This window comes from Gossypium hirsutum, chromosome A02 (assembly GCF_007990345.1).
Source record: "Gossypium hirsutum isolate 1008001.06 chromosome A02, Gossypium_hirsutum_v2.1, whole genome shotgun sequence".
Lineage (NCBI taxonomy): Eukaryota > Viridiplantae > Streptophyta > Magnoliopsida > Malvales > Malvaceae > Gossypium > Gossypium hirsutum.
The window spans coordinates 95,601,917-95,674,005 of NC_053425.1; the positions used below are offsets into that span (position 1 = coordinate 95,601,917).

The following is a 72,089-nucleotide window of genomic DNA, read 5'->3' on the forward strand; positions in this document are numbered from 1 at the left end:
TTATCTAAAATACTAACGGTGTTATTTTATTTAATGAGGAGACAAAAATAGTTAATGTAAGATTAGCATGTCACATATGACATGGAATTTAATAGCAAAAATGATTACATTTACATTTATTTGAAGCTTTCTTTGTTTTGCTAAACAATGCCCTCAAATTCCACTTTTTATCGAGATTGAGATTACTTCAACCGTTACTAGTAGGAATGATTTTAGAGGGATTGCATGCTTAAAACATGGTTTGGGCTTTATAAAGCCCTCAATTTCATAAAATATCGTCAGAACTAAAGGAATACGTGTTCAAAAAGTGTGCTTTGATCTATGTTAAACAAATAGATATTCAAGAAGAAAACAAAAATTTTAAAAACCCAAATTAAAGAAATTTATTATGTTAAATTTAAAAATTAAAATAAAATTACGGTGCATTTGTCACTGAAAATAACTTTTGAAATTTTGATAGTTTTTTTCTGGAAAAACCTGATATTTTTTGGTGTTTGGATAATTCTACGCAAAATGTTATCTATTGTTTAGTAAATTTTCCTAAAATCACTTTTTAAAAGTTGTTCTTAATTAAAAAAACAATTTAAATATATTTATTGCAAAATATTATAGTAGCATTTCCTTTTGACAATCAAAATTTATTTTATAACAAGTTAATATTTTATAATAATACATATCATATATAAACTTGATAACAAACAATGTCTAATTAAAACTTAATTTAAATTACATATATGAGAGTGATTGGTGGCACACTAGAGTATGAAGGAATAAATGAAGCTAAGAATGATTTAAACAAATACTCATATTGATATAATTAAATGGGTGAATATTTGGTACACTGGTAGTGTACTTTTTTATTCTACAAGCTGCTTTAAAAAATTGACATGTGTCATTCTTTTTAATATCTATTTTTGTAATATTTTATTATACTCCTATAAGACTATTGTCAACCCTCTTTTTCAACCTCTAACATTATTTGTGGAGTCTAAAAATTCTATTGATAGTGTACAAAATATTTTCCCTAATTAAATTAAGGAAAATTATTTAATACATCGCCAGTGGAGTTTTTTAGACTCCAAAAGAGGTTGAGGGTTTGACAAATATATCATAGGATGCAGTAAAAAATAAAAAAAAAATATTAATTATATAAATAAATATGACACTTGTCACACTCTCAACTTATTTGTGAAGTATAAAAAACTCCACTGTCAATTTATTAAATAATTATCCTTAAATTAATCATATTTTATACTATAAAACATTAATTATTAAATATTTATAAATTTTAATAATATATTTATAATTAAAATATTAATATCAATATTTTTCAATAATATATTAAGAATATTATTTAAAATTTAAAATTATTATTATCAAATTTTAATATTAAGATAAAACTGTAATATTAAATAATTTATTAAAATTATTATTAAACATAAATAATTGAATATTTACGTTTAATAATATTTAACACTATAATATTTGATACAAATATTTTAATATTTTAAAAAAATAAAATTATTATTAATATAATAATATTAGGTTTGATTAAATTTAATTTTTATATAAAAATAAATTACTAACAAATGATCTATTTTCTTGAAAAAATGACCTACTTTTCAAAAGGGCAAGTCAATTTATAAGAAAATGAGCTTATTTATTGTTGAGCTATGAGTCATTTTTTGTTAATCAAGTTGTTTTTCATAAAGCGAATACAAGAAAATGCAGAAAATATGTTCAATAAGTTAGTCTCCATGAAACAAACACACCCTTAATTAATTAAACTAAAAGTAATTGAAAATTTAAAATACCAGAAAAAAAATCCACGTCATTTGCTACATGTTATTCATACATTAATTATTTTTTATACCTCATAAAAAATAATACTATTAGTATATTTGGCTACTTTGTATAATGTTTGAAAAATTCATGTACCAATTTGGATCCAAAAAAGCTTACACAACAAATTAAGAAAAAAAATCAAGTTTAGGCACTAAATTGGACATAAAAATCAAGGTACTAAATTAAGAAAAAATTGAAGTTTAGGTACCAAATGTAAATACTAACAATTTTTTTTTTATAATTGAAGTAGGTTTGTTAGGATTAAACGCAAGTTTTCATATCTACAATTTAATACTTTTGCAATTAGGCTAAAAAGGTTATTGGCGCTAATAACAACTTAAATATTTCTTTTACAATAGCAAAATTAAAATACTAAACAATCTTGTAGATGAAGAAATTTTTTGAACAAATTACAACGCACCATGTTTCAAGCACTAGTTGACATATATGAAAGATGATGAAGTAGCATAGTATGGCATTATTATTTTTCTGCAAGATAAATAATTAAATAAAAAATTTCTAATATTAAATGATTATTATATTATAATAAATTAAATTAATTATGAGATAAATAATAACTAAAAGAGTTTAGTTCTTGTAGGACACTTATATGGAGAGGCTATATTGTATAAAAATTCTTTTACTTAACCAATTGACAATTAAAGAGTTACCTCCAAAACGTTCAATATAACTTTATAAATTCAAAAATCTAAAAGTTCATAAATAAAAGCTTGGATAGAATATTTTTAAAGACTAAAAGTTTTCATCAAAATCCCAAAAAATCTTGTAGAAATCAAAGAAATTCTAGAGAACATCTGATTGTTCAACAGACAAAAGAGGCTAAATACATTTTTCAAGATAAAGTCTAAAAGAATATTGAAGTATAATCATTTATCCTAGTTCATATCTCGAAGACCCTTGAATCAAAGTTCTTTCCCAATTTAACTACATCAATATAAAGGAAATAAAACTCATTTTTCAATATCAAGTCTCAACAACTCTTGAAGCAAATACCTTAACTCAACATAAAGTACTGCAAGTACTGCAGCATGGTTCCTGTAGACTAACTACCCTAATAAACAAACCCATAGGAAATACTAGGAATGCAAAACATCCAAAAACACACTACATAAAGCTTTTCCAGAGCAACAAAATTATCATTCTTATAAATAAAAAGAAAAAGCCCTCAAAGGGCCATGAATCCTTGAAATCCATACACCAATCCTCCAAGGGTAAATTGTCCCTCCACAGTAAAAAAAACTTAACAATTATTCACAAAAAAACATCAGATATAATTTAAAACCGAAACCAATCATCAATAAATTCATTTTCAATGGTAGAAGTTGTCACATGGCCAACTACAACATTCTCAAAACTCGAAGCAACAATTGGGGAAGTACCTTCAGCAACCTCATGAGCTACAATAATGTTGCGTGCATTTTGAACTTCCTCTATAGGTCACAACCCAAATGAGTCGAAACTTAACAAAATATAACTACTCCGACCCTAAAAAGATAGGTGCTCAAATAAAGTTATATCATTTTTAAATTCCAAATTTTTTTTTTTCATTCAAACTTTTTACAAACTAAGCCTCTTACATGGTAAGGCTACACTAGCCAAAGTGAATAAATAAAAGTTGTTCATTTGTTGAAAAAAAAAGGTGAAAAAATCACATAATATTGCCAAAAGATGTGAAATTTTTTCCTCAACCACCATTTGTTTTTTTATGGTGATAGTTAGTTGGAAAGGTCAATCTTCTCATCAATCTATAGGTCACATTTAAGGGCTAAAAGTAGACTAGGGATATGGGTCTGTCTTTAATAATTCTTGGATGTCCAATTAGACCAAGTTCACATTCTCTCACACACACTCGAATTTGGTACATTTGTAGGCAAGTAGGATTTGAAGAGGGGTTTTTATATATTTTAAGGCTTTTAAAAAATTATAATTTATTTAAATGATAAAAATTTAATGAATTTATCACACTAAAAAGTAAAAATTATTTTTTTAAAAGCAAGTAATTGAGTGTCGTGTCCAAAACAAAACTGTAGTAGAGTGAACTTTTACCTCCTCCTAAGAATTTTAAGCGAATATAGATTTTAGTGAGTAGATAGATATTGGTGCTTCATATTTTTTCGTTAATAATTTAATAATTCAATCGTTAAATTTATCAATATATTTTTATTTGTTATACACGTAAATTTTTAAATCGATGCAATGTCTCTAATATCAATCTAAAAGATTGTCTATATTAGTATATATATAACTTGTTGAAAGTTATTTTCATAAAGCAAATAGTTAAGAAAAATTTTATATATGAATAGAGTATAAAACATGACAGTTAAATTGTCAAAATAGTAATCGTATAAAAAAAATTGAGTCAATCAAAAAAATTAATGAAAGATGTACAACCACTTATATTTTATAATGATATAAATAATTTCTTCGAATCTTTTTAAAGAAAAAAAATAATATGAAAAGTTACATCTTATTATTGTTTTTTTTTCTTTTTTAATTTTCATCAATCAGTCAGTTAAAAAAAATATTTTTATCATCTAAATTCACTTGTGACATAGTAAATATATACACATTCATGGATGAAAAAGGAAAATATGTGTCATTATAAATTTTAGAAAAGTTAGAATAAATTTTTATTTAAAAAAAAAAGAGAAATAGATGTGTTTGAATAAGCCTAAGGCTATTATGAAATTGCTTGTTGAAATTAAGTTTTGGGTTCAAAACCCTACCTAGATAAAAAAATCAATTAAAAATTCTAGTATAATAATTTACAAATTTGTTATATAGCAAGAATCGTATAGTCTTACACGTGTTTGAATCTTTTGGGGGCATAAAATGGTGGTGAGTTTGATGAATAATTTTATACCATTGATACCGCATGACATTGGAATGAGTGAATCAATGGCAAGGCATATATGTCGCCAGATGTGTTTTTTAGGGTAATATACAAGGTTACAAGCTATAATAAACAATGAGCTCTGAATGAATGGAGGAATCAATATATAGTGCATGGCACCATGTCACAAGCTGGATATATGATCCGAGCCTACATCCGAACTCACACTAGAACTTGAACCCTCGAGGTTGAATGCAAATGACTCCGCCAGATCAACAGCATCCTGAACCCTAAGTCGTGTGCCCTGTTGCCTCACCACTGTCGCTGCAATCCTAGCTGCTAATGTACCCATACCTTTCAAATCCGACACACCTCGTAGTATGCCGTACAAAATACCAGATGCATATGCATCACCAGCACCACATGTGTCCACTGGTACACATGGAGAAGGAGGAATATATACAGCTTCTCCTTTTACACCTATGTAAGATCCTTTAGGTCCATCCGTAACCGACACTAAGGGAACAAAGTGGCTAAGATACCTTGTTGCCGAAATTGGGCTTTCCTTTGAAGAAAAATGGCATAGAGCTCTCGCTTCGTCACTGTTTGCAAACAAGATATCCGCATAATTCCCTACAATTTCCCTGAATCATACAACCCAAAATAATTTATATTAGAAAGCTAAATGGAACTTGGCATGCCATTGCTCAAGGCTATCAAGATCGCTTTGGCTAATGAGTGCTCTAAAGACATGCATTCTTTAAGCTAAGTTAATACGAGCAAGAATAGTATTCATACAAGTATGACTTGATTCATTGAAAGAAAAAGAACCAAATAAGGACTGCAAATTGTTTGAAAACAAAAAACTCTATCAATCACCCCCTCCTACTGCCAATTCCCAACTTATCAGTAAGTTTCTCCTCACACAAGCAGTTTTCTGGATTTCCAAAAGCTGTAACATTGCAAGATTATCATCAAACAGATAAAAACATATACAGGTGCATCCAACTTCTCAACAAAATTGGAACTTCCTTTCAAGGTTCAAGGCATGTTCATTACGTTATGTTAGATTCTCAACTTCTTCAACCATACTAGAATATTCATGTATGAAGATACCAATAATTGACCTCATTTTTTGGTATAGAGTATAGCTTCTTCCAAAATACGGTTGTGAAGAACCAATGAACTTTTTCATCCAGGGAAAAAGAACCCTTTTCAGTAAAGATGAGTTCAAACTATATTAACCATCCAGAAGCAGACAAATATTCAACATTTAGGTGATCATTATTTTTAGTTGTACAGAACTATTTTTTCACCAAAAAAAGTAATCATAAAGTCCAAGGTCCTTAGATCGCTATCATATTATCTTCAATCCAACTTGCTACTAAAATCAATTCCATGACCCTTTCTTATGCAATATATAAAAACCGCCAGCAAAAAAAAAAAAAAAAACTGATAATTCTCATAAGGTTGCCTAAAATAGATTACACACTTACCAGTAATCATCATAGTGCCTCTCAATGCAGGAGACATCTGATGCGGTGACAGCTATCAGAGCACCACTCCTGCATGCTTCTTCACATGCTCGTATAATAGTTTTGATCGTATCAGGAAGTTCAAATAAATAACCCTCAACAACAAATATATTAGTCTTGGATACTATGCCAGCCAGGCAAGAATCATAATTGATAGTCGATGATGTACCCTGAAATAACAGAAACAAGTTACTTATTAGGATTCAACACTCAAGTCTACAATGAACATGTTTAAGGCAGAGCGTTACTTCAATAACTTTTGCAGAAGGGGGAAATTGTGCAAAAGAATTTATTTTAAAGTGTGGCAGCATGAAAATGAGTTGCTCCAACATAGAATTTTATTTCAAATATTATTATAATTGATCAGCTAAGGCTTGACTGAACTTTTTATATAGAATATTTTAGGCACTTCTATATTTACTGGTATTTTATTTGTCTTCCAATACTAGGGCATTAAGGATCACTATAAGTGCCCCCACTTTATTGAGTTAAACACAAAAAGATGCATGACTCTCACTTATAACTCGCATCTGGAATGAAAAGCATCATATTCTTTAACATAGAAAAGAAGCCCGGAGCATATACACCCAAAAAGCAAGAAAATTTAACAAATGCTTGCTTTTCCGATTTGCAACTCAATGCTTAAATGGTTATGCATATTCAAGTATCTGCAATATAATTAGCATGACCATAACCTGTTTAGCTTCTAACAATCCAACCTAACGCCCAAAAAAAAAAAAAATCTGCAATCACCAAGTATGCAAGTCCAAAACTTTAACAGAGAATAAATATATAAATCATAACTCGACTGAACCTAAAGAGAAAACAAGATCATTATAGCCTTAAAATTTATGTAAAACTTTCAAGAACAGATAAGTTAATAGTCAAAGAAGTCTAACCTGATAAGCAAGCATTGTGCGCTGAGCATCTGGAGTTGTGAGAACTATCACTGTTCCAGTTGTTCCATCCTTGATAGGTTCAGAAAGAAAATTCACATTTGCCCGATGTAGTTTAGCCCTATATCAAGAATGTGAATATTTAATTTTAACAAAGACCATTACAAATATCAAATGAGTTAAATAACCTAGTTTTATTATGCAGATAATGACTGGTAAATCTAATAGCCATTTCAGAACTACATGCAGCAGCTACAAGAGGCATTGAAGATGCGAGAAATCATAGAAATTAATTTGTAAGAGGTACAAAATAAGGAGAAAATAGACTTCATGATAATGCTAATATTTGATAGTTGAAGTTTTCTGACATTATTACTCTTCTTCTCCTTTCAATCCCTATATAAACATTGAAATAGATGAAAATGCAAGACAGGAAACAAGACTTATGTAAGAGTCAAAATCCTCAAATCAGAAGTTAGTCTGCTACATTGAAAAGGACTCCCGGAAACTTGGACATGAGAAACAACAGATGGTGGATAAAACGAGTAGGACTAGAAAGAAAAAAGGTTATAGAATGGAATTCCTTTGGATTAAAAGGAAAAGGAATAAAGTTTGGCACAAGAAATGAAGTAAAATATAAGCTTATCAAGCAAAGTCTCATTTATCAATAATTCCTACTTCCTACCTTAATTGTATGTGAGACTAGAATCCTGAAAATATATGATAATTAACTAACTAGAATTTAGAGTGGCATGAATACCCTACCAACCAGAATTTAGCTAACAATTCTGGATGCCCTCAAACATGAAGCACCCTAGAAATTGTGAATTCTTCTGTTTTTCTTTTATTTTCCAAGTTAGTGGATCCCAGAATTGTATGGGAGTTATACCAGAGAGCATAGGAAAAAAGAAATACAAAAAAAGGGGGAAAGAAGCATAGAAACTAAACCCTAAATTTTATGCTGTCAAGAAACTCAACCAAAACAATGAATTAGCAATGTACTGGAAATGAAACGCTAGATGTAAATATCCTTTAAATCTTATCTTTAATTTGCTACAGTGATGGTCAGTTGCCTTAAACCTCCACCAAAGCTTTTACTAAACAAATTTCATCATTAACGGATAAATAAATTTCCTAATAATATGACTATTCATACTCTGCAGTTCTTTAGACCATGTCAATACTTCCATTACAGTTCTAAGGATGACTTTAATGAACATGAAGTAGAGAACAAAACCAAGCATACACCTCATCAGAAAAAAAAAATACCAAATAGGCAAACTTCTTATTGAATTAATTCCCAGCAACAGTCCAGAAATATATGGAAGAGTGCACATTATATTAAAGGGACAAACAGCCAAAAAAAGCAATATTAAGAATTAATTTTGCAAATATTGTGTTCTTAATGGAGCTTCAAAAGGCTTCATCAATTTATGAATCAACTATCTGCAAACCAGGTAATCACCTAAATGTGCATCCACCAATACCAAGTTCAATCTTGTGTAGTTCCAACCTTCCCTTTACTAATTTTAACCATCCAAAATAAAATGTATATGTATATTTTCCTAAATCTTCCTCTATTTTCCTTTCCTTTATAATAGTTTATCTAAACATGGCCTTGATCATTACCTAGATCAATCTATACATCATATTTTATTTGAATTGAAATATTTAATATTTTAAAATTCCAAAAAGGTCTTTAGTACTTATCTAATTAAAACTTTTTTTCTTTTTTTGAACTGATAAGTGCCACTTGATCAATAAGTTTAGATGACATGCTATGTCATTGACAAGAGCCAATGGAATTTGATTGATGAAGTTAATCCCCTTTATTGATTGTCCTTAAAGCAACTTTTTATATAAACAAAGGGTTTTAATTCATTAAAATTAGGCCAAAACCAGATAATTGATAATGTAGAGTGACCAATTCAGACCTTTTTCCCAAAACTTTCAGTAACATTTTCACAAAAATTAAACAAGTTAAGAAAAAAAAAAAAGAACCAAGGTATTTCTCAAAACAAAACCTGACCTGTAGAAGCCACCCAATGGATCACTACCTACGCTGCCTGCCATAGCTACATTTAAAGCAGGACCTCCAATGGGCTTATAACCAAGCCTTGCCAATGCCACCAAACTGTTGGAAAGAGATCCTCCAGCTGCTGCCTTATAGCTGCAACCATCCATAGCCTGCAAAACTCGACCTCTCTCTTCATGATTTACAACCTTCCTGGTTCCCTTCTCTAATCCCAATCTCCCCAAGAACTCGTCATCAACCATACCAGAAAAGTCTACCTGAAATTGGCAGGTAAATTGCAGAGAAAGCTTAATTTACTTTCAATACCATATGCAAATAAGACTATGCCAAAAGCTGCTATGCAGGAAGTATAATCGGAGGGGGAAAAAGGACAAAGTGAACAGGCGTTAAAAATATCAGCAACCATGTCTTACAATCAATTATCAGCAATTCCAAAGAATCCAAAAATCCAACATTGACAGATAAACAAAGCAGACCAACAAAAGAGTTAGATTTTGAAAATTCTATTGAATCATTATACCATCAGATAAAGTTTCTCTATACCAGTTATTTCTTTAAATAATCCATTTCATAACTCAACTTCTTGTAATTGCCTTCTAAGTAAAGCAACAAAAGCACAAACCAGTAAGAACACCTTGATAGACACAGCAGATTACTATTCAAGATGAAGAATGGAAACAGTTCTTTAACCCCTAGCCAAAATTTTTACAGGTTCCCAAAAATAGAGCCAAAATTGACCAATCTTTTCATTAATAAGTAAGGTTCTACTTTATTTTTATGCTTAGGTTCTACTTTATTTTTATGCTTACTAGATGCTAGTTGTTTCTAAGGTAAAGGTAAGAAAATGCAACCAAAATCCTAAACGAGGCATAACATCTCTTCATTAAATTTTTGCGTCACAAAATGCATAATCGCATTTCTATACAGAACAATTATGTTTCAATGTGTACAATATTTTAGCTATTAGTATAATTTTAACAAACATGATAATGCTTTTAACCAGCTTTAAGAAAATCAAAAGGAAAATTGTAAAAAACAAGTGCCCGAACAAAGTACCAAAGCCTTAATGATTTAAAAGCAACAAGAAAAATGTAGGATTGAAAGGAACAAAAGAAAATATATCAGCCAAACTCCATTTTCCTCTCTAAGAAACGAAATAGAAATGTACTACATTACAAGGCTTATATCCTTAACATCAATTCTCTTTTCCCTATACTTTACTAAAAAAGACATTGAAAAAACACAAATTTAACATTTAAGTATAAATTCAAAACACCAAGAGATAACATATAAACAAGAATGGTTAAGAAATATACCATGGCTTGACCAAGGCCAAGAACATCCCATCTGTCAGGCAAAACACAAAACGACCGAGCACCTTCTTCTTCATCATCGACTTCCTCCTCATCTTCTTCACTCTCAAATTCATCTCCATTGCTACTGCTACAGCTACAACTCCCTCTAGAACCACAAGGAGAAGAAACACAAAAGAACCCACCTTTCTGTTTCCCCATTGAACCAGAAGTCACCCTCCCTTTACCTCTGAAATCACCCAGAAACCCCAACTCTCTTATAATCCTCCCACTCCCATAACTTCGTTTGTGGTGATATAGAGAAGAAAATAAAGGAGAATAGAAGCGGTATAGAGAGAAAATTGAAGAGGAAAAAAGGGAGTTAATTTGTGGAGGAGATGAAATAGAAGTAAGGAAGGACATAGTTGAAAGTAGTTTAAACACTTGGTTTTTATTATTAACTAAAATGGGAATCTATTAGGGAAGGAAGAGCCGTCTGGGAATCGGGTTTTCTTAGTTTAGGATGGAGAATTGGAAGCAGAAGACATCCCCATCCACAAAGATTTTGGTGAATGTTTAAGAGAGAGGCTCCAAGTCGCTGCTTCTGTTGGTGTGTTGAGGATAAAATGGAAGGATGTTTTCTTTTTTCTTTTTTCTTTTCTCCATTTATTATTTTATTTTATGAGTTCCCAGATTTGGTTACGTGGACGTTTACTTTTACATATATTCGGTAAAATTGCATCTATAACAATTATTTCTCAAATTTAAGTAATTGAAAAATAAGAATATTATACAATATTAACAATTAATTTAAGTAATTGCATTTTTTTTATAAATTGAATTTATTATAAATTTACAAAAAGAATTTCAAAATTAATAATCTGAAAATTTTTAACAATTTAATGCTTAACATTTTAGAGTCAATTTTAAAAATTCTAATAGGAGAATAACAAATCAAATCTTTTACGTGATCTTTTAACATCAATTAACTTTTCCGTTTACTCCAAAAAAAATTGGGATCAAATATTAATAGAAAAAATAAATTAATCTAATTAAAACATATCATACACAGTTTCCACTCATTATTTCACATCATATATATATATATATATTAAATACACATTTTTTGTTATTCAGTGATTTAATGATAAAGTATCTTTATATTCTATAGTCCCATTTAAGTTTCCAGCCAATTATAAATAGTGAACATACCTAGAGGTCAGCGTCCACATTTACTCAAACAATATATTTTATGCAGCACATTTTGGCAAATTTTAACAAAAATTCTATTTTTCTGCAATTTTTAATTCAACTATATGACAATAAATATCTTCTCTAACGTTCAAGGTTTTCTTTTTTTCCGAATTTCTTTGTTGAATTCGCATGCATGCCATTAGTATTCCAATAAACCCGATTTAAAAAAAAAAACTTTTGTAGAATAAGGAGATTGTTGACATCTTAAAAATCAAAGATAAACATTTGATGATATGTTGTTTTCTCTGATTTCAAATTGCTCAAGCTTAAAAAACAAATGAATCTCCATCTATAGTAAAAATAAGGGTAAAGTAAACTTACAATCACCCAACTTTAATTAAAATAATAAAATAATTATTAAATTTTAAAAATTATAATTCAGTCACTAAACTTAAAAAAAATTAGTAACACAAATGCTCTATTGTAGTTTTCCTCTCAAAGTTATGAAAGGATATGTGCTGATGGATGAGAATATGCAATCTATTTTCCTAGTACTAGTGTTCGTTTGTAAGATGAACCTCATGCATAAAAAAGGAAATGTTCCAATGCCTAACGGGAATTTCTTCAAACAGCTTACCTGCGTCAAAAGTTATTCACTCACGACTCACATTTTTAAGTTTGCATGCTTGAGAGTTGAAACGAAGGAAACTATGTAAGGCAAACTGGTACAGGGCTTGCAGGAGGATATTTTGATTTTTGGAAAAAGGATTTTGGAGGAGGGCTTAGTAGAATGGGAATCAAAGTTATTGTTGGCGGTATCGTTAGAATGATGGAAGGTCTTCGAGCCGGCGCTTCTGCAGGGCGCGCTATTCTTTAAGGCGCTGGAGTGCAAGCTGTTATTCTCCATTTCTTCTCTTCTTCCTTTTCTTTTTCTTCTTTTTTTTTTTCTTAACTAGTCAGATTGACTTTTAGTGACGGAGTTATTTTTTTTTTTAAATTTAGTGATTGAACTGAAATTTTTAAAAATTTAATAACTATTTTATTGTTTTTATCAAAATTGAGTGACTACCAATTTACTTTACCCTAAAAATTAAAGGGAAAAAATAATTGCACCAGAAGAAAGAAGCATTTTGAATTAACGCGGGGGAGGGAAGCAAATATATATATATTTTTTTTGAGTTTAGCTATTTGTAGACATTTAAGAAAGATAAAAATTTTGGCTAGAAGGAAGCCATATATATTTACCTTTGCTGTGGACCCGTAGATAAGACTACAGCCACGCGTCAACTTTGTAATAGAGAACCAGCCAGCAGCTACTCTATATACAGCGGCACCAGATCCCACCTCTTCAATCGAAATCCAAAGATTTTGATGTCCATCACGATCACTCTCTTAGGCTACAAGAACAGAGCCACACCACTGGACGAAAAAGAAACCGTAGTATTAAGGCTAGTGATCCGACAACGTTTTAATCCCTCTCTCTCTTTCTATTAGTTTTATAATATTTATATAAAATTTCTTCCAATTTTTCATCAATTTCCTCTGAATTTTCATTCAATGTAAACAAAATTACATTTTCAGTCTCCCTTGCATCGCTGCATTTGCATTGTAGTTTCTTTTATTTTTTTTGTTAAAGATTTGTTTTGAATTAATTTATTTTCACAGTTAATTATTCCTATGATTTTTTTTCATAGTCAACTTGTGTTTTCTCTCTGATTAGAAATTTTGAATCTCCAGAAAACCTCTTTTCTTTTTAAAAATTTGTGATTTTTTTTAACTGAGAAATGAATTAGAATTTAAATTTTATCAGATTCGATCTGGTAATGTTGATTATTTTCAGATTTGATTAAACATAAAAGCAATTATGGAATTCTGTTGTGTATTTGTAGGTAAAATGTAAGGGAGTTCGATTTTAAAATTAATTTTGTTTTTTTGGTATATTTTACAGGGGCATTAATTTTCGTGGAATTTAAAGTATATTCTTTTGGCACCAATGGAGCGTGCGGAACTAACAACTGAGCAGGTTGGTGATCTGATCACTTAATTTGCTTTGTTAGTTATAATTTTACATAAAACTAAGTATTATAGAGTTTCAAGTTTCGGTATCGGAATTTGAAAGCTTCAGGGATCTTTTGGTCGTTGCTTCTGTTATATTCTTGCAAGCAAAATGTAGAAAGTGCAGTTGAATATAGAAGCAAACTATAACTTTGAAGAATTAGACATTTAAGTTGTGAAACTTTTGTTTCAAGAATTAGACATTAAAGTTTCATTTCTCTGGTAGATTTAATTTACTTCCATGGGTGCTTCTTTTTATTTTTTATGTTATTTAATGCCTTAATTTTGAAACCTTTAAAAGCACGAAGTTTCTCAAAAGTAGGTTAGGAATTCTCCTATGAACCGCTTTGATGGATGACACAGGTTTTAGAATTCTTTTAAACGCTTCAAATTGTTTGTTTGTTCTCTTCATCATGGCTACTAGAGCACATTCTTGTTTGCTTTCTTAAACAAGCACACTACCACTTGGCTTTTGTTTAAATTTTCCCTGATCTTAATTTGTTAACATTTATTCTATGTCATGTTCTTCTTGTGATTTCCGTGTTCAAAGAATTTAAATTATATTATCTCTTTTTTAAACTTTTTCAAGGATATAGTTAATTACGAACGGTTACTTGTTACTGGTGATTCCAGTTTGATTATCGTCTTTTACTCTTTTAAAGGTTCTGAAGAGAGACATCCCATAGGAAACATACATGACAACTAAGCTGATTTCAGGAACAGGCCTTCAGCTGTTAAGGCGTTATGATAATAGAGCTGAAAGTGTCAGGGCACAGTTGTTGGATGATGTAACGTTTTCTAACTCTTCTTAAATTATTAGCTGGGTATTATCTTGTGTATATGTTCTTTTTTCAATCTTCAATTAATTCAGTAGTTTTATTAACTTCTCTTCCATCATAACAGAATAGGTTTTTAAAAGCCTAAATAAAATTCTATTGGAAAATCTAATCAAACTAAGGATAAAAGAAAGATATTGATTGGTGAGATTGAATGTGACAGGATGGTCCAGCCTATGTTCAAGTGTTTGTTAGCATATTACGTGATATATTTAAGGAAGAAACAGTGGAATATGTTCTGGCTCTAATTGATGAAATGCTTACAGGTATGTAAAGAATATTGGTCTTGTGAGGATGCATTCATCATAAGTAAAATTAGTTACTACAATTTTCTATTGCAGCCAATCCGAAAAGAGCCAGATTATTTCATGACAAGTCTCTTGCAAAAGAAGATACTTATGAACCTTTCCTAAGTTAAGTTTTTACTCAAAATTGTTTCCATTGTTAATTTGTGGCTGATTTTTATTATTTATTTATTTTCCTTGTGTTTCTTGTGTATATGTGTGTGTGGGTGGGTGGGTGGGTGGAGAATTAAGGTGGCTGATACTCTTGATATTCTTTAATCTTTCAATGATCAATTGGCTAGCGGTATCTAATAGTGATGTTTGCTGTACAGTTAGAATCCCTTTTCTAAATGTTATATTTATAAATATTGGCTTCACTTCTTTCTTTCATTTTTATTTTTGACTCTAAATTGAGTTGGTTCCTTGGTGCTCAATCTGCTTATGGCTCAAGCTGGCTTATATTGTTAGTGATAACTCTGATTCTCTGCGATGCTTGTTTTGTCAAAAAGTAGGTCCTCGATCCTTGAAGATTTAACAATTTTGTCCTCTCTTGCTGGTAATTTTGATAGTATTTGATTCCATCTGCATGATGAGCTTGTACAAATATCTGGATTATTCATGCCTTGCACATTACTGACCTTCGTTTGATTTTTTGCTTTAAGTTGTCTATCTGTTGTAAATAAATAGTAAATATGTATTATGAATGTATTTCAAATCATGGATGAAAATATATACCTACACAGCTGGCTTTCCATATATATCTTTGGGAAATTAGGTGGTGATCTCAGCTCAAAGGTTCAGGTTACCATAAACATGGTATTTATGAGTAGCTTGTGCTACTTTTGTCTGCCTGCCGCTTGCAAGAGATTTTAGATGCAAATAACTTGTATCTTGAAGGTTACCAACCACCTATAATCGGATTATATATGGCTCTCAATTCTTATTTGCTGCTTTTATCTTTATTCTACTCTTGGGCTGTATTACCTTATTGATTTTGAAGATAAGAAGTGTGTCTCTTAGTTAATTTTGAATATTTTTATTCATGTACACTCAATTTCTTATCTTATTCTGAATCATCTGAAGTAAAACTAACAATCCACAATTTGTCCACTTTCAGATTGCTCTTGAAAGGTAACTGGTTCATAAAAGAAAAGAGCTGCAAGATACTTGCCTTGACAGTAAGGTACAAAATGTGTGATCCATCCAAGTAACTAAGTACATGTTCAAAGAAACTTTACCAAATTGCATATTGTCTTATATGATTTAGTTAATGACTCTACATTCTTCTTTCTATTTATTTCTAGTGCCAGGCCAAAAACCCAGAATGGTGTTGTTGCAAATGGAGTAGCCTCAAACTCAAAGACAAAGCTCACTACCATTGATGCTGTACTAAGAGGATTGGTTGAATGGCTTTGCACACAGGTTAGTATACTGCTTTGGGTTCGGTCTTTTATTGTCTGCAATGCACTGCTTATTTGTTACAGCTGACTCAAGTTGGTTTTGACTAGATTCTCCCTATAATTTTACATGTTCATTTATTTCTGTCTACATAGATGGTAGTTGTCCTTACTTCCTGACTCTCTGTCTTTTACAGCTGAAGAAGCCTTCCCATCCTAGTCGTGGTATTCCAACTGCTATTAACTGTCTTGCAGCATTGCTGAAGGAACCTGTTGTCAGATCTTCCTTTGTTCAAGCAGATGGAGTGAAGTTGTTGATTCCTTTAATTTGTCCAGCATCCACACAGCAATCTATCCAGGTTTTTTTCTTTTTTTTTCACGTTTTAAGGTGGTCAGGTTTTAAAAATGAGAAGCTTTTCTTTGCAAGTCATTTGAGTGGCATAATTCTGAAATTGACAACTAATATTTGTATCAGCTTCTTTACGAAACATGTCTCTGTGTGTGGCTTTTAACTTACTATGAACCGGCAATCGAGTACTTGGCAACATTTAGGGCTCTACCCCGACTGGTTGATGTTGTTAGGAGTTCCACGAAGGAGAAGGTGAGGAATTATTTCTTATGGTATTAATGTTTGCAGTTTTTCCAATTTCTATCTGATATGTCTATGTTGCTGGAATAAAGTGCATGTACAAGCAGGTTTACTGTGGGATGGCATATGAGCAGACTTCCATTCCCTTGATTATCTGTTTTTACCCTTTTACCTTTTTTACAATTCTGAATCAGCTTTGAATTTCTATTATTATTAGGTATAAGTTGCATGTTTTCACGTCCATGCTGATTAATCTATCTCAATGTTGTTGATTGGTCATGTTGGTTTAATCATTTGAAACATACATGTTTGATTTCTACAAAATTATATATCTGGACTTCAACAATGGCTGCCAGGTTGTCAGGGTTGTTGTATTGACCTTTAGGAACTTGTTGTCCAAAGGCACATGTGGTGCTCAGATGGTTGACCTTGGATTGCCACAAATTATTCAGAGTTTGAAAGCACAAGCATGGAGTGATGAGGTAAGAAAATGAAAGGTTTAACAGTTACTTGGCTATGTAATTCTTGTGTTAAACTTATTTGAATTTAACATTCAGTTTCAGTTCAGCTATGCTGAATTATATGTTCTGTTTACATATTGATGCTTTCTTATTGAATTGATTTGGGTATACCATAGGATCTGTTGGAGGCTCTCAATCAACTTGAAGATGGGCTGAAAGATAACATTAAGAAATTGAGTTCCTTCGACAAATACAAGCAGGAAGTTCTTCTTGGTCATCTTGATTGGTCACCCATGCATAAAGATCCATTGTTTTGGCGTGATAATATTACATGCTTTGAGGAGAATGATTTCCAGGTATATGTTTTTCTTCCTCTCATTTTCCTTTCTCATGGCTTCCAAGTCCTCATGCTATTTATTAGTTTATGGGTTAACTTCCTTAAGTCAAATTTGCAAAAAGCTAAAATCTCCAGCAAGATATATGGCTTATTGATTCTTGCTAAGTTTTTCCATGCAACAAATTATTATGATCGCAATTTGAACATGTCTGCACAGAACCATTTAAAATAAGCATACTAACAACGGTGTTTTGAATAATCTAAGTAGAAAATCTGTATGGTAATTAGTTATCACTACTTTTCCAGATTCTAAGGGTCCTCATTACAATTGTGGACTCGTCCAACGATCCAAGACCTCTGGCTGTTGCTTGCTTTGATATTTCACAGTTTATTCAGCACCATCCTGCTGGTAGGGTGATAGTGAACGACCTCAAGGCCAAGGAACGGGTGATGAAGTTGATGAACCACGAGAGTGCGGAGGTTACCAGGAATGCCTTACTCTGCATCCAGAGGCTTTTCCTCGGGGCCAAATACGCCAGCTTTTTGCAGGTATAGTTTCATATTGTTGTGTGCATGGTCATGTCTCATTCTAAAATGCAGCTAGTGAATATATCTTAAGTAAATTCGGCTTCGGCTCTGTTGGGTGTTATATTTTCATTTGAGTAAATTATCTTTCTACCGGATATATTTGATAATATCAAGAGGAAGATTTATTTTCCTTTTCGTCAAAAACTTAAAAATACTACTTCTTAGATTCTGAGATGTGCAATAGAATAAGGTACCTGTATTAAACACACTACTTTTTAATATTTTATTTTATTTTATTTTGCCTTTTGCTTTAAGGAAATATCAATAAGTAAATTTTACTATGATGTCCATAAGGATCCTGGTGTTTGACTCGGTAATCCGCTTTTAAATTAAGGCTATATATTATTTTAAAGAAAAACTGCTCCAATTGTACTTAAACTTGGATTAAAATTATATTTCAATTATTTAACTTTTAAAAGTTACATAATTATCGAAATGTTACATTTTAGTCGATGTGCCACGTTAATATTAAGGGTTAATAATCAATTTAACCTTTGAATTATAATTAAAATATTAATTTTAAAATTTTTTTCAATAATAATTCTAAAAATTTGAAGGGTAAATTGATCAGGTAGTCATCCAAGTTTTAATGTGTTCTTCTTTTGATCTCAGAACTTTTTGGTTAATTTAGTCACTTTCGTTACATTTATTGTCATTTTAAGTTACTCCATCAATAAAATGCCTTTGGTCACTGAGCAAAATGTTGTTCTGGCGGTCTTTTGATTGGTATAATAATAAATTTAGCTTTTAACATTTTACACATTTTGTCAAGTTGGTCTTAATTTTAGAAAAATTCAACAAACTTAACCTTCAATGTTTGTACATTTTGTTAATTTAGTCCAAATTCAAAATTCCTATAATTTTAAAAACTTGAAAAATATATAATTTAATTTAAAGAGACATAAAAATATGAAATATATATAATTACATAAAGGCTTAATTGTCATTTGGTCCTAATTTTAAAAAATTCAACAATTTTAACCCTTAATATTTGCATATTTTGTCAATTTAGTCCAATTTCTAAAAATTCAAAAATTTTATAAATAAAATATTCAAAATATATAGAACATTCAAAAAATAATCAATCAAAACCCAAAATCAAAGTAAGTAAAGTTTTTTTATTTATAATTCAAAATCATGAAAAACTCACAAAATGCTCCTATATTTGATATGCAACCGCATAATATTGTGATTAAAAAATTATAAGAAAAAAGTTAAAAACTTCCTTTCTTGTTACTAGATTTTTCGGTCAACCAAACAAAAGAGAGAAACTTTGTAAAACAACGTTCATCCTTTCATGTTCAAGCCTCCCATTGTTCTCATATTCTCACTCAAACCTCACAATCTCAAATACTATACTCAACTTTGCCAAACTCAAACTCTATCATCAGTTCGTCATCGATCACTCACCATTAAACCCACACCTAAAGTCGGTTTCTTTTGTTTTTTGTTTTACAGACACACACACTCAAACTTAGTTTCTTTTAATGAGAAAAAATGATCAGTGAGGCACCGTTTAGCCTTAAACATTTGAATCCCTCAAAGTCTTGCACTTTGTCACCGAAATGAAGCTAGAAATGTTTCAATAAGTAAAAGTTTTCTGGTTTGAATTCCTCATTTTGATCATGGTTCTGGTTGGATGTGGTAGTGATTGATTCAAAAAATAAATTCAAAAGGCTCATTTAGCTTGTGGAGTTTAAAGGAAAAAAAAAGAAATATTTATTAAAAAAATTCAAGAGAAATTGAGAGTTAAAATTTGTTGAATCCCTAAAAAAATTGTTAAAATTCAAGAAATATTGATTTGAATCCCTCAACCAAATTCATATTTAAGCTTTTATGTAATTATATATATTATATTATATTTTTATGTCTTTTATAATAAATTTGATATATTTTCAAGTTTTTAAAATTATAATTTTTTTTAATTTAGACTAAATTGATAAAATGTGTAAATATTGATGGTTAAATTTGTTGATTTTTTTTTAAATTAAGAAGAAGTTGACAAAATGTGTAAAGTGTTAAAGGCTAAATTTGTTATTATACAAATCAAAAGATTGCCACATCAACATTTGGTTTAGTGACTATTAGAGTAACAATATTAGTTAGTACTTTGTTATAGTTAGTTAGTACTCTGTTATAGTTAGTTACAAATCAGATGTCAAGAATACTGTTATATAATGTATTATTGATACTGTATTCAGTACCTTTGAGAAAGTAATGAAGTTTTCAATGAGTTTCTAATATGGTATGAGGGTAAATTTTTTTTTTTAGGAATGGAGTTAGCAACAGATAAATTTTTGGCTCTTGCCTCATAGAAGGTTGTCGTGCTGGTTGATGATGGAAATTTCTTGACTTGGAAACAGCATGTGCTGTTGATTGTGAAGACTCATCAGTTGCAAATGTTTCTTAAGAGGACAGTTTCTATTCCTCCAAGAATGATTGTAAACGAATAGGGGGTTTCTGATGAGAATCCTTTGTACGTACGCTATGAACAACAAGATTCAACACTTGCGACGTGGCTTCTGTCGACTATTAGTCTGTCATTGCATAATCAGCTAGTCAGGAGTTCTACTTCGTCGTGTGAGTTGTGGTGCAGGCCCTTATGCTTATATTTAGGTCTCATTCGACTGCTAAGGCTATGCGCTATCGGTCGTTGCTGCATAATATTCAGAAAAATAAGTTGTCCATGTCTACGTATTTAGCGAAAATCAAGCATCTTTATGATTCTTTGGCAAGATGTGGTCAGCGTGTGACAATAAAAGAACAACAATCTGCTATTTTGAATGGCTTACTGCCAAAGTTTGATCATGTGGTGTCGATTATCACCATGAGCAAAGTGCCATTTGATCTTTAAGGTGTTACAACTACACTTCTGGATGCTGAAGCTCGACAACAAGGACATTTTTCACATGTGGTGTTTTTAGCAAATGTTGTAGCGGGGAACAAGGATGTTTCGGCTCAAAAATGTTCCATCATATGCCAGACAACCACCACCAGATATGTTTCGTTCGTCACGAGGATCATAGGGTTCTCGCCGTTGTAAAGATCGTGGACGACATGGTGGCGGTGCAAGACTGCAGTGTTAGATTTGTGGGAAGTTTGGGTATCTTGCTCGGTGTTGCTTTTACAAATATGATTCGACGTCTGATGGATAAGGAGAAAACTCCAGTTTAAGGGATGATACTGAGCATTGAGCTAGATCTGCTTCTCGTGTGGGTCGAAAGCTTATTCAAACATATATGTGTTGTGTGGATGATAGGTTACATTCTTCTTATTATGCACCTGATCCAGCAATATGTGGGCCCTTTCAACAGATTCAACCCACACTTAATGAAATAGATTCAACTCAGCATGGTCAAAGTCCTCACTTTCACATGCCTACGGTTATTGGTCAGACATTACATGGGTTTTTTGTTTCTGGTTCAGGTTGTATGCATCGTCGATTGGGGCTCATATCTCAGTCGACTGTTTCAATGGGTGGCCATGCAATAAAATCGACTAGATCTTCTGGGCTTGCTATTCCATCAACAGTTGTCGATCTGGCGTGGTATTCAGACAGTGGCGCCACTGCTCATATGACGAATGACTCAGTTAACTTTTCGATGCTCGCTTGTACAATGGAGAAGGTAAGGTTGTTATCAATAATGGAGTTTCTCTACCTATTACATATGTTGGTGGTTCATCTATTTTGGCTGATGATTCTAGTCCGTTGTTGCTTAAGGATTTGTTGTATGTTCCTGATATTAGGAAAAATTTATTGTCTGTTTCTAAGTTTGCTAAGGACAATGGTGTATTCTTTGAATTTTATCCCAACTGCAGCTATGTTAAGGATTTGAAGACTCATCAGACGTTGCTTTGCGAAAGTGAGTTGAATGGCCTATATTGGTTTGATACTATTAAGCCATATTTTGCTTTTAATACTGTAAGTACACCATTTCCAGAGTCTCTTCAACAGCAGGGGTCAAATGTTAAGTTTGACAGGTGGCATCGGAGATTAGGTCATCCATCATGTGATGTTGTTTGTAGCATTTTGAATTCTTGTAATATTAGAATTTCGATACATAAAAACTACACGTTGTGTAATACTTGTGAGCTAGGGAAAGGACATAAATTGCCTTTTAGTTCTTTTGATTCTGTGTATACTGCCCCTTTAAAACTTGTGGTTGCTAATGTATGGGGCTAGCTCCTTGCTTCTCTTCTGGTTATCAATATTACTTGTCTTTTGTTGATTCGTTTTCTCGAACACATGGATCTACTTTCTTAAAAAGAAATTTGATGCCTTTTTTTTGTATTTCTTTCATTCAAGAAACATGTTGAGCTTCAGTTAGATGTTAAACTCAAACAGCTTCAAACTGATGGTGGTGGTGAGTTTTGATCGTTTGACGTATATCTGAAACAATGTGGAGTTGTTCATCGTGTCTTATGCTCGCATACCTCAGAGTAAAATGGTCTAGTTGAACATCGTCATCAACAGATTGTTGAAACAGGACTAGTGTTGTTAGCTCAAGCTTCCTTACCCATTTCTTACTGGGCTGATGCATTTGCTACAGCTATGTATATCATGAATGTTCTTCCCACAAAGGCTCTAAATGGTATATCTCCTTGTGAGCAGCTCTTTGGTCGCAAACTAAATTATCAACAACTTCGTGTCTTCGGATGCCTTTTCTATCCATTTCTTTGATCGTATAATCGTCACAAGCTTCAATACAGGTCTGCTCCTTGTACATTTCTAGGTTATGCCATAAATCACAGGGGATATAAATGTGTTGGTCGGTCTGGACGTATTTATATTTCTCGACATGTTCATTTTTATGAAGCTATTTTTCCATTTGTTCAAGTATCGAAGTCTGTAGTTTCTGTTCGTGACAACAGATCTGAAAAGTTCACGAGAGTTATTACCAACTTGCCCATATTCACAGTTCCTACTGCAAACATTTCAGCGCAATCTACAGTTAATTCATCTTCAGCTAATAATTCTAGAACTATAGAACTTTCTTTGGATGGTGATCTCGACCTCTTTTTGGAAAGTTTAGAAGGTAATTTAGCTCTAGTTGTTGAGCAACAGGGACCTTCTTCAGTAAATTGTCATCCCATGATGACTAGGAGTAAGATGGGGATTTATAAACCAAAGACGATTATGGCAATGGTAAGTGATATGGAGCCCTCAACTATTCATGAGGCAGTGGCAATTCTGTCATGGAATTAGGCTGTTAATGATGGGTTTCAGGCTTTAACTCAGAATCATATGTGGGATTTAGTTTCAGTACTGGCAAATCAATCTTTAGCTAGCTACAAATGGCTATTCAAGATCAAGAAAAATTTTAATGGCAGCGTAGCACGTAATAAGGTTCACTTGGTTGCTCAAGGATTTTCTTAAGCGGTATGACTGGATTACAACGAGACTTTTAGTCCAGTTGTCAAAGTCAATATAATGCACTTGATTCTTGCTTTAACTGTGTCACAGAAATGGAATATAACACCCCTTACCCGTACCCGAGATTGGGATCAGGTACGAGGCGTTACCAGACATGTATTTGGACATTTTCGGGAAATACGGGATATAAAATTTCATTTCAATTTGAAACCAATGGACTAACATCTTAGTGACCCTATTATGGGCCTATGAGGCCCAAATCATACATTGAAAGGGGTCTGGGACTAAACCGGAACTTAGGAAAATTTCAAGAAACTTTCTAGGTTAGTGTTTCACATGCCCGTGTGGAGACATAGCACGCGCCCGTGTGCTTTGGGACACATCTGTGTCCCCTACCCGTGCGGAATTAACTGAATTTATTTTTATTTTCGAACCTACAGGGGCTTTTACACGCCAAGCACACGCCCGTGTCCCTGACTCGTGTCCTTCACACGGGCTAGACACGTCCGTGTGGTCACCCGTGTCCACAAACTCGAGTATTCTTTTTATGACATCAGCATGCACTTAGGGACACACAGCCAAGACACACGCCCTTGTGCTGGACCGTGCCATCCACACGGTTGAGACACACGGTCGTGTCTCTACCCGTGTGTTTACTACCATGCATTCTGACTTGAAATTTTTAGGTGCAGGGGACACACGTCCATACTACACGCCCATAGGGTGATTCGTGTGTCACACACGGCCTAGACACACGCCCATGTGTCTACCCATATGGACCGTGTTAGGCTATTTTCCAAGCCTTTAGTCACCCTCTAACATCCATTCTCACTTATAGGTTTTCATAATACATAACAAGGCCTGATTTACACTTAAGTGACCTTAATAAACCTCATTGCATGTAAACCTCATTTCATCAGTTTTACACATACTAGGTTATTTCCCTTGTATCAAAGATTCATATGCCTTATGACACATTCAAGATTGGCTCATTATTATAACTCATTGCCAATTATGGCCTAGCCGTCCCATGTAATTTGGTCACGTTATATGTGTATCTACTTGTGATACGTCAAGTTCAATCATCACAATAACATTTGAACACAAACATGCATAACTTTGTAGGTCATACCTTACAACAAAATGAGCCAATTCCCATGGCCATATACACGTGGACATGAATACCTTTACAAGCCTTCATATTGGCAAATCAAATGACATATATTACAAAATGAACAAAAGCTCTATACATGCCATTGAACAAAATAAAAATATCCACATACCAAGGCTGGACAAGTTGATTGTGTGTTGACTCACCAACCATCTTCCAATCTTTATGAATCCTCGAGCTCTAAAAAAGCAAGAAAAAAGAGAGGGGGTAAGCATTGATATGCTTAGTAAGCCCGAATAACTAGAAAGTAAACTTACCGATTATTTAGCATGCAACCATATTAGGCAATACAACCAACAAGCATGGAATGGTTTCCCTATCACATGCACTTAGTCAACAAGTTAGACATATAATAATGCACCATATAACTTGTCTAAGATAAGCTCATCATTTCAATGTTTTCATTTTTATATCTCATGTTAATCCCGTTGAGTCTCTTGGAAAATCTCGATGGATTATCCATTTACCGTCAAGTCATAAAAGCGATCATCTCATGTATGCACTCCCGTGAACATCATATCTTACAGCGGGATTACCAATCAAGGCTAAATCCCTGTAATATCAACTCATAAGGTAATGTCGATATTACCAGTCTAGGCTAAATCCCTTATAGAGACAAACACCCGTAATGAACTCGGATCTGAATTACCAGTCCAGGCTAAATTCAGATCATAATTGGATTACCCGTCCGAGCTAAATCCACAATGCACACATATTTTTCGGGAGGCTTGATCACTCAAGGAACACCTTTCCCGGGCTAGATCCTTTCTATATTTGAGATCAACGGATTACCCGTTTGGGCTAAATCCTTTTCTGCAACACATGCAGGATCTCAACTTACATGTAAATCATGGTTTATCCATCGAACTTCTTTTTAACCTCAACCGGGGCATTTATCATCATGTCATTGTTAATAACACATTTCATGGACTTTCATGCCATCGTCAAATACAATTATCATACATTCATAAAACATGCAATTAGGCATATTATGAGTTTACTTTAAGTTATCCAAACTTACCTGGAATTTATCTCAGTTTCGCGTTTCGGTTATTCCGAAACCTTTCGTTTTCCTCGATCGACCTCCGAAATTTGTTCCTCGAGATATATAACAATAAAAATGAATCATCAATACCTCACATTATTCTTTTTTAGGACAAAATGACCATTTTGCCCCTATCCTTTCATATTTTTACGATTTAGTCCCTAGGCTCTATAATAAAATGCATGCAATTTCTACCTTACCCAAGCCTAGTTGATTGTTCTTTCCTCTTATGGCAGCCCACATTTTTCCATTATTTCACATTTCTACCACATATTTTACATATTTTGCAAAAAGGTCCTTTTAGGAATTTTTCATGAAAATTACCTAGGAAAAGATGTTTAACACACGTCCAACTTTCATATACCTCTATAAAACATCAAAAAAATAAACATATCACACATGGGTCATTTTTCAAATATGAACCCTAACTCAAAATATGGGTAGAAATGGAGAGAATAAGCTACCGGGATTTCAAAAATACGAAGAACATTAAAAACGAGGCTTGGGAGCACTTACTATTAAGCTTGAAAATGTTGAAAACCTTAGCTATGGAGAGCTTGAGAATTTTGGCTGGATGAGGGAGAAGAATGGTTGATTTTTGGCTTAGTTTTCCTATTTTATTTCATTAGTTAGCTAAATGACCAAAATGCCCTTAAGCCTTTTCTTTAAAATCTCATCCATACATGTTCATTTTTGTCCAAAAATTTAGAAATTAGGAAAATTTCTCTCTAGGACCTTCTAATTAATAATCTAAAGCAATTTCATACAAATTGCTTCTAGAATCCAAGTTTTGTAATTTATTCAATTTGGTCTTTATTTTCCAATTGGACACCTTACTCATAGAATTTCTTCATGAAACTTTAACACATGCATATTTACATATTATACACCTCATAATAACCATAAAATAAATATTTCAACGTTGGATTTGTGGTCCCGAAACCACTGTTCTGACTAGGCCCTATTTCGGGATGTTACATGAAACTTCGACAGGTTGACGTGAACACCGCATTTTTAAATGGCGATCTAGCTGAGGATATTTACATGAAGTAGCCTCCTGGGATTGAAGTTGTTGATGAGCATGGGCAGCTTTTGGCATGTCGATTGAATAAGGCTATATATGGTCTTAAACAAGCTCCAATGGCTTGGTTTGAAAAGCTGAGGAATTTTTTGGTGAATCAACTGCATTTTATGCCTTCAAGGGCTGATTCTTCTTTATTTTACAAACACACAAATGCTGGAAGTGTTTAATTTCTTGTCTACGTTGATGACATTATTGTTACGAGTGGAGATTATGTTGAAATAGATATTGTTATTTCTTGCCTTGATCTTCAGTTCTCTTTTAAAGACTTAGGGGAGCTAAGCTTTTTTCTTGGACTTGAAGTGGTAAGATATCAGGACCGTATGCATGTTTCTCAGAAAAAGTATGCTCATCAGTTGTTGGAACGTGCTAACATGCTGAATGCTAAGTCCTTGAATACTCCTATGATAAGTTCACCGACTCTTACATCCTTGGCTAAGGAGCCATTGTCTGATGATACTCTTTATCGACAAGTTGTAGACAGACTATAATACTTGTGTTTGATCGTCCTGACTTGTCTTTTGTTGTCAATGAAGTAAGCCAATATATGCATCAACCTCATGATGTGCATTGGACAACTGTGAAACGTATCTTAAGGTATGTTAGGGGTATAATTGACTGTGGGTTGTTATTTCAAGCATCTATTTTAAGTTTAATTGGTTTTAGTGATGCAGATTGGGCAAGTTCAATTGAAGATCACAAGTCTACTTCCGGGTTTTGTATATACTTAGGTGATAATCTAGTGGGTTAGATGTCCAAGAAACAAAGCGTTGTCTCCCAGTCTACTACAGAAGCTGAATATCGAAGTTTAGCTAATGCAATATCTGAAGTGGTGTGGTTTCAATCCCTGTTGATTGAGATAGGCTTTAAGCTTAGTGGTACACCAGTCATTTAGTGTGATAATACTAGTGCAGTTTCTTTAGTTGCTAATCCTGCGCTACATGCTAGAGTGAAACATGTGGAGTTGGATATTCATTTTGTTTGTGAGAAGGTTCTGAGTAATTAGCTTTGTGTGAATTTTGTTCCCGGGAGTGATCAAATGGTTGATGTGTTGACTAAGCCATTACGTTTGGAGATTTTTCTCACTGTCGGATCGATTGAGTGTTGTTGCTGCGAGCAATTTGTTTTTAGATGCTGGAGGGGGAATGTTAGAGTAACAATATCAGTTAGTACTTTGTTATAGTTAGTTACAAATCAATTGTGAAGAATACTGCTATATAATGTATTACTGCTACTGTATTCAGTACCTTTGAGAAAGAATTGAAGTTTTCTATGAGTTTCTAATAGTGACCAAGGCATTTTAATGGTGGAGTGACTAAAGATGACAATTAATCTAACAAGGTGACTAGATTAACAAAAAAAAAATGGTGATCAAATAGGAACGCGTTGAAACTTGGGTGATTATCTGAATAGATTACCTTTTAATTTTTTTACAATTATTATTAACCCTTTAAATTAACGTGCCAGATCATTCTCTTAATAGAAGTTAATGGATGAGTGATCAAAATCTAACATTTTAAAATTATATATATAGGAAAATAAAATCAAAAAAATTAGTTGTTGGTTTAAAAAAATAAAATATATTTAAAAAATGATATATAAAAATTATTTTCATTATACAATTACATATTTATTATTTTATCTATATCAATAAATAAGTTATTATTTAAAAATAAATTAAGAACTTTAAAACATATTTGTTAATTAAAAAATTAAAAATAATATGCTTATTTATTTAAAAAATTAATTAAAAATTAGAAAAAAAAAATAGCGCTTAAAACAACATTCCCTAGAAAAAGAAAACAAATAAACATGGGAAAGGTTTCGAATTTATGACTTGTTAAAAGAAAGTGAATTTGATATTAAGCGTTTTTTAAAAGTATTTTTTAAAGGATATATTTTTTGTTATATTAACTCAAAAAATGGTCTATTTCCTTAAATAATGTAAAAAAATTACCTTAATTATTAAATTTTTTTAAAAAAAAAAGCAGCATTTTTCACTAATTTTGCCCTTTAATTTGATCATTTTAATTTTTGCACTTTTTGAATTTTAAAATTTTATTCATCACCAAACGATGACAATTAAACTCATTAAATTATGACATTTCCAAAATCTAATGTGACAAATATACTATCATATATGTAATACTATGTCAACTTATTATTTTCACAAATTACTCACTAAAAATTCAGTTAATGGATTAACGACTGTTATTTGTGTTAAGATTGAAATTTCAAATTTTAAAAAGTAGAACTTCTAAGAATGATCCAATTGAAGAATATTGACTAAATATACAATTTAATGCATAGTACAAGCCCAATAATTGAATTTAATCAAGCATGTTTAACTACTATTATTTGCGTCAGGATTAAAATTGACCAATTCAAAAAGTATATATATAGACTAGAATTAATCAAATTAAAATACAATGACTAAATAATAGCACAACATGCTAAGGTAAGGCATATAAGGCCTTGGTTGATGTTTCAATCCCCTGCAGGTGCACTTTTCATTTGCAAGTTGTATCTACATCAATCAAGGTACTCCCTAAAAGAGACAAAACTCTCAAGTTGGACAATACCTTTGGTCGAGAGTCCGAGACTAACCTTCCTCAACAATTGTACAAAAAATCAATTTCTTAAGTTGGATCAAAATGCTATATGGTTCTGTATGTATCAGGCTTAAACAAAAAAAAACCCCTCAAACTATAGTGTTTTCTCACTTATATATCTAAACTTTGTTTTGGTTATTTTAGATACTAAAAACTTATTTTTCGTTATTAATATTGACCTTTCCATTATCTATCGTTAAAAAAATCCCCAAGCCAATCACCTAACTACACATGACAAAAAACCCAAAAAGTTATACCACATCATTATTTATCTCAAATAATTCCATAAAAAATAAAAAAATATGTATAAAGAATTTTAAAATTATAAAAAAACTATAACTAAAAATAATTAAATTAAAAACAACAAGCTAAATTTTCTAGCTAAATTAGCCAAAAACATCGTTTTTAAAAAATATTTGAGTGAATAGACTGATTTATGACATATTAACCGGAATAAGTCGATTGTGAAGAGAGAGAGAGAGAGCGAGAGGGTAAAAACGGGTCCAGTTGGACACGTTTTCAGATGACTTTGCAGGAAAATGCGTCTAGTTGGACGCGCTTTCCTGCACAATCAACAAAATGTGTACAGTTGGATGTGTTTTCACTCTGACGAGGCCGAAAAGCACCCTTTGTTGGACGTATTTTTTCCCAACGGTAACATCCCCCAATGTTCAAATTCCCCAATGGCCATAAAATGACTAGTTTTATTTCTATATGACCTCAAACATTTTCCTCATTTTTTTCATTCAAATCCATTTCTATCAATTCTCTCAATTCTCTCAAGATTTTATTTCTAAAATTTTAACTAAAATTCTCTCAAGTTCGTCTTGATTTATTTTTGTATTTCGATTTTTATTTGTTTTAATTGAATTTTGTAATGACAAATACTCTTATTTGTTTGGATGACAACCATATTTTCGCGGTATAATTGCAAATGGTAAGAAAATATTTCTAATATTTCTAATTTTATTTAAGTTCATTATTAAGTTGTTAAAAAGATTATTTTTTTTCTATAATCAGGCTAAAGATTAAATTTTGGAGACATATATACACAATCTATCTTTGAGGCTATCGCCTATGATTGAACCCTATTTGGAAGATGCGAGATTCTTACACGTATCTCGTATGCTGAGGGTGTAAATTAAACTCCACACTTATCAGTATGTTGGTTAAAAAGTGGAGACTTAAGACACACACATTCCATCTTCTATGCGATGAGTGTACAATCACACTTGAGGATGTTCAATTACAACTCGGTTTACCAGTGGATGGAACAGTCATTACAATATCAGTACTTGTTGGCGATTGGAGTGGCATTTGCGAGCAACTGTTAGGCAATGTGCCAGACAAGTTTTTTGGTAGCCGGATAGAGAGGAAAACAATATCTCTATGAGAGTTTGAGTCCCTTTGAAAAAGAACAACATGCCCGAGCGTACATCCTGAGGTTAATCGAAGGTGTTCTAATGCCCGATAAATCTCGAACTCTTGTACATTTAAGGTGGCTGCTACAATTCGTCGACTTGATAGAAGCGGGCTGACTCAGTTGGGGATCAACCGTGTTGTTGACGTTGTACTGAGAGATGTATCGGGTGATACAACCACAAAAAATTAAAATTGGTGGTTGCATACTCCTTCTGCAGTCATGGGCATAGTTTTGGCTACCATTTTTACATCCCCGAGCCAACTACCTTTATACTTTCCCGCTTGTAATAAGGTAAAATTAATTCGATAATATAGTTATCATAATATTATTTCATTATTATATTTTTGAAAAAAAAATATTATTTGAATAGGTGCAACTATAGCCCGAGTTATGTGGGACTACTCGAAGAGCTCAAAGATATTCGACTACTATTAGATCAACGATCGGAAGTATTAGCATTTTTTTTAAAATTTAATTATATAATATTTATGTAAGGATTTCAAAATTAATATTAAATAGATAATAAACTTTATTATTTTGTACTATAGTTTGAATGGACACAATACTCCAGTCCGAGAATTCAACAATGCATCATGTTTGAATTCTTGGTTAATCCCAATATCTGGCATGTGAAGATCCCATTGATAGTTTATGCCACAGTGGATATGCACGAATCCGATCGAGTGATGCGACAGTTGGGGTTTAGGAAAGCTATTTTGCCGCCACCTAAAGGCATCAGATCACTGCACAAGGTCAACTTACGGGGGAGAACCGACGATGATTGACCTAAATTTCACAAGGAATATATCAACATTTGGTTGGTACGATTTCTTACCTATTCGCGAACCATTTCTCGCTTCGTAATTGGCCATCGCTCCAAAGTACATGTCATGGTTTAGACACCATAACAAGTTATATCTATTGTTGGAAGAGGTGATGGGTAGGCAACATCGTATGAGGAGGCCATAATGATCGCATCAGAATCCAAGGTTTGGAGAAGGCGCTAAGACGGGCTCATTATTGGCTCCAACCCTATAAGAGGCATTGACGACTGCACCACCTCCTGGTTAGTATGACTTGACTTATTTTGGTCCTTTCACTAACCTCGTATTTTTTACACAAGCACCACACTATGCACCACCGTACCTTGGTTCTACACCTTCTGTTGGTATGTTTTTTGCACCACCTTTGTCCCTAGCATATTACACGTCAATGCCAACAACAACATCGACGTATCCGCCACCTTCGATAATTTCACCTTATTATCCGTAATTGGTGTATGCGACACTATACACTTATACACCAATAGTGTCGTAAACACCCTCGGCATCATTGTTCTACCAATGTGGCTCATCTTAGTAACAACCTGATTGTAGAACAAAAAATATTATCTTGTAAGTGATATCTTGTTGTAGTAATCAAACATTGAAAATAAAAACATGTTTTACAATAAATATTCTTTTGAGCCAATTTATTACTCACATGTAAAACCAAATAATCGTCACATGTTTATTACCATAGTTACACATGTAGTTTTGTTAAATGTTAATCTTCCTTTAGGCCGATCAATATTAACGTAGCTTAAGTTATATGTACACAATCTTTTATATTTTAAAACAAAATAATTTCAATAATAGAGATCACTATGGCAACTTATTGTTCCAATTAAGCTGTTTTAAAATATATGTAAACAGTCAAATGTCAAAACTAAAATTTCTATTTGCTCTATAATTTCTGAAATAACCCAAAATAAAGTTATCATAATGTTACCATCAAAACCAAAAACTTTGATTTTTGACTAATTTTTTAAATACTTAAATAATGCACCATCAAGATTTCTATGATAAAAATAAAAAACTAAACTTAAAACCAAATTCCAACCACCTATATTTTCACAAATCATTAAAATAAATTTAATACAAAAATAACCATAAAACAATAATAACTGATCCACACACACATGATATTCATTTAATCGAATAACAAAAAACTTGTAGCATTTGCCATTCTACATGTATATTCTAAAACTTTACATATAAATATATAAAATAATAACTGAATTAAGATTCAATCGGTAAAATATATTAATTTTTAATTCCTATAATTAATAATTAAATATAAAAAAAACAGACTCGAGTAGGGAGGAAAAAAAAAAAGACGCGGCTAATTTTGAGTTGGGGCAGAGAACTCGGGACAGGTCATTTGTACTTGTTTTGTTTGGGCTCATTCTGGCCTGCACTATGTTATTGTTAAAAAAATGAATAAATACGCTGGGTGGTCACCCAGCTTTCAGGTAGGTTCCATTTTGGTCACTCAATTTAAACAAATTTCAATTTCATCACCAATCTTTTTATAATTTTAAATTTTATTCAAACACAGTTAAATACTTAATGGGAAGCTGATGTGAGTCTTTTTTATTGGCCTAATAATAAATTTATCCCTTTAATATTTACAAATTTTATCAATTTGATCTTAAATCTAAAAATTTAACAAATTTAGCCTTCAATGTTTACAAAATTTATCATTTAGTTCTAATTTTAAAAAATTCAATAAATTTAGCCTGAAACATTTACAAAATTGATCAATTTAATTCTAATTCTAAAAGTTGAAAAGAGGAAAAATATTTAAAAAAATTATCATTTTTGGATAAAAATAAGTTTAAGAAATATAAAAAGCATTTTTAAACTTTTATAATTAGAATTAAATTCACTTTTAAATAATTTTTATTCAAAAATGAATTTTTTTAATAAAAATGAATTTTATAGTAAGAAACTTTATACAATTTGGAAAAAAATAATAATAAAGGAAAGAAAAGGGAGTCGGAATTGGGTTGTGATATAACAAAACGCCAAAATTAAACAAATTTCAAAGCAGGGGAAATGGGTGTAGGATATATGATGAGAATATAAACCCTAGAAGAAGAGCACTTATCAAAATCATAGATTTTCAAAAGAAAAGGGAGAAAATTAAACGAATTTCAAAGCAGAGGAATGAAGATGGGATATATGATGATTACATAAACCTTAGAAGAAGAGAAATTTCAAAGCATTTTTAAAAATATTTTTATATTTTCTAAAATTGTATTTATCATTTTTTATCCAAAAATAATTTTCCCTTTTTTTAACTTTTAGAATTATAATTAAATTGATAAATTTTGTAAATGCTGAAGACTAAAATTATTGAATAGTTTAGAATTAAAACTAAATAATAAATTTTGTAATATTGAAAGCTAAATTTATTTAATTTTTAGATTTAAAACAAAATTAATAAAATGTATAAATGTTGAAGAATTAAAGTTGTTATTATCCCAATAAAATATCTATGTCTACTTTCCGTTAAATATTTAACTATGGGCAACTATAAATTGAAACGTTGATAATAAAATTAAAAGTTTTAAAAATTGAATAATTAAAATAGAAAATATCCAATAGTTAAATGATCATCCAAACAGTAAGAGAATTAAAATTTAGATTTGGATTTGGGTTGCAAAATTTTAAATTTGAAAATCATTTATAAATTTATGATTTTTAAATTTTTAAATTTTGAATTAATTCAAATTTAATGTTTGAATTATTTAAATTTAAAATTGAATTCAATCGGTTTTAAGTTTTAAAAATATATTATCAGAAATATTATAATACATGTTCGCACTTTATATGTGTTTTCACGTGGCACCTTAAAAAACTTTTAAAATCATACGTTTAGAGGCGAAGTCAGAAAATATTTTAATAGTTTATATTTTTATAATTTTTTAAAAGATTAAACCAAATTTTTATTATTTTTAAGAGGGAGCCAAAATAAAATTATACTTTTATTGATTTAAAATTTTAAAAATATTAAAGAAAATTTTTCAATTTTAAGGAGTGTAATTTACCAACACTAGTTACGCCCCTGCCTATATTACTGTTAAAACATATAGAATTTGGGACTGTTTTAACATAAACCGGAAGTAACGAATATTCACAAAAATCCAACCAATTTTTTTTTTTTTAACAAAATCCCTTTAAAGCCATACCCGTCATCGATATTGATAATATATAGCCATGGTTTCATTAATGAAACCTATCCAAAACTTGCCCTTTTTTTTAATGACACAAAATAATAAATATTTCAACAACAATTGATTTATTTATATTGGATCAGTAATGTATAATAACGGAAAATATACCAAAATTAAAATCCTTAAACTTTTGACATAAATTAAAAAAAAATTTAACATGTGTATAATTAAAACATCAAACTCATTTATTAAGTTCATAAAATCTCAAAAATAAATTAATCTAAAAATAATAATAAAATCAATTCATTCTCAATGATCCGACATGACGAGACTTTGATATCACATGTTAATACCGTAAAAAAATATTTGATATAAAACTTAACAAATCAAGATATGTCATGTCAGATAAAACGCACTTTGATCGATTGATATCTTGAATCTTGTGGTTTTAATAACACAAGTATTTTAGAGATAATGACTCTCTTTTCTGAAGATAATATATTAGAAAAGTTAAAAATATATAAATTGAGAATCATAACTTTAATATATAACTTTTGCGCATTCAATATTAGATTTATTTAATTTTTTTTATATTTTTGAATGTAGATAAAATCACTTGCGAATTAATCCATATTATTTAAATTATTTATTTCTTAGTATTGGACTACATTATTCAAGGTGACCTATTAATCATATATATTCATTTTTTATGTTATTTGTTGTGTCGTATAGTGTTTTAATTGTAACAGCCTATTTTCAGTGAAATCAGAACAATAGTTTTGAGATAAATCAGAGTTAGAAAGAAAATTTATTTTAATATTATTGCATACTCTGCATTATGATAGGAATAACGTATAAAAATTTCGTTCAGAAAATTTTACCAATTTCATGTTTAATTATAGAAAGGACCAAATTGCATAAAATGCAAAAGTTGAGTTCAATAGCTATAAGTATTAAATAGCTATGAAATTCAAAACTTGAGGTCCTTATATGGTAATTAAATAATTAAGAGAAGTTAATAGATATTTATGATGATTCATCCATGAAAATTAAAGAAAAGAAAATGACTAAATTGGAAAGTTGAAAATTAATGATGATAATTAAATTAAAAGACAAAAAAATCATATTATTATCATCTTCTTCCCCAAATTTCTATGGAAACCCTAGGAAAGAGAAAGAAAATCAAGCAAGCCTAATTGGATAAGTAATCTTTTCTTGTTTTTTTGTAATTTTTATATTTTTGAGATCGGAATAACCTAATCTAGCTATTTTGGGGATCAATTTGTAAAGTTATCAAAGTATTAAAATTTTTTCATGGATTAATATGCTGAAAATTTGAAATTTATGGTAGAAAATGAAAGGTTGTTGATAGATAAAAAAAACTTTTGTAAAGTGAATTTTGATGAAATTGTCATTTAGGGACTAAATTGTAAAGATGTAAAATTTATGGAAAATTTTTGATTTTTTTGAAATACATGAGTTGTAAATGTTATATGAAAAATTCGGTTAGGCTTGGAATAAGGATTAAATTGCATGAATTTCATTTTGCCGAGCCTAGGGACAAATTTGGAATTAATGAAAAGTATAGGGGCAAAATGGTACTTTTGCCGAAGATGTGAATTGGATTGATTTGAATGTGAAATATAATAAATTGATGATTAAATTCATTTATATAGATCCAGAAATACCAAATAAAGAGTTAGATCGAAGAAAAGAAAAAGTTTCTGATGGGTGTCGAATCCACCAAAAATAATTCCTACTAAATACTCTAAATAGTAGTAAGAGTGGTAGTAGGGTCGAGTCCACAGGGATTGGTACTCTAATCAACTTTCAAGTTTGGCTTATGAACAGAATGTCGTGTCAAGCGTCGTGCCCACGACTCAAAACGTACCAGCTGAAAAATAAGCAAATAAATAAGTAAAGCGGGGGATTTTGAAATTGATTAGAAATTAAATAATTAAAACTGCTAAGATAAATAATTAAATAAATCAGAAATTAAATTGGAATTTGCAATCAAATGTAATAAGTCTTAGCCTTAGACTCGGTAGATTCTGTGTTGAGAATCGATCCTCGAAAATTAATCTTCTCCTCCAATCGATAAGCTGGTTATAGCAGTTAAGGACATCCTAACCACCAATTCTTCCTCTAGCAGCTGGTTCTGGTACAACCTGCAAACCAACCCTTACTAATTATCTAATCGAGATACACGTGTTCCCGATTCAAGATTCCGACAGCCTTGCGTTCTGAAGAACCCAGCTTGAATTAACGGCCTCAACCGCGTGGGTAGTTTAAACTCGATCACTTCTTCCTCGATCTGTTCTCAGAAATCCAAATACAGCACGGCCGACTCGAATCTCCAACTGTAAGCAAACACGACTCCAACCCAACATGCACTTTGACTTGAAATCGAATTTAACTTTAAGGGATGATTGGTCTATCCCGATACTTAGGAAAAAAATGAATACCGATGGGACGAATTTTTTTAACACAAATTTGTATCTCACGATTTCTGACCGGAAAGAACACTGGGCTAAAGCTAAGAAGAAATGTAGTTAAGCATGAAATTGTTCATGCTTTGTGAGCTTGGAAAGGAGATTGATGATTATGGTGAAGCAATGAATGGAAAAGACTTGGAGAGCAATTAACCCAATTATGGAAAACAAACAAAAATTAGAGACAATGCTACAAAATGTAACGTAAAATTGAAGGGAAAAAATGATATTCCAATTCCAAATTGGAGAAGGAAATACAAGAGAGAGAGTAATTCAATTCCCAATTGAAATAGGAACGTAAAGACAAAGGATGATCTTTCTAAGAACTAAAAGCCCTTATTTATATACACGGGGTTTACTAAAAATAGCATAATCCTAAATTAATAAAATAAAATAAAATAAAACAAAATAATATCTTCTATTTTTAGCTTTTTACAAAGTCAAAATTTATGTTAAATCCTTGGCCTTCCCCATTTTTTTGATTTGGCCCTAACTCAACGATTTGTCTTTCAATTTGGCCCCTTTTTGCTCGTTTTTGACCAATTGCATCCTTGACAAGATTAAATCATAAAAACACCAATTAAGCAGGGATTAATTCAGAAATAAACCAAATTAAACACAAGAATTATGTAAATTAATATGTTTATCAACTCCTCTCTACTTAGCTCATGCTTGCCCTCAAGCATGTTGTTCTTTCAAACATTAAATTTATTGTACAATTTTTAAAATCGAGCCTCTTTTCGCATACATAATCAATGTAAACAACTTAGGCAAAAAATAAATAAATGCTCAAAATATAAAGTTTGATCTACAAGTGTCGTAAAATTAAAACATGTGAACTAAATAATTTCATAAAATTGAGTTTGAATCCAATAATTTGCAAGGCATTATTAATTAACCACGCATTTGAAAAATAAAATTATTGACGTGGTCGAACCTTTTTACGCGAAGTAGGATGACAACCCAAGCACCCTATCCCGGTTACTCAGTTCAAACAGTCTTCTTTTATTTATTTATTTATTATTATTATTATTTTTGAAGGCTAAGTTAGCGGAATGTTTATAAGTTATCGACTTGTCACTCGAACCTTTTGACGCGAGTTAAGATGACAACCCAAGCACTTTACCCCGGTTACTCTATCTGGTCACCTTTTCGAAACTTCACTCATAACTTGAACTTTTATTTATTTATTTATTTAAGCACAAGCAAATATAATTTTCCAAACAATCAATTTATACAAAAAACCTAGCTACATATATCAATTTTAAGACACTAATGTTGACTAATCTATACACTTGAACATTTTAATTCAAACTTTGCTCAATTGTCCAAATTAACTAAGTATGAGATTAAAGGCTCAATGTTTAAATAAACTATCGAATGAATTTAACGTAAAATTGAACACATGCAAAAGAGAGACCTGCAAAAAAAATTCATGAATATTTACCATCCATCCCCCCTACTTAACCTATGCTTGTCCTCAAGCGTATATTATATGAAATAAAAGTCAGCAGCCGAAATAAAAAGAAAAAGTTAAGAACACTCCCCATATATGTTAATAATGTGGTTGGTGTTGGGAGTAATGATTCTGCAAGATGTCGAGGATTGTGGAGACTTGGGTTTCCATTGTTCCAAGTCGAGCCTCGATTTGGATTAAATGGGCCTCTACAGTCGGAGGTTGTTCCTCTTGTTCTTGAGTAGTGAAATGCAGGCGTTGTCGAAAAACCATATTCCCACGAGCAGTCCTTGTACCTGGAGGAACAAAATAATACGCAGTAGGGGTGCTGGCAAGCAAACCCATAGAATCCAAACAATATTTATATAGGCTGTCCATATTAAAATTAGATAGGAATCAGATTGAATATTCTTAAGGTCAATGAAACCCGTGGCAATATTAAAATTAGATATCGACATCCGAAAGTCCTTTCCAAGCGACAAAAATAAATAATGTTTTGCGTTTCAACAGTCTGTAATGCAGTAGTATTGAAGCTAAATGTGGTGTAAAACTCATATATTAACTCATAATATGCATCATAGGATATGTTTGCAAAACAGCTCCAACCAATAGCATCAAAATAAGTAGTCACAACATCATGAATATTTAGCATATTAAGAGTGGTGGAATCGATTTACTTACAGACTGGGAGTGGGTGTTGTCGAATGTCGTCATATTGTGTGCGATGCTCTGGGGTCGAAAAGTATAAAAACCCTCGCAATCGTCCTTCGGTAGGAATGTTGTTGGCACGACCTCGTCTATTACGTTGACTATTTTGTGTTGGTCGAACATATTCGTCAGGCGAGGGAGGTGGACTTGAATTTTCAGCAGCGTCAGTACTGCTGTGCAGTGGTGTCGCTGGTTCACGTGTCTGTTGTCGACGACTTCGAGTAGGGGACGATCGTGTTTGGCGTTGGGCAACACGTTCTTTCGCAGAGGGGTCGACATGGTCGCCAGATGGTCGAGCCTCGTCCGAGTTACCTGCATGATATGTCAGTAAAGGTAAAGTAGATTGAGGGTTAGAGGTCGACCTTTCAGATATAGCGGAGCTACTGGCCGAGTGTTCCAGTTTGACTGGAGTCGAACGTTGTTGGCGACGTGCTCTCGTTAGTGGGGCCGTTCGTTTAGGAGGAGGTGGGGAAGATTCATCGTCGGCTATATCAACGACTGGAGGCGCGAAGAATCGATACCTATTTTGATTGAGTGAAATCGAAAAGTTGTCAGCCGTTTGGTTCTGAGTTCGGACCATGGTTTCCGTGCGAATGTCACGAGTAATTGGTTCTGCTGGTACGATGAAAGTGGATACAGTGGTGGCGCTTGGCGGAGTTGGCGGTGATCAGTGGTGGCGCAACGGTGGCGACGCGATTTTGGGTCAAATTTTTTTTATTTTTTCGAAGAATGACAGTGGGAGCTTCGGGGATGGTATCGTTCGGCAGTGGTAAGGGTGGCTTGGTGGTGGTGAAAAAGAAAATAATTAGAGGAGATGTTCCTTGTGGAGAAGAGGAGCGGTTGAGCAAGGGTAAGGGCTCCGATGGGTTATAGCATCGTTCGATGGTAGCACAACGGTAGAGAAGGCCGGAAAATAATGGTTGTAAGTGGAGGGGGAAAAATAGAAAAAAATGAAAAGGAGAAAGAAAATGGAGGGATTGAGGTTTGGGCTCGTCGACGGCGGTGGCGTGGGGTGGGTGCGACGGTGTTAGGCTGGCTATGGGGAGTGCGACGGCGACAGCGAGGTGGCTTGCTTGGGTTAGGGTTTCTTTTTGAAGTTTGAAGAAGATGAAGATGAAGGGGAAATAGATTTTGGGGATTTTTGGGTGTTTAATTTTCTTTTTCTTTTTCTCTCTTTTTTTTTCTCTTTTTTTTTTCTTTGGGTCAATTATGCCATTTGGCTCATTTCTTTTTCCTCTCTTGGGCTTGTTTTTGGTGTTGGGTTTGGGTGTTGGTATATTATGTTAGGTGTTTGATGTTGGGTAAGTGGATTGGGGGTGGGTATTGGGCTGATGGTTGGGTAGTTTGGTATTTCAGTTTAGGGTAAATGTGTTTGGTTAGGAATTTAGTGGATTTTGATTTTTTTGGGGGGGATTTTATGAAGGTTAGGAATTTTTTTTCACTATCACCAAATTAGAAAGTCGTGCCCACACCATCATCATTATCCAAGAAAATTCGTATCCTCCCTTAAGTTCCTGAAAACATCAAATGAACTAAATTAAATAAAAATTTATTTATTTACACCCTAAGTTCTACTTAAACTAAAAATTAAATAAATAAGAATAAATGCGAATGAATATGGGTTGCCTCCCAAAAAGCACTTTTTTGACGTCGTTAGCTCGACGACCCAGAAATTTATTCATCCGGCTCTTCGAGGACTAATTCCTCAACCAAGTGGACTTGAATGTTTTCGTAAAAAAGGCTTTAATTGTTGCCCGTTGACTTTGAAAATTTTTCCAGATTCTTTGCTTTTAACCTCGACTGCGCCATGTGGAAATACGTGAGTAACAATAAAAGGCCCTAACCACTTAGTCCGAAGCTTACTTGCAAAAATTCTCAATGTAGGTCATAAAGTAATACTTTTTGTCCTACCATAAATTGTTTGTGGTTTATCTTTTGGTTATGGTACGCTTTGACCTTATCTTTGTAAATTTAGGCACTCTCATATGCTTCTCGTCGAATTTCCTCAAGTTCCTAGATATTTAATTTACGTTGCTTACCTGTAGCTTCCAATTCCATGTTGTATAGTTTGACCGACCAAAACGCCTTATGTTCTAGCTCAACAGGAAGATGACACGGTTTACCAAAAATTAGTCGATAAGGAGACATACCTATGGGTCCTTTATAAGCTGTTCGGTATGCCCACAATGCATCATTAAGTCTCAAACTCCAGTCTTTTCTATCTGGCTTAACGGTCTTCTCCAAAAGCAACTTGATTTCTTGATTCGACACTTCCGTCTGACCGTTCGATTGTAGGTGATAAGCTGTAGTGACTTGTTGCACCACCCCGTATTTTTTCAAGAGTGTATCAATTACTTTGTTGTAAAAATATGTCCCTCGATTGCTGATCAAAGCTCGCAGTGTGCCAAACCTAGAAAAAATATAACTTTTTAGAAAATCGACTACTATTTTGGCATCAGCACGACGAGTGACTTTTGCTTCCACCTATTTTGACACATAGTCAATAGCAAGTAAAATATAAACGTTCCCGAATGATGAGACAAATGGGCCCATAAAATCAATGCCCCATATATCAAAAATTTCACAGACACGCACAGGGTTTAGAGGCATTTCATTTTTTTGGCTCACGTTTCCTACCTTTTGACATTTTTCGCAAGTTTTACAAAACAGATATGCGTCACAAAAAATATTTGGCCAATATAGTCCACATTCAAATACTTTATGTGCAGTTCGTTTGGGGCCAAAATGCCCACCACATGCATAAGAATGACAAAAGGATAGAATTGATTTTACCTTAATTTTAGGAACGCATCGATGAATTACCTGGTCGGAACAGTACTTCTAAAGATAGGGGTCATCCCAAATATATTGTCGAGACTCACATTTGATCTTGTCTTTTTCAGATCGCGATAGGTTAGGAGAGATCATACCTGTAGCAAGATAATTCACCATATCTGCATACCAAGGAAAAATCATCTGGGCAGCAAGTAAATTTTCATCCGGAAAATCATCTTTAAGTGGTGTTACATCCTTTGATGGAGGAATTTGGCTCAAATGGTCAGCCACCAAATTTTCACTTCCTTTTTTATCTTTTATTTCGAGATCGAACTCTTGCAAAAGTAGTGTCCACCTTATAAGTCTCAGTTTTGCTTTCTTCTTCCCGATTAGATATTTGAGGGCTACATGATCGGAAAAAACCACAATCTTAGTTCCTAATAAATATGAACGAAATTTTTCTAAGGCAAAGACTGTAGCTAGAAACTCTTTTTCAGTGGTTGAATAGTTGATTTGGGCAGCGTTCAAAGTTTTAAAGGCATAGGAGATGACGTGTGCTTCTTTCTTGATCCTTTGTCCAAGGACTTCTCTTATGCTATGGTCGCTAGCATCGTACATTATCTTGAAAGGATAAATCCAATTCGGTGGTTGAATAATAGGCACTGAAACGAGCTTATGTTTGAGCGTGTCAAATGCTTTTCTGCATGATTGGTCAAACTCGAATTCCTTGTCTTTCTGTAATAGGTTGCAGAGAGGTTGCGCAATTTTTAAAAAGTCCTTAATGAACCGTATGTAGAAACCTGTATAACCAAGGAAAGATCGAATCTCCCTCACAGTTGTGGGGTATGGTAGTGAGTTAATGATGTTGATTTTTGCTTTATCGACAGAAATTCCCTCAGCAGAAATAATATGACCTAGAACTAATCCCTTGTCTACCATAAAATGGCATTTCTCATAATTTAGAATAAGATTAAATTCTAAGCATCTTTCCAAAATTTTTGCAAGATTAGTCAGACATACCTCGAAGGACTTACCATATACAATAAAGTTGTCCATGAACACCTTGTTAATTTTCTCAATGTAGTTCGAAAATATACTTACCATGCACCTCTGAAAAGTGGCTGGTGCGTTACAGAGTCCGAACGGCATCCGTCTGTAAGCGAATATGCCAAATGGGCACGTAAACATCGTCTTCTCCTGATCCCCCGGTTGCACTAGAATTTGGAAAAACCTTGAGTAACCATCAAGACAACAATAGTGAGACTTTCCAGCTAAACATTCTAACATCTGGTCAATAAAAAGAAGTGGAGAGTGATCTTTCCGTGTTAAGGAATTCAACTTCCTATAATGCAGACTCTCTACCCGTTTTGGACCCGAGTGGGAACCATCTCACCTGCCGAATTCTCAACTACGGTTACACCGGTCTTTTTTGGTACTACGTGGACTAGGCTAACCCAATTACTGTCAAATATGGGGTAGATCATCCTGGCATCAAGTAGCTTCTGAACCTCTTCTCTCACCACTTCCATCATAGGCGGGTTGAGACGCCTTTGAGCCTCTCTTTTAAGTACAGCATTATCCACCACTTGAATTTTGTGCATGCAAGTCGAGGGGCTTAACCCCTTAATTTCAGCTACTGTCCATCTAATTACCTCTTTATAGTCCCTAAGGACTCGTATCAAGTTTTCTTCTTCTATCCTCGAGAGTTTACTCGAGATTATCACTAGTAGTGTATTTCCTTCACCGAGAAAAGCATACTTCAAGTGGCTTGGGAGTGATTTGAGTTTCAACTCCGGAGCCTACAAAATAGATGGTACGAACTTAGTCTGTGATGGAGTTAATTCAAGAAATTTACCTGGGTTCCTCCATTGTTATGCCTCCATATGAGCCACTGTTTCATGAACCGAATCTTCAAAGTTTATCCATTCCTCCAGTTCCTTAATGGCATCAAAGTCCAGACTTTTGCATAGAACGGTTCGTAATTCATCCTCGTCATAATATTCTAAACATAATTCAGTTAAGAGATCAATTATATCAATATTAGGAACATTAGAAATCAGGTTAGGACGGTTCATGGCCTCATAGACATTGAATTTCACCACCTCTCCATCGAACTCCATAGTGAGTATCCCACTTCGTACATCAATTTTTGTTTGAGCGGTACTCAAAATTGGTCTCCCGAGAAGTGTGTCAAATAAATTGGCTGAATTTTCATCCTCCATGTTGATAATGTAGAAGTCTGCAGGAAATATTAACTCGTTTACCTTGACAAGAACGTCCTCTAATACTCCCTCCGGATGTACCACAGATTTATCTGCAAGCTAGATTATCACACCAGTTTCCTTTAAAGGACCCGCGTTAAGTAGTTTATAAATTGAAAAAGGCATAACATTAATTGATGCACCTAAGTCACACATTGCTTTTTTAATACCAACACTACCTATTTTATAGGATATGAAAAACATACCTTGGTCCTTACATTTGGGCGGTATTTTCTGTTGCAGAACGACAGAGACATTTTCTTCGACACTTACCTTTTCATTTCCCAAAAGTTTCCTTTTACTCATACATAATTCTTTTAGGAATTTTACGTATCGTGGGATCAGCTTAATTGCATCGAGAAGAGGTATGTTGATTTCCACCTTTCGAAAGGTGTCGAGGATCTCCTTCTCGTCTCGCTCCTTCCTGTATTGAACTAGTCTTTCGGGAAACGGAGGTGGTACTGCGAACGACTTTTGTGGTACCGATTCTACTGGAGCCTCTGTGTCAAGTTTCTCCCTATCTTGACTAGTGTCATGGGCGCGACTAGTGTCGTGGCCGCGACTTGTGTCAAGTACGGGCACCAAAACCTTCCCACTCCTTAATGTCATAGCGCTTGCATTGTGTCGAGGATTTGGCTCAGTCTGGGATGGCAGCTTACCTTGGGACTCCAAACGGCTAACCATGAGCGCGAGTTTGCTCACTTGCTTATCCAATTCCTGCAAATGCATGTCAGTTTTTTGTTGGAATTTCTCAGTACTGTTGGCTAACTTTTCCACTATGGCTTCCAAAGATAACTTTGAAGGTGGTATTTGTTGATTCTACGGTGGCCTCTATTGGTATGGTTGATTGAATTGCGGATTCGTCCCATAGCAGAGATTCAGGTGATCTTTCCACCCTACATTATACGAGTTTGAGTAGGGGTCATATCGCCTTTAAGGTGGTCCTGAAAAGTTTTCGACAGCATTCGCTTGTTCCGCCGAATCCTCTTGTAAAATAGGACATGAGTTCGTCGGGTGATTTGGCTTTGCGCAAATTTCGCATAACCGTGATGGGCCTATTTTATCTGAAAGTAAAGTTTGAACAACATTAGTCAGCTTATCAATCTTGTCTTCTAGAGATAAAGAACTTAACCCATGAACCCGTCTCGTGGGTTCTGTAATCGGTCGGAATTGTTGAGAGTTGGCAGCCATGTTTGAAATCAACTCTCTCGCTCTTTGAGGCGTCATATTGACTAGTGCTCCTCCACTTGCAGCATCTATCATTTTCATTTCCATTGGGAGTAATCCCTTATAAAAATACTGCAAGAGTGACTGTTCAGTCAATCCATGTTGTGGGCAGCTCGCATATAACTTTTTGTATCGCTCCCAGTAATCGTAGAGCTATTTAGTGTCCTTCTGACGGATTCTTACGATGTCCCTCCTTAGTTCGGCTGCTCGGGCTGCAGGGAAGACCCTGTCAAGAAACAAATGAGACATGTCAAACCACATGTTGACAGATTCCGAAGGCAAATAAAATAGCCACTCTCTAGCAGAGTCAGCCAATGAGAACGGAAAAGCACGAAGTTTGATTTGGTCTTCTGTTACTCCCTAAGGCTTCATGCTTATGCACACCATATGGAACTCCTTAAGGTGGGTGTGCGAATTTTCATTTTGTAGTCCACGAAAAGTGGGCAATAGGTGGATCAAACCCGACTTTAGCTCAAACAGCATTCCTCCTGCCGGATAGGTTATACATAAGGGCTATTGTTCATCCGGTGCCGTTGTGAGCTGGCGTATAGTTTGTTCAGCCATCCCGTCTGGTTTGTCAAAAAATTCTTCGGTGTAAGATATAGTTTCAAATTCGGGATTTGGCCGTTTACCGCGACGTAAGGCTTCTCTTCGTAGTTGTCGGGCCAATTTCTCAATTTCTGGATCAAACTCTAGATTTCCCGGTTCTAATCTAGCCATAAGGTAGTCAAACAAAGGTTAGAAAATATCTCCAATCCCCAGCAACGGTGCCAAAATTTGATGGGCGTCGAATTCACCAAAAATAATTCCTACTAAATACTCTAAATAGTAGTAAGAGTGGTAGTAGGGTCGAGTCCACAGTGATTGGTACTCTAATCAACTTTTGAGTTTGGCTTATGAACAGAATGTCGTGTCAAGCGTCGTGGCTAGCGTCGTGCCCACGACTCTAAACGTACCAGCTAAAAAATAAGCAAATAAATAAGTAAAGCGGGGGATTTTGAAATTGATTAGAAATTAAATAATTAAAACTGTTAAGATAAATAATTAAATAAATCAGAAATTAAATTGGGATTTGCAATCAAATGTAATAAGTCTTAGCCTTAGACTCGGTAAATTTCGTATTGAGAATCGATCCTCGAAAATTAATCTTCTCCTCCAATCGATAAGCTGGTTATAGCAGTTAAGAATGTCCTAAACACCAATCCTTCCTCTAGCAGCTGGTTCTGGTACGACCTACAAACCAACCCTTACCAATTATCTAATCAAGGTACATGTGTTCCCGATACAAGATTCTGGCAGCCTTACGTTTTGAAGAACCCAACTCGAATTAACGGCCTCAACCGCGTGGGTCGTTTAAACCCGATCACTTCTTCCTCGATCTATTCTCGAAAATCTAAATACAGCACGGCCGACTTGAATCTCCAATTGTAAGCAAACACAACTCCAACCCAACGTGCACTTTGACTTGAAATCGAATTTAACTTTAAGGGATGATTGGTCTATCCCGATACTTAGGAAAAAATGAATAACGATGGGACGGATTTTTTTTAACACGAATTCGTATCTCACGATTCTCGACCAGAAAGAACACTGGCCTAAAGCTAAGAAGAAATTTAGTTAAGCATGAAATTGTTCATGCTTTGTGAGCTTGGAAAGGAGATTGATGATTATGGTGAAGCAATGAATGGAAAGGACTTGGAGAGCAATTGACCCAATTATGGAAAACAAACAAAAATTGGATACAAGGCTACAAAATGTAACGTAAAATTGAAGGGAAAAAAATGATATTCCAATTCCAAATTGGAGAAGGAAATACAAGAGAGAGTAATTCAATTCCCAATTGAAATAGGAATGTAAAGACAAAGGACGATTTTTCTAAGAACTAAAAGCCCCTATTTATATACATGGGGTTTACTAAAAATGGCATAATCCTAAATTAATAAAATAAAATAAAATAAAACAAAATAATATCTTCTATTTTTAGCTTTTTACAAAGTCAAAATTTATGTTAAATCCTTGGCTTTTCCCATCTTTTTGATTTGGCCCCAACTCAACGATTTGTCTTTCAATTTGACCCCTTTTTGCTCGTTTTTGACCAATTGCATCCTTGACAAGATTAAATCATAAAAACACCAATTAAGTAGGGATTAATTGAGAAATAAACCAAATTAAACACAAGAATTATGTAAGTTAATATGTTTATTAGTTTCGGATTAGTAGATTCTCATATACGAACAAGTATCGAGGTAAGTTCGTGTAACTAAATTATATACATTTATATGTTTAAATTAAATGTTGTATATGTGAATTATATTATTGTCATGTGTACGAAATTGATTAAACATTCGATAACGCCCAGCAAATGTTAAGTCTCGTTTGGACAAATGAAAATCGATGGATACAAGTTTCCTGTATTGGTTGTAGTCTTGCATATGTTGCGAAAACACCACTGCTCGAAAGAGTGTCCTGTTATTAGCCCTCTCAGGCTTCTCGATATATGGCTCTTCAGAGCTTCTCGATTAAGGGCTCTTTCATGAGCTTCTTGTTAAATTAGCTCTTTATGAGCTTCCCGATAGTGCTCGTTTTAACTTCCCGATGTATAGCAATCTGGAGTTCCTGTTATATGGCTCTTTGTGAGCTTTCTGATATGGTTCTTTGTGAACTTTCTGATTATGGCTCTTATGAGTTTCCCATTATATAACCCAAATAAGCTTCCCGATAGGCTCTTTGTGAGCTTCCTAAGATGGCTCTCTGTAAGCTTCCCGTTATAAGGCTCGAGAGTGTGCTTCCTGGTTATGTACTCTAATGAGCACCCCCCGTATATGAATTGACTAACTTGTTTGTTTTCTTGATATTTATGTAAATTTCATGATGAGCTCATCTTTGTTTTCTTGATATTCATGTAAATTTCATGACTAACTTGTTTGATGAGAGCATGTGTCTAGGCAATTGACCATAATGTTTTGGATGCATGTTTGTATGCTTACTTAAATGAATATGACTGGTAAGTTAAATTCTTGTTATATAAACTTACTAAGCATAATATGGTTGCTCTATTTTATAGTACTTAGAGGCTCGTGAAAGTTGGAACTTGGTCAGAATCACATTACACTATCCCTCAAACTTCTCGGTATATGAAACAAGTTAATTTTTGGAATAGTGGCACGTATAGGATAAAATAGATCAAATGATTAAATATTTTGGTTGTAACTAACCATTGGAATAACTAGTGTTAATCATATTTTAATGTAATTATATAAGACTTTATCATGTTTAATTTGTGATGAAATGGTTTTATGGTGGAGAGTATATAAATCTATTTATGAATGATTTTGAATTAGTATATTTGATAAAATTTATTTATGAACATAAGTGTGATATTGGTAAGTTTAAATACTTGAACATATGAGCTAATATAACATGCACAAGATTGGCTTAGGTTTAGTTTTAATGTCTTGAATTGGTTTGTAACGCCCCAAAAATCTCTCTTATATATTTATTTTCATATGTTTGCAACACAAATGTGTATCTACTTCAGTGGTTAAGTGTTCTCTATGTGTGTGGGAGGTCCAAAGTTCAAGCCTTGGCTTGGGGAAATTTTTGTTTTTAAATGTATAAACCCATGTCTCTAATCAGCAGGCTTATAAATAAATGTTAGCAAAATATGTTAGAACGGGTCTGCTGGTCTGGTGGTTAAGTGCACTTTTAAGTGGCAAGAGGTCTGGGGTTCGAATCTTTGCGCGATTAAGGGGATTTATTTTTACTGCTGGTGCTATGTGAGTGTTGTAGTTTGACCGAAATTCTAAGTATTTGAGGAGTGCGGGGATGTTGTGGCCAATTTTTAGGAGGATAATGAGAGTGGTTTCGGTAGTTGTGGGATTAGTGGAGGAAAATAAGGAATTTGAGGTGTAGTGGGGAAGTGGACGGTTGGTAGTGAGGATTTTGAGGAGAGGATTAAGGGAAGTGATTAGAGTTGTGTCGAACTTGATCTCTTCATCTCAAAATTTTGGCCTTTCTATCCCTTTTGACTTTATGAATCCATTTTCTCTACCGTTTTTTTCCTGCTTCACTGTTGCCGATTTGCTCTTCCAGCTTTTCTCTTCTTCTCCTTTTATTTGCTGCCAATTTCTTGCTGGAAAACTTCCTTCTTCTATTACTTTGGCTTCTCCATTAATCCATTCTTTCTCTAAACTCTTATACGTGCCACAACTTGTCTTCTCCGTTGTGCTTTTGTATGTTTGGTAAGTAGTGTTTTCGCCTCTTGCTAATTAATTCTTGGTTGGTGACTAAGGAGTTTGTTGTTACTTAAGGTAGGCGGAAGGCAGTGATTGGTTTGTGCTGCTGCTGAGGTTGGAGCGTTAAGGACGGAGTTTTTGTTGGTAAGTGGATCATGCTTATTGAATTGCCCTCGATATTGGGGTCTTGATTAAATCGTTGTTTTTCGACTAAAAAGGGTGTTTTAATATTCGGTTTTTGAGATGTTAATTGGGGAATCTTTGTTAATTATGATGGCAGTCGAAAGTCTAGAGCTAAGGGTTGTGCTGGTTCCGAATTATAGAGGGAAGCATTTGGTGTTCGTAAGGTAAGAGTTCGATTAAGATGTTAGAAGTATACCTGTCGATTTTAGTCAATTGGTTATTGATTGAGGTATATAATAAAAGTGATATACTAGTCAATTGATAGGTATTGGGTGCTTAGGAGTGCTTTTGCAAATAATCAGAATTAGGTGTGTAATCACAGCACTAAAAATCTGTAATCGGTAAAAAACCGAATAATAAAGCTGTCGACGCTAGACGGGCATATGACCACTTGTATGGTAGGCTGTGTGATCGACGAGGCTGGCCGTGTGTGATACATGAGCCGGACCGTATTGGGCTGTGTGGGCTACACGGTCGTGTTGGCCCAAACGGGCATGTGGGATTTTTGGGCCAGGCCGTGTGATCCACACGACTAAGGCCATTTTGGGCCGCATGGGCCATACGGGTGTGTGGGCCCACACGGGCAAATAATATGGGCTTGTGGGCCCATTTCACTATTAGACTACTAAGGTTACACGGGTCACTCGAGTCGACTGTGGACCTACGGTGGGGTCGGTAAGCTTACCTAAACCCTTAATTGACTGAAATGACTATATGACTGACATGAAAAAGTATGAGGATGTTCCACTGATTTGATACTGTATGCCTTGATTACATTCATGATATTATGTCATATTTGTATATTGCATTTCATTGGGTTGGGGGCTTATATTATTCAGAGGAAATGTATTGAAAAGCCTCAAGCCTAAATTACTGGCAGCTCAACTACAAACTACTGTTTAGTGCCGCATTTGGTACTTTTTAGAGTGTAGGGATGGGTGGGTTGATTATATCCCCACATAAAGTGTAGGGTTGACGAAGTTAGAGTGTAAAGGCTGGCTGGGTAGGAATTTGATACTGTATATCTATTACTGTACTAAATATTAATACTGTAATGGGCCAAGGCTCAAGTGCATGACTGCTTCTGTATTGTAATTGGCTAAGGCCCTAACTGAAACTGAAACTGTTACTAAAATGGCCTTAGGTCAGACTATGATTGCATTCTGTCTGCTTGTTTATATGGGAATTACACACTGAGTTTTCGTAAACTCACCCATCTGTTTTATCTATACAGGTAATCCTCAGACTTAGGCGGATCGTTGCAGCGGAGGACTCAACAGTGGCCACACGACCTATTTCATTCTATTTAGTTCTTAATTATGATATTGATTTTATTTTGGGGTGTTTTACTATATCATGACCTCTTTGGATTTTTTTTTAATTTGGGATTTTTATTGTTTTGGTTTATAACTGCTGGTTCTAGGAAAACTTGAGTTTTCAAAAGAAACAACGTTTTAACAAAATACTCACGAGTACACAAACAGTTTTATAAGCTTCCGCGGTAAATAAACATTTTGAAAACTTTTGACTGATTAAATAACACAATTTTGGAATTGATAAGTAAAAATGCAATGTTTCTGAATGGAAATTGGTTTAAGCAAAGCTACAATTTTTGAAACACACTACTATGTAACATTTCTTGATCTGACCATAACGTCCAGGCCAGGTTTGGGGTGTTACATTTAGTGGTATCAAAGCCAAGTTACAAAACTCAACTGTGGATTTGGATTTTTAGAATTCGATTTTCTAAGAACTATTTTCTAATGATTTGAAATATTTTTAACAAATGTGTGGTACACTGAGTTTCCACGCCGATCCTGTAAGTTCTCTAAACTGTTATTTGTTTATAAACTGAAAATGCTATAGATAGTATGTATCGAAACTACTATAGATAAACTGTACTAAAAAACACTTAAGTTAGTGTATACTGATACTGTAGTAAGACTGGTAGACATAGATTGACACTGCGATGTACGAAACAAATTGTACACTTCTGATACTATTTTCATAAAATATCTATTAATAAACATTGAAATTGTCAACTGATACATAAAACTGTTAAAAAAATAAAATGCAATTAGATAATTAGCACCAGAGATACTCATGGACGGGGTATAAGAGGCCGTGGTAGAGGCTGTAGAGGGGCTCGAGCAGAGTCTTCATCTTCTGGAAACCTGCCTAATTTAGATACTAGTGAGATGCTGGCTTCACCTATGACTAAGACTAGGCCTCATGATCGAGCGGCTAGGGACGGTGCACTGTCCTAAACCATGTTAAGGATTCTAGAGAGGATCGCTGGGCCCAATACTAGAGCTAGAGGCCGCGGGTCGGTTACGGAATGACTCTAGTCTAATGGAGTTTTCAAGGTTATTGCTGGAGTTGCCCCTAATATGGCTGAGTACTGGATAGAGGACATAGAGAGGATTATAGACGATCTAGATTGCACTCCCGAGCAAAAATTAAAAGGTGCTGTATCGCTGCTAAGTGATGAGGCATATCAGTGGTGGCTCACTGTTAAGGAGGGCAATCAACCCGAACAACTGTCCTGGGAATATTTTAAGATTGTTTTCGAGGGAAAGTATGTGGGTGCTAGTTACGTGAATGCTCATCGGCGAAAGTTCCTGAATTTGACTCAGAGAGATAAATCAGTGGCTGAGTATGTGGCTGAGTTTCTGAGATTGAGCAGTTATGCACAAGGTATAGTGGCGACTGAGTACGAACGATATGTTTGCTTCAAGGATGGCCTCAAGGATAATTTGAGGGTTCTGATAGCTCCACAGAGGGAGCGAGACTTTGCTGCACTGGTTGATAAGACGAAGATCATCGAGGAAATGAAATGTGCTGAGCACCAGAACCGAAAGAGAGGTAGGAGCAAGAGGGAGTTGGAACCCTCAAGTTTTATTTAGAGGGCTAAGAAAAAGGCCAAAGTTGATGGGTAGATCGGATTTGGGGCTTCTATTGCCGCTACTAGACAGCCGCCGTGTACTGACTGTGGTAGACGCCATTAGGACGAGTGTTGGAAAAGAATTGGGGCTTGTTTGAGGTGTAATTCATTAGAGCACCATATTAGAGAGTGTCCGCAGAGGTCCGATTAGATGCAAACTTCTGGCATGGGTACTGTACTACCACCGAGGGCAGTCTAGCAGCCACCGAGAGGCCGTGGTCAGGCCAAAAGTGGGGATGGTTTTGGTCATGGTCAAAGAGCACCGAGCGGAAGTGCTGGGCATACTGAGGCAAGGCAGCTGACTCTAGTTTATGCTGCACGTTGCCGAGAAGATAGAGATGCTCCAGACGTCATTACGGGTTCTTTATTTATAATAAACCTTATACTGCACTAATAGATATAGGATCCACTCACTCCTATATAGCTTGTACCATATCTAAAAACTTGGGTATACTGGTTGAGAGTACTACGAGTGAGGTCAATGTACTGAGTTCGTTAGGGCAATCGATAAGAGTTAATAAACTGTTTAGAGATGTCCCTTTAGAGGTTCAAGGGGCTATTTTTTTGGCTAACTTGATGGAGCTTCCATTTGGGGAGTTCGATTTAATACTGGGAATGGATTGGTTGGTTAAACACTGAGTGAGCTTGGATTGTGCCATAAAAAGGGTTGTACTGAGAACGGAGGAAAGTGAGGTAGTCGTAATTGGGGAACGTCGAAATTACTTATCGAATGTGATTTTTGCACTGAGGGTGGAAAAGTTAGTTCGTAAGGGATGTGAGGCGTATTTGGCCTACATCAGTGTTTTAGATTCTAGAGATTCTTCGATTAAAGATATCAAGACGGTTAAGGATTTTTCACATGTTTTTCTTGAAGAGCTACCTGGGTTACCTCCAAATCGTGAAGTAGAGTTTGGGATTGAGCTCCTTGCTGGTACAGTTCTGGTGTTCATCGCCCCTTATAGAATGGCACTGAAAGAGCTCGTGGAGCTTAAAGCTCAGATTCAAGAGTTACTAGATTGTAGGTTCATCCGCCCTAGTTTGTCCCCGTGAGGAACACCAGTTCTGTTCGTAAAAACGAAGGATGGATCCATGCGTATGTGCATTGACTACTGAAAACTGAACAAACTGACCATAAAGAATAAGTACCCCCTATCGAGGATAGATGATCTGTTTGACCAGTTTTGAGGAGTTTCAGTTTTCTCTATGATTGATCTCCGATCAAGGTATCACCAATTGAAAGTTAACGAGGCTGATGAGCATAAGACGGCGTTTAGGACTCATTATGGACACTACGAGTTCTTAGTAATGCCATTTGGACTAACTAATGCAATGGTTACTTTTATGGATCTAATGAACCAAGTGTTTCAGCCCTATTTGGATTGGTTCATGGTGGTATTTATTGATCGAATATTGGTATATTCGAAGACCGAGGATGAACATGATGAACATCTCAGAGTGGTTCTACAGATTATGCAAGAGAAACAATTATACGCCAAATTCAGTAAATGTGAGTTCTGGTTATGTGAAGTGACATTTCTGGGACATGTGATTTCTACTGAGAGGATTAGAGTCAATCCTCGAAAGATTGAGGCCGTCTTAGATCGGAAGTAGCCTAAGACTGTATTTGAAATCTGCAGTTTTTTGGGAGTGGCAGGGCATTATCGACGTTTTGTAGAAAGGTTTTCATTGATTGTGGCACCCTTGACTAAGCTGCTACATAAGGGTGTACCGTTTAATTGGACTGATGCGCAACAAGAGAACTTTGAGAAGCTCAAGACTGTACTGACTGAGGCCCCTGTTTTGATACAGCCAGAGTCTAAAAAAGAGTTTATCGTCTACAGTGATGCATCACATGTCGATTTAGGATGTGTATTGATGCAAGAGGGTAAGGTGGTAGTGTATGCGACTCGTCAGCTTAAGACTCATGAGGCGAATTATCCAGCGCATGACCTAGAGATGGCCGCAGTGGTGTTCACACTGAAAATCTGGAGTCATTACCTATATGGTGAAAAGTGTATCATCTACACGGATCACAAGAGTCTCAAGTACCTCCTCACATAAAAGGAACTGAATCTTAGGCAGCGTAGGTAGATTGTGCTACTTAAAGATTACGACTGTATGACTAGATACCATCTTGGTAAAGCCAATGTGGTGGCCAATGCACTGAGCCGTAGGGCTATGACTGATTTGAGGGCAATATTTGCTTGCCTCAGTTTATTTGATTATGGAAGTCTGTTAGCCGAACTTCAGGTTAAACCGACATGGGTCGATCAGATTAAAGGTAAGTAGTTAGATGATGAGCCTTTCGGTCTTCGCTTTCGATAGGTTGAGAGTGGGAATACTATGGATTTTGGACTGAATAGCGAAGGGGTACTCTGTTTCCATGGGAGAATCTGTGTACCGAAAGATACTGAATTAAGACAATTGATAGTGAGAGAGGCGCATGTAGCCCTTATGCTATGCATCCTAGCGGAAATAAGATGTACCGCGACCTTCGTGAGTTATACTGGTGGCCAGGTCTTAAACGAGAAGTTACCGATTTTGTGGCTAAGTGTTTGACATGCTAGCAGGTTAAGGCTGAGCATCAGTTGCCTTCGGGTTTGTTACAGCCAGTTAAGATTCTACTTTAGAAGTGGGAGTGAGTGACTATAGACTTCGTTAGTAGGTTACCTCTCACACCCACTAAGAAGGATTCTGTATGGGTCATCGTGAATCGATTGACCAAATCTGCCCATTTCATACCAGTTCGTACTGACTACTCTTTACAGAATCTAGCTAAACTGTATGTGTCTGAGATAGTGAGACTGCATGAGATACCTATTTCAATCATCTTAGATAGGGATCTTCACTTCACGTCTTGGTTCTGGAAGAAGCTACATGAAGCTTTGGGTACAAGGCTGGACTTCAGTACTGCGTTCCATCCTCAAACAGATGGTCAATTTGAGAGGGTGATTCAGATATTAGAGGATATGTTGAGGAGTTGTGTGATTGAATTTCGAGGAAATTGAGAGATTTACCTACCGCTAGCAGAGTTTGCTTATAACAACAGCTATCAGTCTAGCATACAGATGGCACCTTACGAGGCATTATATTGTCATAGGTGTCGCACACCTTCATGTTGGACTGGGTTGGGCGAGCGACGTGTTCTGGGCCCTGAACTAGTTTTTGATACCGAGGATAAAGTTAGGTTCATTCGAGATCGACTGAAAGCGGCATCTGATAGACAGAAGTCCTACGCAGACCTGAAGCATTTTGAAATCGAGTATTCTATGGGAGACTTTGTTTTTCTTAAGGTCTCCTCATGGAAGAAGGTACTGAGGTTTGGTTGTAAGGACAAGTTAAGCCTTAGGTTTATTGGGCCTTACTGCGTACTGAAATGTGTGGGATCGTCTACCTACCAGTTGGAACTACCTCAGAATTGGATCGGATCCATGATGTTTTTCACATCTCGATGCTGAGGAATTATCGCTCTAATCCTACGCATATTGTTCCTGTTGGGGAGATCGAGGTTAGGCTAGATCTAACCTTTAAGGAGAAGCTAGTTTAGATATTGGATCGAGATGTAAATGTTCTAAGAAGAAAATCCATCCTACTGGTTAAGGTTCTTTGGCGTAATCATAGCACTGAGGAGGCCACGTGGGAGCCGGAGGATACAATGAGACAGTAGTATCCTCATCTGTTCTAATTAGGTAAATTTCGAGGCCGGAATTTTCTTTAGGGGTAGAGTTGTAACGCCCCAAAAATTTCTCTTATATATTTATTTTCATATATTTATAACACAAATGTGTATCTGTTTCAGTGGTTAAGTGTTCTCTGTGTGTGTGGGAGGTTCCAAGTTCAAGTCTTGGCTTGGGCAAATTTTTGTTTTTAAATGAATAAACCCCTATCTCTAATCAGTAGGCTTATAAATAAATGTTGGTAAAATATGTCAGAATGGGTTTGCTGGTCTGGTGGTTAAGTGCAGTGTTAAGTGGATAGAGGTCTAGGGTTCGAATCTCTGCGCGATCAAAGAGATTTATTTTTACTGCTGGTACCGTGTGTGTAACACCCCTAACCCATATCTAACACACCGGGACATGGCTCGAGGCATTACCAGAACTTTACACTTTCAGTATACTAACTCGGGTTACAAAATTTCATTTGAATTTAAAACTTTTCAATCATGAGCATCTCATCCCTTATATAGGCCTTCGAGACCTATAACATATCGAAAGGCAATGCGGGACAATTCGAACACGTTTGATAAACATTGGGCTTCTCGGAAGATTTTCTTTATCATGAAGTGTCACACGCCCGTGTAGGTGGGCCGTATGGACTCACATGCTCGTGTATCTTGGGGCACGCCCGTGCCCTTCAACCGTGGGCAACACTGACTTATCAACACGACCATGGAACACGTTCGTGCTGCCTGCCCGTGGACGGCACTGTCATTTTAACACGGCCATGGCGCACGCCCGTGTGGCTTCCCGTGTACGACTTTGAGCTAAAATTTTAATTGCAGGGGACACACGGCCATAGCACACACCCATGGGAGGGAACCGTGTGTCACACACGGCCTAGACACACGCCCGTGTGTTCAACCATGTGGTCTTTATTAGACTATTTTCCAAGCCTTTAGTCACCCCTTTATACTACTTGTGCCTAATGGTTACCAAGTTTGAGAAGAAGCATAATTATATACTTGTAAATAATCTTATTGAAAATAGTTGTATGGAAACCTCATATCATTGGTTTCATACATAAATGGTTATTTCCTATTTAGTTTCATGGGTTCCCATATTACATTAATCCATCTGAAATTGGCTCATTCATGTGATTCATTGCCAATTGATAGAAACTCATCCTTCGTAATTAAAACCATGCATAAAATCGTAGGTCATAGCCTACTTAAATTAAGCCAATTCTCATGGACATATACAAAGAGATAAACATATTTTTACATGCCTTTACTGGGCAAATCAAATGACACATATAAAAAAATACTCAAAAATACTATACATGCCATTGAACAAAATAAACTGAGTCTTTATACCAAAGCTTGTTTAGTTGATAATGTGTTCACTCCCTAATTGTCTTCCAATCCTTATGAGTCATTGAGCACTGTGAGACAGGGAAAAAGAAAGGGTAAGCATTTTCATGCTTAGTAAGCTTGAATAACCGAAAAGTAAACTTACTGAGTAATTAGCAAACATCCATACTTATTTCATGAAATCATCCATACTTATTTCAAGAAATCATCCATTATGAAATGATTTCCTATCACATGCACTCAATCAATGAGTTAGTCATATAATCATGTATTATGTAATTTAACTAGATGAGCTCATCATTCAACATTTCATTCATATATGTATATCCATGTTAATCTCGTTGACTTTCTAAGAAACCTAGATGGAATACCCAATATCCGTCAATTTATACGAATGATTATTCCATCTATGCACTTCCGCGAACCTCACATCATATGGCAGGATCACCAGTCCAGGCTAAATCCCCCATTATATGAACTCATAAGGTGAGGTCGGGATTACCAGTCCAGGCTAAATCCCTTATAGCAACAAACACCCTTAATGAGCTCAGATCTGAATTACCAATCCAGGCTAAATTCAGACCCTAATCAGATTACCCGTCTGGGCTGAATCTATCATGCAAACATATTCTTCGGGAGGCTTGATCATTCAAGGAACATCCATCCGGGCTAGATTCCTTTTTATACCTAAGATCTCAAATTACCCATCCGGGCTAAATCCTTACTGCAACACATGAAGAATCTCAGTTTACCTGTTCAATGAGGGTTTATCCATCGAATTCCCTTTGTCAACCTCAACCGAGATATTTTTCATATGTTATCATCAATATGCATTTCTATGATATTTCATACCAATAACAAATACAATCATCAAGCATTCATAATTCATACAATTATGCATATCAAGGGTTTACTAAGTTATCCAAACTTACCTGGTACTCTTTTCGGAGTTGTGTTTCGGTTATTCCGAAACCTTGCGTTTACCACGATTGACCTCCGAAATTTGTTCCTTGGGGTCTATAACAGCAAAATTAATTCATTAATACCTCACATTATACATTTCAAGTTTAATATCTACTCCCGGTCCAAATGACCGTTTTGCCCCTAACCTTTGACATTTTTACGATTTAGTCCCTAGGCTCTTATAATGAAACACATGCAATTTCTATCTTACCCAAGCCTAACTGAACATTTTTCTCTCTTATGGCAACCCACATTTTTCATTATTTTCCTCATTTCTACCACACATTTACATCTTTTACAAAATAGTCCCTATAAGGGTTTCTCATGAAAACCAACTTGGAAAAGATGTTTAACACACATTTATCTTTCATATTCTTCCATAAAACATCAAAACACAATCAACTCATGCATGGGTAAATTTTTAAACATGAACCCTAGCATGAAATATGGGTAGAAATGGAGAGATCAAGCTAACATGAAAAACGGGGCTCGGGAGCACTTACTATTGAGCTTGCAAATTGAAGAAACCCTAGGTATGGTGTCCTCCAAATTTTGGCAGCTATGGGAAGAAGATGAGCATATTTTTGCTCCATTTTTCTCTTTTTATTTCATTAAAATGCTTAATGACCAAAATGCCCTTATGCCCTTTCTTTAAAATTTCATCCATGCAAGCCCATTTTTGTCCAAAAATTTAAAATTTGGGAAAATTGCTCTCCAAGACCTTCTAATTCATAATCTAAAGCAATTTCATACAAATTGCTTCTAGAAACCAAGTTTTGCAATTTATTCAATTTAATCCCTAATTTCCAATTGGACATCTTATATTTAGAATTTCTTCATGAAACTTTAACACATGCATATACTCATATTCTTGGCCTCATAATAATCATAAAATAAATATTTTGATGTCAGATTTGTGTTCCTGAAACCACTATTCTGACTATGCCCTATTTCGGGATGTTACAGTGTGAGTGTTGTAGTTTGACCGAAATTCTGAGTATTTGAGGAGTGTGAGCATGTTGTGGCTGATTTTTAGGAGGATAATAAGGGTGGTTTCGATAGTTGTGGGATTGGTGGAGGAAAATAAGGAATTTGAGGTGTAGTGGGGAAGTGGACGGTTGGTAGTAAGGATTTTAAGGAGAGGATTAAGGGAAATGATTAGAGTTGTGCCGAACCTGATTTCTTTATCTCAAAATTTTGGCCTTTCTACCCTTTTTGACTTTATGAATCCATTTTCTCTACTGTTCTTTTTCCTGCTTCACTGCTGTCGATTTGCTTTTCTGGCTTTTCTCTTCTTCTCCTTTTATTTCCTACCGATTGCTTGCTGGAAAACTTCTTTCTTCTACTGATTTGGCTTCTCTATTAATCCATTCTTTCTCTAAACTCTTTTACATTCCATAACTTGTCTTCTCCATTGTGCTTTTGTGCTTTTGGTAAGTAGTGTTTTCGCCTCCTACTAGTTGATTCTTGGTTGGAGACTAAGGAGTTTGTTGTTACTTAAGGTAAGCGAAAGGCAGTAATCAGTTTGTGCTGCTGCTGAGGTTGGAGTGTTAAGGACAGAGTTGTCGTTGGTAAGTGGATCATACTTATTGAACTACCCTTGGTATTGGGGTCTTGATTAAATCGTTGTTTTTCAACTAATAAGGGTGTTTTAATATTCAGTTTTTAAGTTGGTAATTGGGGAATCTTTATTAATTATGATGACAGTCGAAAGTCTGGAGCTAAGGGCTGTGCTGGTTCCGAATTATAGAGGGAAGCGTCTGGTGTTTGTAAGGTAAGAGTTTTATGAAGATGTTAGAAGTATATCTGTCGATTTTAGTTAATTGGTTATTGATTAAGGTATATAATAAAAGTGATATACAAGTCAATTGATAAGACTTGGGTGCTCAGGAGTGCTTTTGCAAATAATGGAGTCAGGTGTGTGGGCCCACACTGGCAAACAACATGGGCTTGTGGGCCCATTTTCACTGTTAAATTGTTAAGGTTGCACGGGTCGCCTGAGTCGACTGTGGACCTACGGTGGAGTTGGTAAGCTTACTTAAACCCCTAATTGACTGAAATGACAGTATGACTGACATGGAAAAGTTTGATGTTCCACTAATTTGATATTGTATGCCTTGATTACATTCACGATATTATGTCATATTTGTATATTGCATTACATTGGATTAGGGGCTTATATTATTCGGAGGAAGTGTACTGAAAGGCCTCGAGCTTAAATTACTGGCAGCTCAGTTGCAAACTACTGTTTAGTGTCGCATTTGGTACTTTTTTGAGTGTAGGGATGGGTGGGTTGATTATATCCCCACATGGAGTGTAGGGTTGGACTGAGTTAGAGTGTAGAGACTGGCTGGGTAGGAATTTGATACTGTATATATGTTACTGTACTGAATATTGATACTATAATGGGTCAAGGCCCAAGTTCATGACTGCTTCTGTATTGTAATGGTCTAAGGCCCTAATTGAAACTGAAACTGTTACTGAAATGGCCTTAGGCCAGGCTATGATTGCATTTTGTCTGCTTGTTTATATGGGAATTACACATTGAGTTTTCGTAAACTCACCCTTTTATTTTATCTGTATAGGTAATCCTCAGACTTAAGCAGATTGGTGCGGCGGAGGACTCACGGTGGCCACACGACCTATTTCATTCTATTTAATACTTAATTATGATATTGATTTTATTTTGGGGTATTTTACTATATCATGGCCTCTTTGGATTTTTATTTTTAATTTGGGATTTTTATTGTTTTGGTTTATAACTGCTGGTTCTAGGGAAAACTCGAGTTTTCAAAAGAAACAATGTTTTAGCAAAATACTCACGAGTACACAAACAGTTTTATAAGCTTCCGCAGTAAATAAACATTTTGAAAACTTTCGACTGAGTAAATAACATGGTTTTGGAATTGATAAGTAAAAATGCAAAGTTTCTGAACGAAAATTGGTTTAAGCAAAGTTATGATTTTTCAAACACACTACCATGTGACATCGCCTAATCTGACCATAAAGTCCAGGCCGGGTTTGGGGTGTTACATGGTTGGTAAATGTATTCAAATGTGGTTGTAGGTGGAAGGCCAAATGGGCGAGAAAAGCGGCATTGAGAATGACCTATTTTCGTCCACAAAGGTAGACACACGGGCGTGTGTCTCAGCCGTGTGTGACACACGGCCATGCGCACGGGCGTGTGGTTTGGCTGTGTGTCCTCTGCATCTTAAAATTGAGAAACAGAATGCTTCAAATTGCTCACACGGGCACGTGTCTCAGCCGTGTATGACACATGGCCTAGCACACGGGCGTGTGTCTTGGCCGTGTGAATCTTGCACCTAAAATTTGAAAATTAAATTATCCACACGGCCTAGCACATGAGCGTGTAATTGGCCGTGTGACCCAAGTCAGAGAGTTACACGAGTAAGGACACATGATGGGACACAGTCGTGTGCCCTTATTTCGAATGCCCACATGGCCTACCCATATGGGTACTTAAGGAAAATTTTGGAATTTTGTGAAAAATTCTTTAAGTTTTCAGTATAATCCCGATTTATTTTTAATGCATAAATTGGGCCTCGAGGGTCCATTTAAGGGTTGATATGATTGGTTTCAAATATGAATAATAAGTGACATGAATTAATAGTATTTGATATGTAAACTCCAGTAATGCTTTGTAATCCTGTTTTGGTGACGGATATGGGTTAGGGGTGTTACATTAATTTTCTCATATATTATTTTTATTGTATATAAATTCATCTGTATAATTCAACATAATTGTTTAAATATAAGTATAATGTTTAAATAATAGTGATTTAATATGATTAAAGTTAATTTTTATTATAATTATTTTAAAACCCGGGCGTAGTCAAGCAATAAAATCTAGTTTATAAGCAATTTTCACTCTATAAAAAAGTGGAAAGGAAAAAAAAATTATGCAATGTTTTTTAAACTAGGTCGGTAGTTAAATCGGTCAAGTTACTGGTTCACTGATTCAGTTAGAAAATTATTGAAATTAAAAAAATTAAAATATTGATTCAATCTATTTTTAACTGATTCAATTACTTCAATTATCGATTTGACTGATTCATACCGATTCTCAATATAAGCAGTTAAAATTTACTTTCCAAATAAATCTCCCGATCCTGTTCAAACGGATTCATGCATATTCTATTAATCAAATAAAGATGAAAGATTCTAATAATATTAACGAATTGTTGATAGACTGTTATTTTTCTTTCATAAAAAAATACAAAACACTCAATCATACTAAAGGCCAGTTACTAGTGCTTTAAAAAAAAACACTTCTGGTTTCAAAAACACTTTTAAAAGAAAAGTTTTACTAAACAAGTTGCTTTTGGCTAAAATTTTTGGCTTTTCAAAAGTACTTTTCAAAAGCATCTCTAAAAAAGAAAAGCTAAAATTTTTAGCTTTTACTCTTCCAAAAGTATTTTTGGTGCTTAATTACTTTTTCCCCTCCAATAATATAATACATTCCCTTTTTTGTAGTGCTTAATTACAAATGTGTTAAAATTATTAATTAAAAATAATTTTTTAAATACTAATTATAAATATTTAATGGCTATATTTAAATATTTAAAATATAGTTTATATATTCTAATTAAATTTTATAAAAAATTAATATTTATTGTTTAAAAATATTTAAAATTTATTATTTCATATATTAAAATAATAACAAGTTATAATAAATTTTTATATTTTTATTAAAATATATTAATATTAATTAATTTAAATATTATTTAAATGTAACATGTTTAAAATAAATATTTTATTCTTTAAAAATAATTTTTAACAGTAATATTAAACACTTAAATTTTAAACTACACTTTTGATAAGTACTTTTCAAAAATATTGTTAAATTATCCCTAAAGGAAAAAAGAAAAAAAGATTCGAGTCATTGGCTTGGTTTTTCTTTGGGTCAAGTCTTTCACACAGTTTCCTTATCATTTCATTTGTGATCCATCTCTCTTCATTATTACTTCAAGAGTGTTGGTAGCAATAGTTCACATTTCCATAATTTGACTTCATTTCATTCAGTTTCTTCCTTCCCCAATTCTATTGATAACCAGTCATGGCTAGATCCTTTGCATCTAGGATTGCTGAAAATTTCATTTCTGCACTAAGCAATATTACCCATCAAGAAATAAGCCTAGCTTGGGGAGTTGACAGTGACATTGAAAAGCTTAAGAAGACTTTATATTAGAATATACCCCATACCTTGCCCATACCTTTCCCATACCTACCCATACCTTGGAAAGGTCAAAGTTATGGGCACCAAATATTTATTTAGTGTTGGGCATGGGATAATAGCAATTTTTGGTCCCTAAGTGAATAGGGACTTTGCAAGGTGGCCCTTGAACCTCAACTATAAATAGGCCAACCATTGCTCATTCTCATCATCCCGCATTTGCCATTCTCTACTTAAGGCATTGTTCTCTCTCCCTATTTGTAAAGTTTCACTTGTATTTTGGAGTGAAATATATTTAGTAGTGCCCGAAGATGTAAGCAAGATTTTCTGAACCTCGTTAAAATTCTGGTGTTCTTTACTATTTATTGTTCATATTTTGTGAGTGTGATTGTAGTGATTTATTGTGCTATTAAATTACGATAGAGGGATATTCTGGCTAGGAAAGACTTGGTACTTAAGTGATCCTCGTGATCCACCTCTCTTTCCTGGGAATTGAACTTAGTGTGATTTTTTAGTACAATAATTTTACCCTTTCACACACTTCCTCACAACAATTGGTATTAGAGCCAGATTCGTACTTAGTGAATACGACCGTTTATAGTACTATTCACGTATACGATACTATTCACGTATACAGAACTATTCACATATACGGTACTGTTCACGTATACAGTAGTTGGAATTGAGGAGAAAAATGGCAGCAGCATCGTCATCAGTAAGGATTACTGTGACAAATGCAAAATTTGAAGTAGAGAAATTTGATGGTACCAATAATTTTGGTATGTGGCAATGTGAGATCCTGGATGTCTTATGTCAGCAAGAGCTAGATATAGCCCTTGAAGAAAAACCTGACAAGATGGATGACAAGGAGTGTGCCAAGATCAATAGACAGGCGTGTGGTACAATCCGCCTATGTTTGGCCAAAGAGTAGAAGTACTCTGTCATGAGGGAGACATCAGCAAAGAAGTTATGGGATACACTGGAAGAAAAGTTTCTAACGAAAAGTCTTGAAAATAGGCTTTATATGAAAAAGAAACTTTATAGATTCACGTATGCACCCGGTATGTCAATGAATGACCATGTGAACTCATTCAATAAAATTTTAGCAGACTTGCTAAATTTGGATGAGAAATTTGAAGATGAAGACAAGGCATTATTGTTGTTGAATTCCCTTCCTGATGAATATGATCATCTTACCACCACATTGCTTCATGGGAAGGACACGATCACATTTGATGCAGTCTGTAGTGCGTTGTATAAATCTGAGACTCGAAAGAAAGATAAAAGAGATCATAGAGATATAACTGCAGAAGTCTTAACAGTAAGAGGTCGTTCACACAGCAGCAAATCTGGTAGAAGGGGAAAATCCAAACGGAGACCCGCCAAAGATGAATGTGCCTTTTGCCGTGAAAAAGGGCATTGGAAAATTAATTGTCCTAAGCTACAAAAGGGCAAGGCTATTTCTAATGCATATGTAGCGGAGCATGATGAGGAGTCAGACTTTAGTTTGGTTGGCATGGTAATGGCATGTCAAACGGATGAGTGGATTTTGGATTCTGGATGTACTTACCATATGTATCCTAATAAGGACTGGTTTTCTAGTCTTAAAGAGCTAGAAGGTGGAATTGTTCTTATGGGCAATGATAGTGCTTGTAAGACAATGGGAGTGAGTACAGTCCAATTGAAGAATCACGACGGCTCAATCCAAGTCTTGACAGATGTTCGCTATGTACCTAGCCTGAAGAAAAATCTCATCTCATTAGGGGCCCTAGAATCTAAAAGGCTCACAATCACTTTGAGAGATGGATTACTAAAGGTAGAAGCTGGGCAATTAATGGTGATGAAAGGCACAAGAAGAAATAACTTGTATTTTTTAAACAGAAGTACAGTTATTGGATCAACATCAATAGTTTCTAAAAAAGATCTAGATTAAGAGGCTACCAGATTATGGCATATGCGATTGGGACATACTGGTGAAAAAGCTTTGCAGACATTGGCGAAGCAAGACTTGTTGAAAGGTACAAATTCTTGCAAAATGGAATTCTGTGAACATTGTGTTCTGGGTAAGCAGAAGAGGGTAAAATTTGGTCTAACAATTCACAATACGAAAGGAATTCTGGACTACGTTCACAGTGATGTGTGGGGACCTACCAAAGTGGCTTCTTTGGGAGGTATGCACTATTTTGTTACTTTTGTTGATGATTATTCAAGAAAAGTATGGGTGTATCTAATGAAAAGAAAAATTGAAGTTTTGGATGCAGTTCTGAAATGGAAGAAGATGGTGGAGACTCAGACTGGTCGAAAGGTCAAACGACTTCGATCAGATAATGGTACTGAGTACAAAAACGACCCATTTCTACAAGTATGCCAAGATGAGGGCATTGTGCGACACTTCACTGTTCGGGATACACCACAGCAGAATGGGGTGGCAGAACGCATGAATCGAACTATACTGGAGAAAGTTCGATGTATGTTGTCCAATGCTAGATTGGGCAAGGAATTTTGGGCTGAGGCAGTTACATATGCGTGCCATCTAATTAACCGTTTGCCATCAGCTGCAATAAATGGAAAAACTCCTATGGAGATGTGGACTGGTAAATCTGCTACTGATTATGATTCTTTACATGTATTTGGTTCCACTGCATATTATCATGTAAAAGAATCTAAGTTAGACCCAAGAGCAAAGAAAGCATTATTCTTGGGTATAACTGATGGAGTAAAAGGATACCGTCTTTGGTGCCCTGATACAAGGAAGATTGTTTTCAGTAGAGATGTGACTTTTGATGAATTAACCATGTTGAAGTACAAGGATTCACAAAAGGATGAAAAAACCAGTAGTACTTTATAGCAGGTGGAGCTTGAAAAGGTTAACGATGATCCAGCTAATATTGAATGGACAAATGATGAAGAGGTTCCTACCCAAGAACCTCTACAGCAACAAGATTCAATTGCATATAGGAGGCCAAGCAGAGAGATTCGTAAGCCTGCTCGCTTTGATGATATAGTGGCCTATGCACTTCCAATTGCAGATGATGATGTTCCTTCTACTTACACAGAAACAATAAGTAACCCTGATGGTGTAAAGTGGAAGCAAGCAATGAATGAAGAAATGCAGTCTCTTCATAAAAATAGGACCTGGGAGTTGGTGACACTACCCAAGGGAAAGAAGGCAATTGGATGCAAATGGGTATATGCAAAGAAGGAAGGATTTCCTAGTAAAATTGAAATTCGATACAAGGCTAGATTGGTAGCAAAGGGTTACACTCAGAAAGAAGGAATAGACTACAATGAAGTGTTTTCTCCAGTTGTGAAGCATTCGTCTATTCGGATTTTGCTAGCCTTGGTTGCGCAATATGATCTTGAACTAGTTCAGCTTGATGTGAAGACCACGTTTTTACACGGTGATTTGGAAGAGGAAATCTATATGACTCAGCCAGATGGATTCAAGGTTGCTGGAAAAGAAAATTGGGTTTGCAAACTGACAAAGTCGCTTTATGGATTGAAGCAATCTCCGAGGCAGTGGTACAAGCGATTTGATCAGTTCATGAAAGGGCAGAGGTACACAAGAAGCAAATTTGATCATTGTGTGTATTTTCAGAAGCTACAAGATGGAACTTTCATATACTTTCTCTTATATGTTGATGATATGCTAATAGCATCTAAGAGCAGAGTTGAGATTGAAAGATTGAAGACTCAACTCAATCTCGAGTTTGAAATGAAAGATCTAGGAGAAGCTAAAAAGATTCTCGGCATGGAAATATGGAGAGATAGAGCTCATGATAGAGTTAGCTTGTCTCAGAAGCAGTATTTGAAGAAGGTACCACAGCAGTTTGGCATGAACGAGCAGACAAAACCTGTAAGTACCCCGTTGGCTTCTCATTTCAAGCTTTCTGCACAACTATCTCCTTCGGCGAATACGGAACGAGAATACATGTTGCAAGTTCCGTATTCTAATGCAGTGGGTAGCTTGATGTATGCAATGGTGTGTACAAGACCCGACATTTCACAGGCAGTTAGTATAGTGAGCAGGTATATGCATAATCCTGGAAAAGGACATTGGCAAGCTGTGAAATGGATTCTACGGTATATTCAGAAGACCGCAGATGTTGGATTACTGTTCAAACAGGATAATACACTTGGTAAAGGTGTTATTGGGTACGTTGATTTTGACTATGCCGGTGATTTGGACAAGCGAAGATCAACCACCGGTTATGTGTTTACACTTGCTGGAGGACCAATAAGTTGGAAGTCTACATTACAGTCTACAGTTGCGTTGTCAACCACAGAAGCCGAGTACATGGCTGTAACAGAGGCTGTAAAGGAGGCTATTTGGTTACAAGGTATGGCTAAAACCTTGGGGTTGGTTCAGGAGCATATTAACGTGTATTGTGATAGTCAAAGTGCTATTCATTTAGCAAAGAATCAAGTCTATCATGCACGTACAAAGCATATCGATGTACGATTCCATTTTGTGCGGGAAATTATTGAAGAGGGGAAAATTTGTTTTCAAAAGATCAAGACTGCAGATAATCCCGCAGATATGATGACCAAGGTGGTAACAGCAACCAAGTTCGAACATTGTTTGAACTTGATCAATATCCTGCAAGTTTAACAGTTGAAGAAGGCACTATCAAGTATTGTTGTCAAAGGCAGAAAGAATTGTGTGAAGATAAGATTATCCTAATCAAATCTTCAAGGTGGAGATTATTAGAATATACCCCATACATTGCTCATACCTACCCATACCTTGAAAAGGTCAAAGTTATGGGCACCAAATATTTATTTAGTGTTGGGCATGGGATAATAGCAATTTTTGGTCCCTAAGTGAATAGGGACTTTGCAAGGTGGCCCTTGAACCTCAACTATAAATAGGCCAACCATTGCTCATTCTCATCATCCCACATTTGCCATTCTCTACTTAAGGCATTGTTCTCTCTCCCTATTTGTAAAGTTTCACTTGTATTTTGGAGTGAAATATATTTGGTAGTGCCCGAGGACGTAAGCAAGATTTGCTGAACCTCGTTAAAATTCTGGTGTTCTTTACTATTTATTGTTCATATTTTGTGAGTGTGATTGTAGTGATTTATTGTGCTATTAAATTACGATAGAGGGATATTCTGGCTAGGAAAGACTTGGTACTTAAGTGATCTTCGTGATCCACCTCTCTTTCCTGAGAATTGAACTTAATGTGATTTTTTAGTACAATAATTTTACTCTTTCACACGCTTCCGCACAACACTTTAACTGCTGTGAAAGCTGTGGGTTTAGCTGCTGAACAGAAACAGGCTCCTGACAATTGGCTGGGGGTTTTGCTACAAGACTTGAAGGATGCTTGTTAATTGAAGCATTGAGGAAACAGCTTCTGAAACAGAGGAGTATCGGAAAAAAGGTAAGCTATTTCTTTTCAAGCTCAAAACCACTTGTTTTTCGATTTAAGATGGCCCATAAGATTAAACAACTCAATCAGAGTTGTCATGAGATTGCTGCATTGAGAAATAGTCTTCATGTCGTTTACAAACTTGATGGCCCAAGTCACGACATGCGCTGGGACAGGGAAACCATATCCTTTGTGCTAGCATCAGAGGTCATTGGCAGAGATGAAGAGAAAAAAAAGAATTGTACATATGTTAACGCAGGATGATCCAGCTAAGGAAGACATACCCGTCCTTCCCATAGTTGGAATCGGAGGTCTGGGGAAGACCGCCCTTGCCAAACTGGTTTTCAATGATGCAGCTGTGGATACTCACTTTGAGTTGAAACGATGGGTGTGTGTTTCCGTTGACTTTGATCTGAAAGGATTAATGGTAAAAATCATTAAATCCGGAAATGGTGGCGATGGAGACCCTGGAAGCAGGGATTTGGAGCGATTACAGGAGTCATTGCAGGAGTGCTTGAATGGTAAAAAGTATTTGCTGATTTTAGATGATGTCTGGAACAAAGATAACAGAAAGTGGGTGGAACTCAAAAAAATTATTAGCGGGAGGAGCTAGCGGAAGCAGAATTGTAGTCACCACTCGGAGTAACTGAGTTGCAGAGATCACAGGCACAATCCCCTACCACTATTTGAAAGCTCTTCCTCATGAAAAATCTTTATCCTTGTTTCTCAAGTTTGCTTTCAAGAAAGGGAAAGAGAAACAACATCCAAACCTTACGAAAATTGGGCAAACAATTGTGAAGAAATGCCAAGGGATTCCTCTGGTAGTGAAGGCATTGGGGAGTTCGCTTTTCTTCAAAACTTCAGAGCAAGAGTGGACACTTGTCAGAGATAGCGAGAGGTGGGAATTAATGGAGAAAGATAATGAAACAGTTTCTGTTTGAAATTAAGTTATGATCAACTGTCTCCTCAGCCGAACCAATGTTTTGCTTATTGCTCACTCTATCCAAAGGATTATTGCTTTAATGAGTTTGACTTAATCGCATTTTGGATGGCTTACGGTCTTCTTGAATCCCCCAGTAAAAACGAAAATCCGTATGATATTGGTAGGCAGTATTTGAATGAGTTGTTGTCAGGATCCTTTTTTCAAGATTATGAAGAGGGATATATTTTTGATACTTTTAAGATGCATCATCTTTTCCATGGTCTTGCATTATCAGTGTCAAAGAATGAGTGTTGTGTAGCCAACTCCTTTGAGCAAAATACTGCCTCTGGGATTCGACATGTGTGGCTTATTAACTCCCACCAAAATCCCTCCGAATTCCTTAATAGATTTGGCCATTTGCGTTCACGTAGGCTTCCCGATTCTGACAAATCCTATATTGAAACATGTCTAAAAAGGTTCCAACGTTTGCGGATGCTTGATCTTTCTGAGTCTACTCTCCAAGTATTGCCCAAATGGATTTGTTATTTGAAGCATTTAAGGTTTCTCGACCTTACTAACTGTCCCAACATCAAGAAACTTCCCAACTCCCTTTGTGAGTTGCACAAATTGCAAACTCTGAATTTGCATGGTTGTGGCCGAATTGAAGAGCTGCCTAAGTATATGAGGTACATGGTCAGTCTCAATGTAACACCCCGAACCCGAGACCGTCACCAGAGTCGAACACGAGGTGTTAACAAACTTTAAAAATTTTCCAGACACTGCCAATCTGCGTAATAGTCGCTTTAAAAATCATATCTTGAGTTCAGAAACTCGGACTCCAGTTCCGTAAATTTTCCCTGAAACTAGGCTCATATGCCCATCTACATATTTTTTTATAGAATTTTTGGTCGGGCCAATTAGTACAGTTTATTAGTCAAAGTCTCCCATGTTACAGGGATCGACTACCCTGACCTTTGTGCATTACGACTTGGATATCTCCCTGTACAGGGCTTCAATACTGATGCCGTTTGTTTCTATAGAAACTAGACTCAGAGAGGAATCTATAAATATATGGCTTGACTCCTAATTGTCTCTGGTTAATTTGTAATGAATTTCGAAAGTCGGAACAGGAAATCCAGAAACCGTTCTGGCCCTGTCTCACAAGAACCTGAATATCTCTTAACATACTGTCCGTATGATTGTTTCGTTACTTTCCTATGAAAATAGATTTATCAAGGTTCGTTTACATAATTTATTCACTATTTAATTCCATTCCTAATATTTTTAGTGAATTTCCAAATCTACATCACTGCTGCTGTCAGCATCTGCCTTTAAGGTAGACTTTACCTATTTCATAGTTTCCATGATTCAACTAGCCCTTTTTGCATAAGTAGCACAATTTATGATAGTGATTAACCA

At 34.8% G+C, this 72,089-nt stretch overlaps 6 protein-coding genes across 10 annotated transcripts in view; 4 read left to right on the forward strand and 2 right to left on the reverse strand.

The window, feature by feature from the left end:
• Positions 1-4,622: 4,622 nt before the first annotated feature.
• LOC107951756 (uncharacterized sugar kinase slr0537) lies at positions 4,623-11,143 on the reverse strand. The gene is made up of 5 exons (XM_016886893.2): positions 10,482-11,143; positions 9,160-9,422; positions 7,134-7,251; positions 6,196-6,404; positions 4,623-5,343 (listed from the first exon to the last, which is right to left on the reverse strand). The coding sequence occupies exons 1-5, from the start codon at positions 10,878-10,880 to the stop codon at positions 4,884-4,886; spliced, it is 1,449 nt and encodes a 482-aa protein (XP_016742382.1). The 5' UTR covers positions 10,881-11,143; the 3' UTR covers positions 4,623-4,883.
• A 1,882-nt stretch (positions 11,144-13,025) lies between these two features.
• LOC107951754 (V-type proton ATPase subunit H) lies at positions 13,026-22,427 on the forward strand. 4 transcript variants are annotated; one of them, XM_016886889.2, is made up of 13 exons: positions 13,026-13,099; positions 13,600-13,674; positions 14,369-14,494; positions 14,706-14,808; positions 14,884-14,956; positions 15,944-16,009; positions 16,131-16,248; positions 16,421-16,582; positions 16,699-16,824; positions 17,169-17,294; positions 17,450-17,629; positions 17,917-18,159; positions 20,470-22,427. In XM_016886889.2, exons 3-13 carry the CDS (start codon positions 14,402-14,404, stop codon positions 20,479-20,481), a joined length of 1,302 nt encoding a protein of 433 aa, XP_016742378.2. In that variant the 5' UTR covers positions 13,026-13,099; positions 13,600-13,674; positions 14,369-14,401; the 3' UTR covers positions 20,482-22,427. The 4 variants fall into 4 exon arrangements, with proteins under 4 accessions (XP_016742378.2, XP_016742377.2, XP_040942994.1 ...); XM_016886888.2 differs by having other exon boundaries at positions 13,056-13,210; XM_041087060.1 differs by lacking the exon at positions 13,026-13,099 and adding an exon at positions 13,191-13,259.
• Positions 21,438-22,427, forward strand: LOC107951755 (retrovirus-related Pol polyprotein from transposon RE2). Of its 2 annotated transcripts, XM_041087077.1 has the most exons (3): positions 21,589-21,824; positions 22,018-22,061; positions 22,140-22,427. In XM_041087077.1, the coding sequence occupies exons 1-3, from the start codon at positions 21,781-21,783 to the stop codon at positions 22,379-22,381; spliced, it is 330 nt and encodes a 109-aa protein (XP_040943011.1). In that variant the 5' UTR covers positions 21,589-21,780; the 3' UTR covers positions 22,382-22,427. The 2 variants fall into 2 exon arrangements, with proteins under 2 accessions (XP_040943009.1, XP_040943011.1); XM_041087075.1 differs by having other exon boundaries at positions 21,438-21,824; positions 22,018-22,427.
• A 21,779-nt stretch (positions 22,428-44,206) lies between these two features.
• On the reverse strand, positions 44,207-45,325 carry LOC107952345 (uncharacterized). The gene is made up of 2 exons (XM_016887605.1): positions 44,803-45,325; positions 44,207-44,649 (listed from the first exon to the last, which is right to left on the reverse strand). The coding sequence occupies exons 1-2, from the start codon at positions 45,323-45,325 to the stop codon at positions 44,207-44,209; spliced, it is 966 nt and encodes a 321-aa protein (XP_016743094.1).
• A 7,306-nt stretch (positions 45,326-52,631) lies between these two features.
• LOC107952344 (uncharacterized) lies at positions 52,632-53,147 on the forward strand. Its single transcript, XM_016887604.1, has one exon. It carries the CDS (start codon positions 52,632-52,634, stop codon positions 53,145-53,147), a length of 516 nt encoding a protein of 171 aa, XP_016743093.1.
• Positions 53,148-69,808: 16,661 nt separating this feature from the next.
• LOC107952343 (putative disease resistance protein RGA4) overlaps positions 69,809-72,089 on the forward strand; it is a 21,565-nt gene continuing 19,284 nt past the window's right edge. The window contains exons 1-4 of the mRNA XM_016887603.2: positions 69,809-69,955; positions 70,008-70,325; positions 70,480-70,677; positions 70,719-71,363. Coding sequence (XP_016743092.2) covers positions 69,809-69,955; positions 70,008-70,325; positions 70,480-70,677; positions 70,719-71,363 — 1,308 coding nt within the window. The remainder of the gene's footprint in view (positions 69,956-70,007; positions 70,326-70,479; positions 70,678-70,718; positions 71,364-72,089) is intronic.

Bases quoted from the DNA above. Each gene is read 5' to 3' on its own strand.
- LOC107952345 (XM_016887605.1), bottom strand. From the start codon at position 45,325: ATGCATTTGCAGGAATTGGATAAGCAAGTGAGCAAACTCGCGCTCATG. The intron at 44,650-44,802 runs GTATGTTTTTCA...TCTAGCTTGCAG, and splicing joins GCCCAAATGTAAGGACCAAG to ATAAATCTGTGGTACATCCG.
- LOC107952344 (XM_016887604.1), top strand. From the start codon at position 52,632: ATGGCTGAGTACTGGATAGAGGACATAGAGAGGATTATAGACGATCTA.
- LOC107951754 (XM_016886889.2), top strand. From the start codon at position 14,402: ATGACAACTAAGCTGATTTCAGGAACAGGCCTTCAGCTGTTAAGGCGT. The intron at 14,495-14,705 runs GTAACGTTTTCT...TGAATGTGACAG, and splicing joins GGGCACAGTTGTTGGATGAT to GATGGTCCAGCCTATGTTCA. The intron at 16,249-16,420 runs GTTAGTATACTG...TGTCTTTTACAG, and splicing joins TTGAATGGCTTTGCACACAG to CTGAAGAAGCCTTCCCATCC.
- LOC107951755 (XM_041087075.1), top strand. From the start codon at position 21,438: ATGTGTTGTGTGGATGATAGGTTACATTCTTCTTATTATGCACCTGAT.
- LOC107951756 (XM_016886893.2), bottom strand. From the start codon at position 10,880: ATGTCCTTCCTTACTTCTATTTCATCTCCTCCACAAATTAACTCCCTT. The intron at 9,423-10,481 runs GTATATTTCTTA...TGCCAATTTCAG, and splicing joins TTGGCCTTGGTCAAGCCATG to GTAGACTTTTCTGGTATGGT. The intron at 7,252-9,159 runs GTCAGGTTTTGT...TTCTTGATATAG, and splicing joins CCATTGGGTGGCTTCTACAG to GGCTAAACTACATCGGGCAA.